Source organism: Echeneis naucrates, chromosome 3 (assembly GCF_900963305.1).
Source record: "Echeneis naucrates chromosome 3, fEcheNa1.1, whole genome shotgun sequence".
NCBI classification, from domain to species: Eukaryota; Metazoa; Chordata; class Actinopteri; order Carangiformes; family Echeneidae; genus Echeneis; species Echeneis naucrates.
Window position 1 is genome coordinate 25631564 of NC_042513.1, and position 54457 is coordinate 25686020.

The window sequence follows — 54457 nt, forward strand, 5'->3', positions numbered from 1 at the left end:
TTTCAAAGAAAAGGAAAGGCAGAGAAAAAAGCAGAGCCTACCTGATGTTTTCTCTCTCTCTTTTTTTTTTCATGAGGCACTGTCTGTGCCTGCAATCCCTTTATCTGCCTTTCATTAGCGCCTCGTTCGCCCTCTTAGTAGGGCGGGTGTCTGGGAGACAGTCACTTTCTCCCAGCCTGTGATGTTTCTGCAGATTACAGAGGGGCCTTTGAAGCCGCTGCACTCCTCATTGCCAGGGCCGTCAGACGAGCCCAAGCCATCTGTCAGATTGACGGCAAAGTAGCAGAATGGGGGCTGAGACCCCCTCTGTTGATCCATACTTTTGTCTTTTATGTGTCACATTTGGATGTCATGCAGTAGCCACACCTTTGTAATCTGCTGCTGGCACCCGGCTGAAGACTGGCCTCCGCAGCACACAAACACACCCGGACACGGAGCGGAGAGGATAATGGTCCTCCGTAATTACTCTTACCTGTGGGCATCAGTCTCTAAATGAGACAATTATCGTCATGCCCTCACAGTGCTGGGTTCCTCCCACTTTTTCAAGGCCCTGGAAATCATTGGCATGTGGGTCCTTTTATTCCTGACCAGTGGGGAAGATTTTGCTCATGAGCTGAGGGAACTGCAGGTTTGTCTTGTTGCAGGCCAAACAAGCAGCCGCCAGCAGATTGTGGTTGGCTTTACAAAAAAAGTTTCCAATCACAGAGAAATATACTAAACTGAATTTTCTCTCCCAGCTCTAAATAAATGTGTTCAGATCTGATTTAGAAGTTGGTAAATCCAGCCCATCTGACTTAATGTCACTTCCTTTATTGAGCTCCCGCTTTTCACACTGGACAAATGCAGCTGGTCGCTATAGAGGCGGCAGATTTGATCGTTTTGGACCGATGTACACAAAGCAAAACACAGCAAACGATTTTTCATTTCATGAAAACAAAAATTATCCCCCGCCCCCTCACCCCCAGGGTAAATGTAACTCATGTGCTTTGCAGGCATCAGGGAGCGGCTGTCAAAATACTCCTGGAACATCTGGCAGAGACGGGAACTGTAGTAAGTTAGCTAATGAAGCTAAGATGAGCTGCACGGCTTATTCATTTCTCCAGCTATTTAAAAACAAGACCGTTGTCATGACTTCTTAAACACGGACCTGATGGCTGCGTGCATGCTGTGCAGAGACTTCCTGGATGTTTCTAAATGTAACTGGAAATAACAACTACACTTTTGAATTGAAGTTCAGCAGCAGCAAGTCGTAGCATTATCAGCGTGATGTGCAAAAGATCAGACCATCATTATTTCCCACGAAAATGAACCCATTTGTTTGCTTAGCTTTTAAACTTTGCTAAGTAAAAAAAAAATTTTTGGACTTTTTACTCTGATGTGTTCGGTTTGTTTTTATCCAGTGGAAAAATTTGACACAGTGGATGTGATAGTTGTGAACATGTTTTTGTTAAATACACCTTCTTCACACTGGATATAACACTGTAGGCCAATTAACAAATGCAGCTCGTGCCAGAGCACACAAACACTTTGCCATCTGAACTCCAAACCCACAAAGTCTCGTCCCCTCTACAACTTATTACGCTTCCTTTGCTGTGAATGGACAACTGATGTGCGAGGGCAGCAACCATCAACTGACACAAACAACACACTTGGGGCTTAATTAGGTCGAGAAATAATAAATTGACTACTTAGATAATTGCAACAAATGCACATTTTTAATGATGTAATTATCTTCCTAATAGCTACTTTTCTTAAAATGGGCTGAAGACCTACAAAAAAGGCCATTAGTTGTGAGTCTGTTTCAGCATTTGCCGGTCACAAACAGGTGTTGTGTTGTTTTCGGTGGGCTGGCAGCTCCTGCTCAGAGATACCGTGTTTATAAGGGCGCAGATTTAACTGCGCTTGGAGGAAGGAGGGTCCCTGATAAACCTCTGAAGAAGAGTGAGATTACAGGAATCGCGTTTCCACCTCAAACGGTGCCTCTTCCTGTGTTGAGATGATAAAGTCGCATTGAGTTTGCAAAGACCATTTCCCAGCGGCTGTCTTTCAGTTTATATGAACTTTTCAAACAGCTAAGGATCTGACGGAGGATCGTCACCAAGCTCGCAGGCTTTGAACACATCTCCCCTGTGTATTTTTCCCACCCCAGGACCACTGTCTTCAGAGACTTGGGGAGAATAAAGGATCAGATCGAAAGACATCACACCCCCCCCACCAGCCTCCCCTTTCCCCACCTCACCCAACCAACCACCTTGCTTGTCCTGTCACACATGCTCACGCTCACACACACACACACTTGCAAATTTATGATGCATATAAGTATTCTGATGTGTGTGTGTTAGTGTGCCGTGAAAATACACACACAGACAACTCCCCAACAAGCATCCCCCGTAGAGTCACACATCAGACCAGCTTCCTTAAAAAAAAAAAAAAATCCTCTATTATAATGGAGTTTTCAAAAACAGAATAATACATTAGGTACCTTAAAGCAGAGGGTGACGTTAAACTACAAAAAATATTACACAAGCCCGATGAAATATACATAAGAGTAATTGGATCAGAGACAACTGTGGCTTACGCTTGGAGATGGCAGATGCTGCTAAGAACACATTCATAACTTCACCCTGTTAGCGCAGTGGTCTAAGGTGACGTCCTGGTTTTCACTGAATTTCTTATTATGTCTTTTCACTTTAAACTTTTGTTTGTTTATAATATCTCTGAAAAAACAAAAACTATCTCCACTGGAAATATCTCAGCTGCTTTATGTATTTTTAGAGCAGAAGAACTCACTTGCTGTCTCCACTTTACAACGCAAGAGTGCCGCAGCCCGAGATCGGCCCACTTGTGCAGCCCACAGGCCTGGGTGGGATGTCAGAGGACTACAGAGCTGAAGATGCCAACGAGCTGTTAAAAAAAAAAAAAAAAGATAATCAAAGTCACGCACATGGAGTGTTTTCAGATAAAAATAGTCACCATACAACATAATGCTTTGACAGGCATGAGTGATTGATGCTCAAAGATGTTGCCATGACAGACTGGCAGGCGGGAGAAAAACACTGAGGCAGAATGATTGGCTTCTCCGCTTTGATGTTTCTGTCTGACTTACTTGTGATGGCTGGTTACATCTTCAAACCCGTTCTGCGTTGACAGTTGTAATGACCCCAAACATTTCATCTGTCATATCTCAGAAGAGCTCTGACAACTTCGAGTGAAAAGAATACACTTCTATTACCAAACTTCAGCCCATATTCTTATATGTATCCATAAGCAGAAGTTATTAATTTGCATTTGTCACAGGCCTTAAGCTTGATGTAATAACCCGGAGTAACTTACACTGACACAACTTTAAAGAGCCAAGATTTTTGAACGAAGCTGCAAAACCCAAACAATGTTATAAATATTCATGAGGAAGCATATCAGAAGATATTTTTGTTTGTGAACCGAGTGATAAAGTCAAGATCAAATCAAAGTGTATTTAAATAAACTTTGCAGGTCAAGGAAGAGGACAGAACACGTTGCATACAAGCAGCAGCATGTAAAAATTATGTAAGGTCAACCTGGCATGATGAAAGTCAGCTGAGCTGCAATTTATAACACAACTCCATTTTATTTTAGAGCAGCTCAAACCGGATTGTTCCAGCACCTCAAAAATGGAAATGACCATAACGCTCCGGCTCAGCGGTGTCCAAACAGTCCATTTTATCACCAGTGCTGCTTCAGTCAAACCATGTGCGAGACAGATAACCCGCTCAAAGCCTGCCTTTGTACGCCTGTTTATATTTTGTTGTGTATATGTGGAAAGACCAAACATCCCAGTTTCATCCAGTCCACAGAGTGGGAAGCGGTTTCCCATGGTTCTTCTGGGATGCCGCTTTCATGTGGAAACAGTCTCTGGGTCCCTTTAGCCCCTCCGTTGTGACAGCGGATAATGAATTTCACAACATCTGCCATTTGTTAGCCCCGTTTGTTGTAAGTGATCTCCCTTTAATCCATGAATTCTGAATGTGTATGCAGCTCCGCAGCTGGAATGAAGCAGATGGATCCCAGGGCCTCTCTGGGGCTGCGGCAGGCCGACGGGGGCGGGCACGTTCTGTCCATTCCTCCTCGGACCGTAGAGACGGAGCATTGAGTCACGTCGCTCTCTGTTAGCTTGTCATCAAGCTCTATTCATTTTGTCCAGTTTTCCACCTGTCGAGCTCATGTGAGTCAGAATCTGCTCTGCTAAAGTTTGTAACGTATAAATGAACCAATCCTTTGTCCAAATTTAAGTCACTCATTTCAAAGCCGCATTGAACAGCACTTGCAAATATCTGACTTGAGTGCAAAATGGTGATAAATACCAAACATCCAAACTCCAATCGTAAGGTATCCCATGATTACATCGATCAGAAACAGAAACCGTGTCAGTAGTTTGAAGGATGCAATAACGCACGTTAAAAAAATTGTGAAGTAGAAACATGCTTAAAATGGCACCTGTGAGTTCTAGTAAACCAACATTGACATTAATCAATACCAACATTAATAATATCCTTTTAGCTCTGTTTTTGCTCTCTACTGGATAGAAATACCTTTGTCGGGGAAAGCACGCACTTCATTCACTGTAAGTCGCCATGTTGAGCTCAGCAGCTCGTGCACAACGAGCGTGTGTTCTCCTCTAGCGGGTGTAGGTATGTAAAGGCGCTACAGTGGTGACGGTGCAGGTCAGGAGGTAATTTGTTGGGAATGGGTTTGCTTTGGTAGCAGACTCAAACATCAACAGAGCGTCAGAATCGCCCCTCCATCTGACAGCAGGAATGGTCGAAATGCTGGATTGGGTCAATCTTCATTCCTTTCGAACTTTCTGCCCCCGTCCTGCCCTCTTCATAAAACCTGGAATGTGCTTCAAAGAATGCACACTATCTTTCCTGTATGAATAAAACATCTGTCATTCATCAGCTGGTACAATACGTGCCAATTTAACAGAGCACAACAGTTCTGCAGGACAGACAAGCAGCAGACTGTACATTATTCTGTGAAGCTCGACCATAACCAAATGTCCTTTAGAACTTAGTCTGGCCCATTGAAACAAGATTCCATTCATGCATTTGTGAATTGAAATTGTAAAATGACTGCGAAAAAGGTTGCAGTTCACTTGTTGTACATTAAAGCAGGTTCAGAAAATGTTAGAGCCATTGCATCAATTTTGTACAAGTTCGGTGCCCAAAAGCTTAAAGAAAAAAAAGAATCCTGTCATCAGTGTTTTTGTGTCTCTGTGACTTTGTCCACAACAAATTACTCCCAAGGGAGAAAAGTAAAATAACCTTGACCGTGAAAATATAGAAAATATTGCACTCTTGGTGCTCAATAAAGAGCTCCGCTCCCTCCCCTGCCTCCTCCTCCCTCACCCGAGGGGCCAACAGGTCTCTCCGGCTTGGGGGCCCTGCTTGGGTGCTGGCTGGCCCCTTGGGTGGGCTCTGGCCTGGAGCCCTGGGGTCAGCTCCCCGGGAGCATCCCCTGGTCTGTTGCCGTTGGCTGTGTGGGTGGAAGTGGCCATTCCTCCCTACTGGTGTCACTGTAAGTGTGTCCTGAGTCTCTGGCATGCTTGGGCCGGGGGAGAGTTGGCTTCCGATGGGGAGCTGGCTGAGGTGGCTCTCTGGGTTTGGTGCCTGAGCCGCTGACCTGAATCTGGGCCCTACTGATGGTCTCACTTATATTTAAGGAATGCCCACATGCACGTGTAGGTCACATCATGAAGGAGTGATGAATGCCAAAAATGGGCTTGAGTTGTTCTTTCACTTATCTGGACTCCCATCTTTCCAAATTTCTACACAGAAATCCTCTGGAATGTCATAATCCTGAGTGATGTGGTGGGAAAACTACAGCATCCTTCACCCCTCTAGTTCCTACCAGCACCACCCTTCCCCTTCCCTTCTCCTGTCCATCCCTCTGCATCTTGTTGGTCCTTTGTTACCCCCAATATTCACCCTGCCCCACAAAGGTCATTTCACTCAATAAAGATCAGCCAACTAGCTACCAGGGAGGGCTGGGTCAAAAAAATGCGACAAAATATTTAGATAGATTTAGATAAATAGTTAGCTGCAAGACTAAAAGTTCATCAATGTCATAAAAAGTTGACACACTTTGTGGTGTTAAACAATTAAGAAAAATACTAACTTTAAGTGCAAAAGTCTACAATGTGTTGATCTTTGATGAAAAGACAAATAAGTGAATAGATCTACTTGCTTCGATTAAACGATGGTCAGCTGAAGGAAGGGGGGGGGGCAGTTCTGAGAAATACTTTAATCTGAACTTACTTTGCCCTCTTCTGGCGAGAATTTACCCCGAGTTTAGTCCCCGCCGTTCCGGCAGGTGGCGCTGTGCGCATGCGTCAGACGCCGTTTCCGGTTGTTGTATTTCCGGTCCGAGCGGGGAGGCGACCGGCCGGTGCCAGATCAAAACACAAACAATGGGCAAGAAGCACAAGAAGCACAAGTCGGAAAAACACGCATACGAAGGTATTTTAAATCACAGACAGTTCAACCACATGCCTCCTTGGTTAGTTATTATTATTAGATTGATTTAGGCCGAATGCAGACGCTTTAACGATCTGTTGGCGCCCGGTAGCCATGTTAGCCTAGCATTAGCCGCCTCATTAGCTAGCCAGATTGCTAATAAGAAAGCAAGATCGAGAACAAGATCCGTGTTGTTCAGTCAGTTTTAGGTCTGAGGTCAACGTAAAGGGGTTTGAGAATACAATGAAATGTTACATGTAAACTGTAGCTTCCGTTGCAGACATGCTAAGCAGGACAGGCTATCTGTTAGCGGCTATTGGGTTTAGCCGTCAGGTGGATAACGGCTCCTGTCTGTCCGTCTGCCGACTGCAGAGTACGGAGAGAGGCCGCTGAAGTTGGTGCTGAAAGTGTCTGGAAACGAAGTGACGGCCGGAAGCTCAAGCTTGGACACGTTTTACGACGAGCAGCCGGCGGAATACGACAAACCCAAAGACAAGAAGAAGAAAAAGAAGAAGGATAAGGAGAGGGGCTTTGGGTCACCGGAGGATGACAAAGGGAAGAAAAAGGTAGCTCAACTGGAGGATCCTGGTCTTAGATTTGGGGGGTGGGGGGTCCTGATCCTCATTGTTAGACTTCATTGTTGTTTCTGTAATCTTAGTTGGCAAAGAAGAAGAAAGGGCACGATGCAGAAGGAGACGATGACAGAGAGCAAAGCAGAACTCCAATCCGCTCAGAGCTGGACAAACTCGAAGGTAGGCTCAGTTCTCGTCCTGTTGAGTTTGTCTCCCAACTGCTGCCTTATCTTGACCTTTGACCTTATCTGTCACCAACAGAAAAGGAACAGACTCCTCTGCAGGAAGCTTTGAATCAGCTCATCAGGCAGCTCCAGAGGTAGAGTGCTCATCATTCACTCATCCGTGTAACAGATCCGACTGCTCTGTCTCCTTTTGCCATTTGTTGATGAATTGTTCCTGTTGGGAATAAACAATGTCTGTGTTTGTGTGTTCTCCCCGTAGGAAAGACCCCAATGCGTTCTTCTCATTTCCGGTGACAGATCTGATTGCTCCTGGTTACTCTTCAGTTATCAAACGCCCCATGGACTTCAGTACGATGAGGGACAAAGTAAAGAAAGAGTGTTACCAGTCACTGGATGAACTCAAGGTATCACACAATGTTTAATCTAATTGTACCCATTCAGCAGGATGAACTAAAATAACTCTTGTAAAGATAACAAATTAAAGAATAACGTCACAAAGACTTAGAGTTAAGAGTTATACATTCTCACTGGCCAGAGCTTTTTTTTATCATTCTGTCTTATGTTTCATCTGGAACATGTTGTTATTGCAGATGGATTTCAGAATTATGTGTGAAAACGCCATGATTTACAACAAACAAGAAACAATCTACCATAAAGCCGCTCGGAAACTGTTACACTCTGGAATGAAGATCTTGAGCCAGGTATGAATCTGCATAGATTTGTCCCTCAGTTCTGTTTATTGTGACATCACTCATAAACTCAATCACTCAATAAATTGTGCTATCAATGTGTAGTAATGTTTGTTCTGAACTAAGTGGCCTTGCTTTGGCAGTGTTGCACCAGAGGGGGGCAGCAGATGATAACAAACTACACTCGGTTGTACCAGCAGGTGCCTCAGACAGGTTTTCGTTCTCTAATTCTAACTGTTTACTGTCTTTTCTGTAGGAGCGGTTGGACAGTCTGAAGCAGAGCATAGAGTTCATGTCCGGCCTCGACCCGTCTGCCAAACAACCATGCAAGTCAGAGGAACAAGGTGGCAGCAGCCTGGACCAGAACAGAGAGGGACCCATGAACACAGACACCAGCGACAGCTCCCACACTCCAGGCACACCCAGGTTCTTTCATCTCACAACTCTTGAAATTTCATGTAGTTTTGCTCTGATGTCATTTTTGTTATTCTAAAGTCTGTGAAAGTGTATGTGAGAGCTGAGATAATATCATTTGTGAGGAAACAAAAATTCTTTCCATATCTTGAATGGATATGGGGATTTTTTTTTTATGTTCATATTCCACTAAGACTAACTGGCAGGAGTAAGAAAACAGCAGTTTGAGCAAAGCCATTTCCCACCCGGTCATTTCACAGTGATAACAGGAGTTTTCGTTTGACACTAAAGTAAATAAGTTTGCCACTGTGAAGCCAGAGGTGGAGAATGTGAGGAATGCCTCAAAGCATGCTGGGCCTTGTTTTCTCTCAGGCCATGCATCGTTGAAACCGACGTGCTGTTGCCCAGTGATGTAACAAAACCTGCTGATTAAAGTCGTCCGTTAGTTATGACTGGTTCAGAGGAATGAGACACCTTCAGCTGCTTGCTTCCTTTACATCTTTAAAAGTTTAAGAGGAACTGCTTAGATTTCTCCAAATAAATTTTAGACACAACTCGGGAATTCATATGCTAATTTTACACAAATGTCTGAAGTGGTGGCATTTCATTTTCATTGAGTCAAAGGTCAACCTCACTGTGGCATCATGTTGCTCTGCAAAAACACCCCTGACCTTTATTCAACGCTGTAACTCGGGAAGGAGAGATTTGGACTGTATTTTCAAAGGTCTACAACCGTGAGGCAGAAATTTGAGCATGAAGATGAGACATAAAATCTTGAAGGTGCTTAGTGGTGTCAATAAAATGCTTTGAGGGAGATTATCTGAGTGAAAGACAAACAGAGGGGGAGGCTCAATGAACAGAAGAGTCCACACAGATCTCCTCCCTGCAGCTTGTTTTTCTCATGTGTGCATGCTATTGAGGCTCATCACAGAAACAAAACTTTTCTGTCTTTTAGTCTTTCATGTCCGTGTTTCATTTGCAGACAGGACAAGGACTCCAAAGATGAAGCAGAGAAGGCAGAAAAAGAACTGGAGGAAATCCGCAAGATCATCGAGGAGTCTGGAGGAAAGCTGTCTAACAGAGTGCTGCAGTGTGATGTGAGAGCAAAGTTAAACTGAGAATTTTTTTGGTTTTATTTTGTTTCAAACGGACATATTCTCCAGTCAAAGTTTGATCCTTTCAAAACGATGGCTTGAAAAGAGAAGTAGCTCGCAGTTCGGCCCTCAGACAGAGGAGTTGCTTCTTTTAGTCTTGTAGGAGATTTGTTATTCTTGACATTTATAATGAGAAGTCTCTTAGTACCAATCTTGTTATTTATGTCCATCCCAAATGGTAAATCACTACAAAGTCAGTTCAAAGAGTCGGTGGTCTTTTTACACAATTTAAACTATATTTCTTGCGTAGTTGGAGTTTGTGAGGCGGAAATGTGATGGCTCCACAACTTTGGCGATCCTTAATCCAGCCGATCCATCAGCAGGAGGTAAGTCCACCTTAATAGATCCCAGATTTAACTAAAATACCTAAAAGTAACAGAGATTGATAAAAGTAAAAGTAAAAACCTAAAAAAAAACAAAAAATAGCTTGATCCCATTTTTGCCATTAGAATGTTTCCCAGTTCTCTTAGACTGAGACTTTGTAGATGTTACTGTGGACCTTGGGAAATGAAACGATAATGAAAATGATTGTTAGGTAGCTACATCCACAGACCTTTGATAGGTAAAGGAAAATGAGGTGGTGAGAGACCTCGTGAAATGAGCTCACATATTGGCATTTCCCGTTCCAGATGTTGGTTACTGTCCCGTGAAACTGGGCATGATGTCCAACCGGCTGCAGAGCGGAGTGAACACCCTGCAGGGCTTCAGGGAGGACAAGAGGAACAGGATTACTCCAGGTACTGTACTGTGATGACGTCATGGGTGATGTCAGATCAGATCTCCTGTACATCATCAGAATGGGTCATTTGTGTGTAAAAACACTTTCCTCAGTGTCCTACATGGGCTACGGGCCGTTCACCTCCTACGCACCCACCTACGACTCCAGCTTCGCTAACATCAGCAAGGAGGACTCTGACCTGATCTACTCTTTCTACGGAGAGGAGTCCAGTCTGCAGGGCTCAGACAGGTATGTACAGTCTGAGCGTAAACGCACTTTACACAGAGCGTCACTCGATGCATTCCTGTCTGATCACCTTCCAGATGTTTCTCTTTTTTACTGGGTTTACTGAGTCTAGAGCAGCTGTCAGCTGTGGACGAGGCCTCAACTTTGACCTCAGCTCTGAGACTGAAGTTCCAGGCTCTCTCTTCTGTGTCACTTACTCTCCTGTTTTATCTATTCTCATCGTTTCCTCTGTGCCTCACTTTATGGAGTCTTTATGGAGTAAATAACTAGGAAATGATCACATGGACATGTCTCTTATTTCCCTCAATAGGAAATCACACTTTGCTTTAAAATCAGGAAAATATTTCAGCTGTCCCAGAAGCCGTTGTGTCTTTCTTTTGATGTCCGGTATCATCAGAGTTGATTTCAACTTCTCATGCCTGGCCAACAAAATAATTCAGATTTCTAACCTCGCTGCAGCTCAGAAAATACTTGTTATGAATGTGTGTGTTTGGCAGCTTGTCAGAGTTTCTTGCCAAATCAGACGAATATGTGTACAAGCTGGCAGACAATCTCCTGGATGCAATGACCAACGGAGAGCATTCAAAAGCCCTGAAGGAGACCGAGCCGGTAAGAATTACCGATCCACCTTTAACTCAAGTGTTGAACAGCGGCCGGTTAAATGTCACACAGCCAATTTTCTGAATGAGTTGTATATATTTTCCTGTCTTTCTTCTCTCTCCAGCAGATGGAGGAGTCAGCAAATACACAAGAGGACAAGGGAGACTCAGAGGTAAGACACTGTACAGACAACTACATCGACCCCCCACACAGAACCAACGAAAACCGATACAGAGTTCATAATGAGAAATATCAGCGTGAGTTCTGGAACATTGTAGCCACTCGGTGTTTGATGTGGCGTTCGGATGAGCTGCTCCCGCTGTGCATTGCTTCATCGTAACGCTCTTCCAACACCTGGTGTGGATGCTTAATTTCATTTTGTCAGTATAGATGGCTGTTGCATCAACCAGCTGTGTCAACAAAGCAGGATCCTGCCTCTAGCTTTGATCCATCCATGCATGGAAAGAACATTTCCCTTCCAAACACAGCAGTGCTGTTCGCTAACGGCCCGCTGGTGGAGAATTTGGAGGGGCCCGTGTTTTCTTTCAGTGCCTGCTGGCGGCCGGGCTGAATTGCTCCTCAGAGCAGCAGAGGAAACCAGAGCGCAGGCCCCCTCCGTCAGGCACACAGCAACCCTCTGTCCCGGCTGTTTGCTGTTCTTGGCCGCTCTCCATCTTATTCTCATCCCATGCGCGGGTGTTGCAGATTTTATTCAGATTTGATTTCATTGGCGCAAAGTCACAACGCGACTAAACAGGCTTCAAAGGTCCTGGAGGTTCCCCTGAAGCGTCAGCTGGCCATCAACAAATACATTTTTCTGCTCTGACTACATGTTGTTTTCCCGTCTGTCTCTCGTAGGTAGCAGAACCTGAAGCATCCAGCTGCAGCCGGTTTGACTCCCTGTGCTCCGCCACTGGGCTGCAGATCAGTGAGGAGCTTTCTGAAGGTAAAACCTTTTCAACTTCATTCATTGTGCACAGTTAATAACTAATTAAGTTTGTTCATGCAGGTCTTACAGTGTAATTAATTCAAAAGTTACCCTAAAACTAATATAAAGCTTCACCAGCTTGAATTTATTGGACAAGAAAAACAGTTGGAGGACCTTGTAACACCTCCACCATGGACATGTGGGTAATTGTTTAAGATTTCAAAGTCTGTAAAAGGTCTGTGAGGTTATTTTCAGAGAAATAAGACATAAAACAGTAAAGCTGGAAGTGGCTCATGCTGTATGTTATGTAATGTTAGATAATCTTATAAAACTGGTGGCAGATTTATCTTCTGTTGATTCACGTAATATAGTTTGAATAATTTTTTCAGCTGTATTCACATGGCTTTGCAAAGTAATCTCACAGCGAGCTCTTATGTAACAACAAGGGTATAAACCTGTCACATAACAATCCTCTGTCAGGACCAGAGATCACACCCCCCCTCTAAGACCCAGAAATGGCAGCTCAGCGCTCTCATACAAATGTCACTGTAGAGACAGAGTAGAGGTGAATATACGAAACCAACAACAGAAGAAATATGAACTGTGCTGTGTTGTCTGTACCTCCTTCCCTCCCCTTCAACAGAAGCCCTGCACTTCCAGCAGAAACTGGATGAGACCACAAAGCTGCTGTGCAACTTGCAGGAAGCGCAGAAAGAGCGTCTGAGCGCCAAGCAGCCCCCCAACATGATCTGCCTGCTGGCCCCAACCGCCAAAGAGCTGGAGCTGGGTGAGCCCCCCCGCTGGCTATCTAACACAAATCTGCTACCTCTTTAAGCTTTAAACTAAAATTCACACTCATTCAGAGTGGCGTCTCTCTCAGGGATGTTTAACATTTCCTTTCTTTTAATTGCAAACTTGTAGGTTAGCCTGATAGCATGCTATGCTATCAGTTTTTCCCATCTAGAGGCACTAAGTGCATTCAGCAAATAAACTAGCTGTGGGAAAACATTGTAGTTGATGTCGTTTCTACTCAATTCCTCACAGCTGAGAAGGTGACGGGGAACCTGGCGGAGCTGACCGGTCAAGTGGCACCGTGTGATGTCAGCAGCATTTACGGCATCAGGAAGGCGATGGGCGTCTCGCTTCCTCCAGAACTCACTGAGCCCTTCACAGACCTCACCACAGGTACCTCACCTGGTGCACAAACAAGCTTCACTTCTGTAGGACTTTGAGCAATAAATGAAACAGTACATTTCAGCCACAATACTGACACTTCTAATATTCTTTTAACTGCTTACAGTGCAGGATATGGCCGAACCGATGGAGACTTTGCCCACCTGTCAAGCTGCGGTTCAGGTTGTCGCTGTAAAATGAACTTCAACCATCAATAACTTAAGTTTTGTACAAAGAAATGCTTTTTGTGTGACATTTGTATGGATTTCATTCAATAAACCATTTTTTATATATATATATATAAAGAAACCTGGACTCTGCTGAAATATTACACAACACACAACCAAAGCCATAGGAAAACATTTATTACATTCTGTAGCTGTACAAAATTCAATATCACATTTGTTCACATAAAGGCCAACACATTATTATTATTATTATTATTATTATGTAACCACAATTACAGATGGGATGGTGGTCTCAAGACGGTAAGGCCACGAGACAAATTCAGATTTTCCCGGAGGCACAGAGAACAATCCAGATCAGGGCAGGTGATCATCTGGAGCCGGAACCAGAAAAACATTCACAGCAGGAAGGTTATTGGGTCACAGACTGAGGACACACTTCCTGCATTGCAGCAGAAAGGCAGCAGCAGACACTGAAATTTGATTTATCTGAGCAGAAACAACACTCAAACAGATGGCCTAGGTACAGCACATGGACTTGCCTGCCAGCTCCTGTAGTACAGCAAATATTTTGTCATATATATTCAGATATATATATCTCACTCAAATAAAGCACAGCTGGAAACTAAAATGTTGAGAGTTGTTGAATCTAAAGCTGTAGCGCTGAGGCAACTCTTGTAGCTTGTCTAGAGTTGAAATGTACTCTGTTTTCTCTTTTCTCTAAGACATATTCAGATGAAGTGTTTCTATATCTAATGTACGGCCTGTTCTGTCCCACCGCCTCACATTTGTTTTGCTCATTACACAGTAACAGAGCTGAATGTCCGCCCCTTCTCCATCAGGAAAACCAGACTGGTTTCACATTATGATCCAAACAGAATCCATTGTCTTTACAGGGACCAAACTGGTCTCCAAAAATTACACAACAGCATTTGGCATTAGTACATTATATATCCTTTCCTTCACAAACAACATCTGAGTTAGAGACAAAAAATAAAAAGGTAGAAAAGTGACTGACAACTGGAGGTGAATGTGTTCGTGAGCAGAAAAAGATGGCGACTGTACAAACTGGCCGTCACGGCGGCCACATCTTGATCTGACAAAAAGGCTCTCAAGAGGAGAATTCGCTGTCGCATGCAGCACAGAGCACGGCGGTGGTGGCGGCGGCGACTCCTTTCCTCGCTGTTTTCCTTCAGCAACATCACAGGTATCGCAGCTTTGTTACAGTCACGTCTGTCTCAACACTCGTGGCGTGCAGAAGTTTGTAAACTCTTTGACTCGTGAGTCTGTCTCCGCTTCTGGCGGCGGCGGCGGCCCGGCCTCAGCTCAGGCCCATTCCTTGTTGCTTGCTCATGTCGGTACACACAAAGAAAGTCTTGAGCTCCCCTTTCCCCTTGACGTTGATAAATCCCCGACACTCACATGAGTACCCGAGCTCCCGCAGCACGTTGAACGTTTCCTCTGTTACCTGGAAGTAAAAATTTAAAGGATAAATCAAACTAGCTTCAAAGTTCAAATGATAAAACTTTTACAAACTTATATCGTCCGGAATAAATTTTAATCCCAGATACAATTAAATTTTATCTTTGTTGTGGCATCTGTACATTTTAGAGGAATTTCAAAAAGTGCTGCTGCAGGAAAAGGGCAAATCAAATGTTCATGTTAATCAAATGTTAAGATGGATTTAGAAAATCAACTCTTTTAGAAATTTGATCTTCGGAAGTCCAGCCATGTTTGTGAAGTGACCCGTGGACCTTTTAAACTCTGCCCTTTGTTGGACTGAACTCAATCTACCTGGATCTTCCCGAGCTCGCCGGTGCTTTCCATTCTGCTCGCCACGTTGACTGTGTTGCCCCAGATGTCGTACTGAGGTTTCCTCGCCCCGATCACTCCAGCTATTACTGGGCCGTGATTAATGCCTGTGGAAGAACAACAGAACAGGACGCTCTGTGAAATCTCACTCTGCATTTGTTGCATGCATGCATGTGCATGAGCAGAATTTGGAGACTCTCCATGAAAATATAATGAAAATAATAATGATAAAAAAAAAAAAAAACAGTAACACATTTAATTCATTGTGACAAAACAATCAGTTTGGGTATGAAGCAGTGACAGTTTAGAAAATATCGCAGCCAATCATTTTACTGCATGTAAAAAGGGTTTCCTTTTATTTCATGAAGTCTGCCAAAAAAGCTGTAACTGCTCAGCGAAAAAGCTTTTCATATAATCAAATAGGAAGTGTCCACTCAGAGCATGAGGGAAGTCTGCTGTCAGGAAAAGCTCTGTGCCAAACGCTAATTGCTTTTTGATAAACATAATTCAAGACGAGGAGGTGGTGTATTTTGTTTTGGAGGTACGACGTGTTCGGACACAGCTGCTGATAAAGAATCTGAAATCTGTGAAGGAAGGTTTACAGCGCTGTCTGAGTTTCAGTGTTTGCGCCTTATGTAAGTTTTATCTCCAAAAAAATGTAAATGTTTTATGTCTGCTCACAATCAGCTGTCTGGGTATAACGCTGGCAGGACCAAAGACACGACACGACACACACACACACGTATTCTTTCTCTGTTTCTTTGGCTTGACTCCAACATTTACTGAAGTCATTTCTTCTCTGCATTAAAAGCCACAAAGCGAAGGTCTGTCCCTCTGAGAACTCCATCAGACGCAGCACGGATTGTCAATCATGCAGAGCGTAACCATGGAAACCTGAGCTGGATGCAGCGCAGCGTTTCGGGTCAGTGAAAGGTTTCCGGAGAAGCTGCAGAGAAGCCGAGCACACTCACCCACACGGAGCCTGAAGCTGTTGAAGGAGTGTCTGTTGATGCCGTCCAACTTGCCGATCAAAGCGATGGCGAACTCCACCATGTTCCCGATCTGGGCCTGCTGCCTCTCCACGTCCTGAAAGAATACAACCGCAGCCGTGTCATCCCGCCACCATCACCTTCTCGGCTGTGGCTCTTATTTCTCAGGTGTGAAGCGGGAAGATACTCCACCTGGTTGTTCTCCTGGCCGGGCGTCCCGCTGAGTCCGGCCGCAGCCATGTACGTGCTGCCGATCGTCTTGATCTTCTCCACGCCGCTGAACTTCGGTTTGGAGAGAAGCTGCGGAGTTCAGGGACAAACGGAAAAACCAGTGAAGGTGTGCTCGTGGGAACTCTTACACAACCCGCTCCTGCATCCATTTAGCACAATTACAATCACATAAACAACGACAGCAGTAACACACTGGAGGATGACAGAGGATTTCCTCCGCTCTCTTCCTGACCTCGTCAAAGTCGGCGATGATCTCGTTGAGCAGCCTCAGACATTCCAGGCCTTCTTTGTTGATATCGCACTCGGTGTAAAACTCTTTGAAATCCGGCACCGAGGCGAACATCACACACACACAGTCGTAGGACTTGTAGTAGAGGTCCTTGTTGGGGGGAAGAAAAAAAAAAACCCCAACACAAAACACAGAATAAACAGTAAGAAGTTTTATTCTAGCTTTCATGTAGTTGTGTGACACTTTTGGGAAGATGTGCTGTAAAATCATCATTCCAAATTCAACACAAGAGACAAAGTCAGAATCTGATCATTATGAATTAACTGATTCTCTGAATAATCACAGCATTAAAAAAATAAAAACAACATCCTCTCAACTTCTACCATTTTCTCACTTTTTTTATTATTGTTGTTCACTGAAAGCGTCTTTTACTTTATCTTCGCTGTATCATATTTTGAAAAACAAGCAACTCAATTTGAAAGAGAAATTGTGTAAAAATTCTAAATGTGAACGGATTTCTATTAAACTTTCTCTGAATGAGTCGTGGTAGAAATAGACAATAATAAAAGACGCGACTTTTTACCTCGTTCTTTTTATTCTCACCGACGAACAGCGCAGCCACGTGAGCCGGCAGCACGTTCTCCAGCAGCAGGCGGTTCAGGTTCTCCCTGGTCTCGATCTCATCCTGCTCTGTGTGTTTCTTGTATTTTAGTAGAAAGTCGTGACGGGAGGAGGACTCGTTCTGGCCATGAATAAAGAAAGAAAAGCATAAATCATAACCGGAACAAAGATGTAGATTATTTCCGTCTCTGTCTGATTGTCGTTACCTGCTGTGCGATGATGAGCATGGTAACCAGGAACAGGGTGATGTAAATGCAGCTCATCACCTGGGGGTGTTTGACCAGCCCGATCCACATCAGGACCGACTCATCGTTTCTGCGGTGGAATAAATGCACAGACATTCACTTGAATGAAACGTGAAATTTAATGTCAATTAAAAATGAATTCATAATTAACGTTGGCCACCTCCTTATTTATTATTTCCCCAAAGTCATCAATATATCATTTATTAACTCAAATCTTTTTAATACGATGGAATCAATTATTTCTTTCACATATGATAAACTTGTTTTTGTCAGCAGAAAACACAAACATACAAATAAAAAAACCAACAACACTAAATCCCACCTGCTGCAGTTGTAGCTGTTGTTCTGAGAGTAGAGGAAATGTCCGTACTCCACAAAGAGTTTCTTGTTGGTGCTGAGGATGATGACGTAGTACGCTATGGAGGCCAGGCTGAGGAAGAGCGTTTTGATCTCAAAGCTCACCCGCAGAAAGACTCCACATGCAATGAGGGAGAGGATACAGCAGTATACGGAGTACTGCGTGAGAGAAGGGAGGGAGGAGATGGAATCAGGCCTCGGCCATTTAAACAAACAGCAGAACCGACTTTCCATGTTTTTTTTCCTCTCAGCAGGAGAAACCGTCAACGAAACACAAAGCGTTCATTTAAATTCACCTCAGTGTTTGATTATCATGAATGCATGCTGTTAAGTGACAGTTTAAAGTGCCCAACAACTGCATGCCAATGTTCTGTTCAGATGTTTTAGCTCGAGCCCCCCCCATCATCTCAGACGTTCATATTCTGGCAGTGGCCACGTCGAACATATCAACGTTTTTAATGAAATATCTGACCCCGAAAACTCAAATCCAGCCCACTGGCATCGCGTCGTCTCTGGTATTTCATACCATAATACATAGCAGGATTATTTGCAAATATGATTTAATCCGCCCTGATATGGAAAAAACATTAGATTTTATGATTGTTGCCGAAGGTAAATTAATCCATCACTCACAGGCAGGTAGAAGAGGCCTCCTAATTCGTGCTCCGTGGAATGAGTTACGTTACAAAGGTCAGCAATATCTTGTGTCGGGACGAAGCACTAGAGGGGGATAAGAAAAGATGTGACTGGCATATTAAACACTGAACAGAGAGCTCTGAAGTTTGGCATGAAGTGCAGCGTGGCCAGAAATAGCAGATCATGTAACGACCCTCTCAACAGCGGCGGCCGCCATCTTACCAGGTTGAAGACTGCCAGGATGATGATGACCGCGGTGGTGGTGGTGGCCAGAGGGAGGCGCACGCAGGGCCGCTTCACCACCGCCTCCGACACGGCCGGCAGCCACTGACAGCTCGACAGCTTCTCTGGAAACAGCCGCTGCAGACAGGAAGACGGAATCAAACATCTCTAGACATCATGTGAACGGCGTCTGTCGAGGACTGAAGGTATAGAAAGCTGCAGCACGGTTTGCACGGGGAATTTTTCCAGGCACACACTTGATATTTCTGGCACAGTTGAACATTAATGCAGTAACACACACAGTCAGGCTCATTAATTCAAATACAGTCACTGAACAAACAGCAAAAACTGCCAAAAACTCGGCCTCATTAAATTAAAAATGAATATGTTCAAGTAATCACGTGCAAATGTTAAACATTATGACTTCCTCAAGAATGTTTTGGCATTTTTCACATGGTACATTCTCTTTTTATTTGGAGATGGAACCGGTCAGTAGATACTCTGGAGCTTTTCACTGTATATTTATTAGAATTAACACCCTGGGAATAATGCAAAGAGGATAATACAGCCCCAATTAACAGGAGTAATCCTGACAGCGATGATGGACAGATGCTGAGCAAAACTGAAGGCTGTTGCTGTTTTTTTTTTTTTGTGTGACCTTCACACCACAGGAACACAATCATCTATCAAGAATTTTACATTCAATTTAAATCAACCGTAGATGAAATAAATTCATTGAATGTTAATGAAACAGTTCATCCAAGTCAGAGCCAGGCCGGGATTATTCAACTTTCACAGGCTCCCTGTGAGGCGTGAAAGGCTCGCCGTGACTGTGAAGTTTACTTTTTCTTTACTTTTCACAAACCCAAATATTAGCTGACATGAAGTCCCTGAGCTGAATCGCCCAAATGTCTGAACGGTGAACGGTCGGACTCAACACACTGACCTGTAAGTGACCTGCGAAACAGATGGCCAGAGTCAGCAGCAGCACACAGACCAACACGCCAAACGACTTCCCCAACATCTGTTGGCTGACGGAGAAAAAAAAAAAAAAACAAGTCAGAAATCAGTCTCCACCTGTCTGCCTCCACTCGTCCAAGGCGTCCTCGTCGAACACCACAAACGGGAACGTTCGGTCGTACTCACTCTTTTGTAACGAGCATCTGAACCACAAATATGCAGAGGAAGATGAGGGTGGCACAGCCGACGTAGTGTTTGAACATCGGCAGGTCCAGAGCTCGGTACTACGAAGAAGAAACACAGAACACAGCTGAACGTCAGAAGAGAAGAAGTCGTTTGGATTCTGCGGTTCTCAGGTGCTGACCGAAGACAGATCATCGCAGCTTTGTGTCGGGCTAACCTGTTTTTCCAGCTCTTTCTTTGGAAACCACAAAGCAAAACGGCTTTTTTCTTCAGACTTAGACCACTGCCTGGGAGAGAGGAAAGAGGAAAAGAAGTGTCACATCCATGTTGTTATGAAGTCCAAAAGGAGTTGTTGGGCTTGTGATGATGTTAGTAAACAGGCGGGAACTTTGTGTGAATGGTGAATTTTACATAACGGACAGAAACACTGTGACACTATAAACCACACACACACACACAAAAAAAACAAAACAAAACAAAACAACAAAATTAAACTACCTGTTTTGGAGCCACCAATGTCACAGCAGTGTATCATATATATTATTGCATGAAAAAACAAGATGAGCTGGTGATTTAGCTTCGACAGGTCTTAAAAATCATCCACGCTTGTGTCGCTCTGCCTTTAGGTTAAAATGTCTGATGGAGAAGTGACATGAATTCATTTATGGTAAAAAAATAAATAAATAAATGGACCCACTTGTTGTTCAGCTCGTCGATGGTCGTGGTCATCTCGTTGTGCAGCTCCTCGTCAAACTTGCTCTTCTGTGATTTGGTCCTGCGGCGAAAAAAGCATGCAGATAATTAGGACTTGGTGGTGGGGGGGGGGCAGCAGACAGAGGCCCGGGACGCTGGGGGGGGGGGTTAGCTGTGCCTGGAGGTAATTCTGAGCATTATTGGGGAGAAGAGATAATGTCTGGCCTGTGAGACAGTTCTGCAGGAGGGAGGGAGGGCTGTGTTCGATGATCTCTGTGAGATTCAGTAGGAGTGTTTCTGCTTGGACGACTCCGCTCCACTCTATCAGGAAGGAAACGCTCACCACAGATGCTCAGGCCCAGATATACACAAGCCCCGTTAATAGCAGCAGTTAGTTTCAGATCACACGCTGTCCGGCAGAGGAAGGGTGTTAAACCTCAGCACAGCTCTTCACTGAGGCAGTAGTTCTCACTGCGACGGACAGGATGCTATCACTCAGCTCGGGTGGAGACAAATGCGGGTGTGACTTTTTTTTTTTTTTTTTTGTTATAATCGAGATGATCCACGAACTGTTTTGCTGAACAACAGCGCCGTAATTCATTTCAGCTATAAATCTGCAGCTCTTTTTGTTTAAAGGGGTCATACTGTAAAAAATAAGGTTGAGAACTACCGATCTGAGGGACCTTGTGGACCTCAAGGGCCCCCCCCCCTCACTTATAGCTGCTGAATGGAGATGCTGGCAAGGTGAACGGTTCCTCTAGAGACTCATCAAAGCTGCGACCGTAAAACACAAAGACAGATTCATCACAGACAAAAACGCAGGGCCTTTCAGCCATCAAACTAAATGTGAAAATCCAATCGAGAACAGTTAGTAGCTGGTACGCACGCTCACCACGGGTACTTTTAACCACAGGAAATATATTTTTATCGAGCTTGTGTTCACCAGCTGCTGCCTCAGTGGACGGCAGCGGACTTGGAATACATGAATGAAATTAACAATTTCCCAGATTAAAGGTCCCAGAGTGGAATGCTTGAGCTTTTAGGTGCACACTTATCATCTCTAAATCACATTACTCCGGCCCACACTGTATGTGTAGGTGAGTACTGCTCGCTAATCAGTAGCTGCACTTTAAACATTTGTCCTGTGCCAGACAGCCAAAGGGAAATAACCATTACCAGCTATGACCGTAATCAATTTTCTATGTGCATTGTTAGCAGCTAATGAGCGGGCGTGTCACGGAGCTCTGCACTCCCACCAGCAGCAGCAGCAGCAGCAGCAGCAAAGCTTCACTGAGCAAACAAGACTCGACTTCATTTTCCTCATTCTTAACACCCCGCCTCTGTTTTTAACTGCTTCTTGACTAGCAGCATTATTAAAAAGGCGATACACAACACCAACACCGTGTACAGACATTTCACAAGGTGTTGAAAGGCCTGCGTTGAGATTCTGCTAAATGTTGGCACATGTCTAATATATTATTCATCATCAGCACATTCATGCAGTCTCGACTTCCACCACATCTTTCATATTCAGAGACGGGCCAGAGTTCACTGAGCTCACCGTCAGGTCAGGAAGGGCCTTCGCTTTGTGACTTGTGGCATTATTGTGGAATTGTGGTGGAAGAAGTCATTAGAAAATATTAAACTCAGCAAAAATACTCCAACAGGTTCAGAGTCTGACCAGACTGCTGACAAGAGCAGGCTCAGTTCGTGGATTCTTTATTCGACCAGACGGCTCATTCTCTCCTCTGACCTCTCGCCTCAATTTGGCATTTCATTTCGCAGGGGGATTTTATATTTAAACTTAAGAGACTGTTCTGTTTGAAAATCCCAGAACAGCTGCAGTTTCAGAAACACTCAAACGGGGCTGTCTGTCAGCGAGATCGCAAAGTTTCACAGTTTGATGAAGCTTCTGAATTGTGCCTGCAAGATCTTTTTCGCTCTGCAGTGCTGCCACAAGTGTTCCTTATAAAGCGTTTGATGATGATGATGCACTGTGATAATTTATACTTCCTGTCATCCTGTGGGTGTAAAGTTTTTCCCCATCCCATTGGGGGGTTTCACAGAAACTGCAGTTCAACAGTCACCTCTCAGACTTCCAAATGTAATAGTTCCATTTTTCATTCTCGTTCTCCTTCCTTTCCTTTTATTTTTTTATACTGAACATCCCGCCCGGATCGATTCCTCTGTATATACTTCACATTTTAAATGTGGATCATGAATCTACAAACAAAGCAGTGCAGGAAGGAATCTCACATGTAAAAAGCTGCTTACTATCTAGTGCTGTCATGTGAATATTTCCTCTCTTACATTAGAAACACACATTATTGATCATCTCCATGAGCACAATGTAGCTCACTGTCTAATGAAATTATCCTTTGAAAGGTTTTATATACAGAATTGCAGAATATTATTCATAAAGTGTCATTAAGGGGACGACCTGGTTCCAATTATTTGAGCCAACGGAAAGGAAACTTGGCAGAGCAAGATGAAGGAAGACAATCTTTCCTGATACAGTCATGGTCATCATGATGCTATTGAGCAACAGGAATATGCAACAGAATGAATCCCAGGTCGGTTATGGCTGAGCACATTCTGTCTCACTTCCACTCTGCTGCGGTATTATACACCTTAAAGTAAGAACAGGCGCTGAGTGCTTTGTGTCTTACCTCTCAGTGATCATGGAGCTGGGGGCCGTTCGCAGGGGAATGTCCTGGAAAAGTAAATTAAAACAACTTTCAGACCAAATCCGGATTAGAAAAGACAAACAACCCCCCCCCCCCCACATCCTTTTTTTTTTTAAACTCATGTGTAGCAACAAACATCGTCCTCCGTCTGTAGTTTACCCGTCTATTTCTCAGACGACGTCACATTTCGACATTTCTCCTGATTAATGAACACAACCGGACCATGCTTTCAATTTGTGTACTTGTTCCCTTCACGTTAGACAAGAAACACACAATTCACCCACCCTGCCGTGCGGCTTTCCGTTGGTGTCTGTGGTGAAGCCCTCCCGGCTCTGGAGGTGAGCGAAAGGTTTGACGGCGCCCCAGGACTCCAGGTAACGGGTCATACGCACGGACGCCCGCATCTTCAGGCCGTCATTCACACGAGGTTTAGGCATGTTGTGGGTGTTCAGCGACGGATCCTTGGACTTAACACACACACACACAATATACATCTTCACCATACCAGCAACTATTTGTAAGATTTAAAAATACACATTTGTCACTCTTTGCATCACGATGTGCAGTTTCGGCTGGACTCACCCGCGGATCGATGACCAGGTAGGTTAGGACGTTGAGCTCCCTCAGGTAGGGGTCCCTCAGGTGGCCGTTGCCTTCTTCCACCTCGTACGCCTTGTTCAGGTGCTTCAGGGTCGCCTCAGTGATGTGGACACGTCTTTCAGAGCAGAGAGCCGATACATAAAGGTTGGCGTGGCTTACGTGATTTTTAATCAGAAGAAAATTTTTGAAAAAGCTATAAATGATTATTAGTTTAAATAAAAAGAAAAAAAGATTGGTGATTTTATGTTGGCTTGTTGATTAGCCTGTAGACAGACGTGAACAAATAAATAAATAAAATAAAACGACATGCTGCTCTACTGTACGCACAAAGTGTTATGATGCTCTGTTCCACATACCCTGGAAGGCCTCCCGACTCCATGTGATTGGCCAGAGTGACGTCATGTGACCACACGTCGAACTGCCACTTGCGCAGGCCGATGACGCCGCAGAGCACGTTGCCTGAATGCACGCCCACTCTCATGTTGATGTCCACCCGAGTGGCCTCACGTACCTGCCTGAGAGAGTTTCACAGCAAATCTAAAGCGCTTCGTAGCTGAAGGTCGTTTCTCTCTGCTAACATCAGTCTGTCAGTCCAATTCAGTCTGAGGACGACATCCCAATATGTCACAAAAAACAAAAAACAGCATCCACCAGAGCGTTAGGGTCTGACTGTAAGGTTTAAACGATACACTTGACAGAGAATAACACCTTTAAAGACTAACCTGAGGTATATAAGAGCCCAACAAATCCCTTTTAAACACACAAACTCACTTGATGGCCTCACACATGTCGAGGCCCATTTTCACACAGTTCTTGGCGTGTTTAGGCAAAGAGACCGGCAGCCCCGACACACAGTAGTAACAATCGCCGAGGATCTTGATTCTCATGCACTCGTTTTCCTGTAAAGGATGAAAAACAAAAAAAAAAAAAGAAAAATGAAAAAAGTTTTACACAACATATTTTCTTCTTGCTATCCGTCACAGCGACAAAAACAGATTCTCACCTTCGCGATTTGGTCAAACTTCCCAAACAGCTCGTTGAGCATGATGACGAGCTCCTTGGGGGAACAGTCACTGGCCAACCGGGTGAAGCCGACAATGTCGGCGTAAAGAATACTGAAAAACGACACACACACAAATTTACATCTCACAAATGAAATACACAGTTATCACGGTAGAGTAGCTGAAGTAGTAAATACAGCCTCTGCCTTTTGATGACCCCATTTTTTATTTATTTTTTTGTTTGTTTTAAATCAGTGAAATAAACTTCCGACCTTTTTGGAAACATGAAGATCATTACATTTCAGTTTTTTTTACTTTTCTCTGAAAAGCTTTGTTTGCCAGTTATAACCAATTATGACCATTAACCCGAACCCTCCCAAACTGAGAGGTAGATTTTTTTCAGCCAGCACATCTGCAGAGAGTCTCCTGTGGAGCTGGTCTTTGGTGGACTAAAAGGCCTGTCTGGTTTTAGACGCGGTCATAACTTCGGCATCATTAAGGCTGCCGGCCATTAAACTGAAGAGACGATGATGTTTCATCTGAACTCCAAAAGACGCTGATGGTAAAAAAAAAACAACTAAACAGCTGGAAGTTTGGCAAAAGCCCAACTGTAAATTACAGCACGATGACGGCCTTTGACGGTGAATCTTAATTTACTGTGAACTGAATTCAAGCGTATGCCTCAAATGAAGCTCAGAGAAGTAACAGATCAAACATCCAGACGCCCAACTGTGAGTTAAACTGATAATAAGCTACACAGCGTGCAGCCGAGCGCACGTGTGGGCCGGCCGGCCAGCAGAGGGACACAGATGTTACACCTGCCCCATCCTGCTGCACCAGGTGCTGCAGGAGACACACGACGCAGCTAATGACCGGTCTGACTGGGGTAATTACAGGAACGGGGCAGAAACGCAGCCTATCATTCAGCTCCCTCTCACTCTGGCTGTAAACGAGCATGGCTGATGCCTTCACAATGACCTGCTAATTAGCAAAAAGTCTACTGTTAAAACATTAATTTAGACAAAAGGAAGGTATATATTAGCTGTCTGTCATTCTGGGAAACGATGCAAAGCTGAAATTTGCCTTTGAAAATAAAGTATAATATATTTTCAGAGTCTTCTTGCTTCTCATGATTAAGCAGACTAGCCTGTCTTGAGTTATCCAAAAAAAAAAACAAAAACAAAACTTGAACCATCTGCTAAAAGTTCAGTTACAGCTGTAACTGTCAGCACATACGAAATTAATAAAATGTAAAAAAAAAAAAAAAAAACTGTAAGTGGGTCAATCCTAACACACACACTAATCTGCAGCATTACAAGATGCGGTCAGAAAAATCTGTCTTTTGTTTGCACTTTTTACGGCTTTGTGTTTTTCCCAGACGGCCACTCATTCGGATTCATCAAATTGAAAACAGGGTGGTTGGAAGTGAAATTAGCCCGATAAACCTCCTATTGTTAGTGAAGAATATCAAAGTGCAGAGCGGGTTCAGGCCTCGTTACTTTAAATATATCTCGGGATATTCAATAAACTTCTATCGCTGCATTCGAGCTTTACAAAAAAAAGTTGTAATTGTGTGGACAAACATTTGAATCCCTTAAAAAAAATAAATAAATCGAACCATCTCCAACCTAAATGCATCATTTCAGCAGCACACGGTTTGAGCTTTCACCTGACGTTCTCGTGTCTCTTCACATAAAGGCTGTGGAAGTTATTGTCTTTGACCAGGCGCTGCTGCTCTGCTTTGTCTTTACAGTCCTGCAGCCGCTCCATGATGGCCAGCTTCATCTTCATGGAGATGTAGACAGGCAGCACAGACTGCAGCAGGTTCTCCTGCAGAAACACACACACACACAATTAGATTCAGAATTTCCATACCATTTGTCGTGGGAGGGGAAAAGGACGTGGAACATTTGGATTTATCTGTTTTTCTTCATGAATTGGTCATAAAATTTGATCTAAATTAACAGAACAGTGAAGCACTGTGTGTTTAAGCTAAGACCACACAATAAAAAAAAAAAAGATGATGCATTTATTATGTCTTCATTAGCTGCAGACTTCCACAGCGAGGGTGGAAAAAGTTAGAGAGCCCTTTAACTTTATGACTGAACCGAGGTCTCCCCGTCAGCTGAGGATCAGACCAGCACATCGTTTTTGACTGCTCTTCTTCCGAACTGCTTCAGCTCAGACGTGTATTTGAGGGCCTGGCAGGTTTAAGGTCTGAGCTGCGACGGGTCAAACCCAAATCCAGGATTTTCTTTCTTTCTTTTTAATCCATTCAGCGCTTAAATGTTTGGGCTCATTGTCCCGATGCGACGCTCAGCTTCAGCTGGCATACAGACTCAGACTCCCGTTGGATTCATTATCTGTCGAGGCGTCAAAGCATCGAAGCAGCTTCCGGATCACGACGCAGCACGTTTCACTGCCATGACGGCCTATTGCTTCATTTTCCTCTCAAACGACTCAACTTTAAGTCAAAACATTTTCCCAGTAGCACTGTGGAGTTTCAAGATTCTGTTTAGTAAAGTTCAGGCGTAAAAGCGGTGTTTCTTTTGGAGAGCAGCAGCTTCCTCTGTGGTTTCCTGCCACGGACATGTCTGCTCAGTGTTTTTACGTGTAGTCGACTCATGAACAGAGATGTTAGTCAGACCCAAAGTTCCCTTAAAGGCTTTTTGCCATCGCTCACCAGTTTTTTGTTGTTTTTTTTGTTTTTTTTTACCTCTGCAGATTTGCATTGTGTCTTCTTAGTAAGTCAGGCAGTAACGGGACTAAACTGTCTCCATTTATGAATTTATCTACATACATCTGTCCAACTGTGGACTAACTGAACTCTTTGTCTCACTCCAGCTTCATGTACGTGAAATGATGTACGTTTCTTAACGAGCTTCTGTTTTTGCTTCTTGGAAATATTAATTTCTAAATGTTTGTTTGTTTTTTTTTTTTGTGGGGGGGGGGGGGGGGGGGTTGAAGCGGCCTGACTGGTCTCCAGATGAGCTAACTCCTGACTCCAGTTACACTCCGCACTGTGAATGTTTGAATGAGTCATTTAATACGAACAAAACAACCATCATTTGTGTCACAAACAGGTGTGTTAGTTTCATATTAGGAAACAAAATTTAAGCTTTCGTTCAGCTTATTTGACATTTGCTCCCATTGTACAGTAATTTGTCCTTAAAGATCTACTGAGGGACCACATTGGAGGTTTACACACACACACACACACACACACACACACAGGAACCAACATGCTCATACAGGTTTAACCAGGCACAGGAGCCAAATACAGTAAATCCAAGCACTGTCTCACCGTGCTCATGCTGCCGTCATCGCCAAACAACAGTAAACATGACACGGGGGAGGAATATTCCAGACTGTGCCAACTGTGGGAATGGCCTAATACCTAAATGCCATTCAAAATGACACACTGAGGTCAGTCTGCCGGAATAGCCGGAGGCCTCGGAAGTGTTCAAAGTTCAACGGCTTGATTAAGACAGGAATGTGAAGAGGCCAGTTTTAAAACGTTTATGAATAATGATTAATCCCTCTTCAAACTGCTGCAGCACTTCAGTGTTCACAACCTTTAATAACCTTTTCTGCCTTTTACAGTGAATGACAAAAACGAGATTATGGGCGATCGTGGACGTTTTGTTTCAGATCTGTGCTTAAAAAATGAAATGTACCAGAACCCAGCGGCGTTTGGATTTTAATCTTCATTTAATATTGGCTCAGGATGGGTCAGGTGGAGCGAGGGGCGTCTGCGTGAGCTCCTGTGTTTCTCTCGTTATAAAGATTCAGAGAGAGATTCGGCTCAGGGCCTCCGAAGGACGCTCGCACTCTGCTGATGTGCGGTACACTGAGGCCATTGTCCTTGTCGGAGCGCACATATTCTTCCCAATCTAATATTCTAGACTGCTGAAGAATCTCCTGCGCCTCGCTCTGGTCAAAGTTCCCGCTATTTCCTTCTGCAACGTAGCAACACAGCTGAAAATACCTCGACGCCGTTGGCATGATGCAACCACGGCCACACCTCGTGGCACGTAAGGGGCAGAATATAGAAAATGACTCTTCGCCCAGTTTCGGTCTGACAGAGTGCTTTGCGTTACAACAAGCTAATTTTGAAGGATTACTTATTTCCTTCATCAGGTCACAGCATCTTTTGCTCCATCATGTCAGAATTTTCCACTTGTTTTTTTTCTTTTTTGTAAAAGCCAAGTGTGTTGTCACCATCCTTTTATTTCCCTGGAGTGTTTCTGGACTCTCCAGGCTGTGAAGACATCTCAAGGACTCAAGAAAAATTTAATTGTCCCTTAACTTAATGTAGTAACTTTAATTTATTTAATTTATTATTTTTTTTACTTTTGAATAACTCCTTTTTCTAAGAAATGGTTCAAGAGTTTAAATAAAATTGAAGGTGATAAATAATAAATTGATTGAAGGTGATAAAATGAAGGTAAATCTTTTTTTTTTTCTGTTTTGCCTGTGATGACATAAAATGTGGGCGAGGCCAAGAGGGTAAACTACTCATCTGTTTATATTTCCGACTGTTTTTGTCTGTCTGTGCTCGAGCTGCTTCCATTCAGCATGAATGACCTCTTACAGTCACCGCTCATAAAGTGGCCTTTGTATAGATGAAGGCGTGCACGTGCAGGATGTGCACACCATTTCACAACACAGCGCTGCTGCAAATGTTATCTATCCTGGATACGAGACAGTCTCACATTAGATACACTAAATGTGGGTCGTCACATGTGGTGACTGAAAAGAAAAGAGGTCAGTTTCATTAGTGCTGGTTTCAAGAGGAAGCGCTAACGTCACACAGCATGAACGGCATTTTTGACGTCCTTCGCAGTCTGCCAAGACTCTTTCTGGTAAAACTCCTGCTGAAATTAATGCGGGAACGCAACTTGAGTTTCTCAATGGTTCCCCTAGATGTTCCCCCACCGCGCTGCTCTGTCCCCGTTCTCTTTGGCTGACACTGAGCTTCCTTTTTTTTTTTTTTTTGGTTTGTATTTTTCTTTTTTCCAGCCAAAACTCAAATACAGGAGGTCCAAACGTTAATGCTTCTGTCATACTAGGCAACACAACAGCTTCCTTGTCAGCTTGTTTTATGTCCCATACTAAGCAACAGTCATAACAACTGACAAAAGGGAAACATTTGTTTTAGAAATGGCCTCAGAAGTCGAAGCAAGTCGGCACAGATGCATCTAATTTAAAAGGCATCGCAGGGAAATCTAATTTGAGAAGGATTTGTTAGTTGCAGTGAAAACATCCAGGGGAGAGTCAGCACGAGGCCAGCCAGAGGTAAAGCTTACACATAAAATAAAATTATAAGGCAAGCCAGTAACAATTACTAACTTCATCATTTTCCTGAAATGTTTGTTTTCATTCAGTACGTTTAGGAAAATAGAGCCTCCGTGGTGTTGGTGCACTTTTCCTTCCACTCTGTTACATTTACAGTATAAAATCATATCATACATATTTTTAATTAACCTCTCACCCCTAATTGCTCTTATTTTCCCGATCTCTCGTATATCTATCAGAAAAAATGATCCCATGTTTAACCGGCGTTGTTGAAAGAGGACAAAATTCAAATGGCTTTGACGTCCAACTTCGGCTTTCATTTCTTCAGAGTGAATCCGTTTATTGCACCAACCTGTTGTCTTTTTTCTGTCTCCAGCTTCATACGCATGCTCAGGCACCTGAGGATGTCTTGGAAGGTCTGCCGCAAAGTTTTCTCCATCAGGACTTTATGGAAAGCTCCCACCACACTGCCACACAGGAAGACCACCATATTGGACAGCAGCTACAGAAACACACACACAAGTAAAATAATAAATGAGCTTACTTGTTGTCATTTAATGTCACTTTGTGTGTTTTATCTTACAGGTTCATCATCTAATCTCATTGATTTTTACATTCTGGTCATTTCTTTTGATGAATTCTGTAAGAAAATGGTTGGCTGGAGCTTCAAAAACAGAAATCATTGGCTTGTGTCGTCTTGAAGCTGTCGAGCAGCTGCGGACTGGTAACAGGAACATTTCTGAAACACAACGGTGCATATTTAACGCAGATGATTTCACCTGGTAAGCAAGGTTAGGAGGGGGCTTGTCTCTGTAAACGGTGAGGCACACTGTGAGGGCGATAAGGTGGGACAGGGAGGAGATGACGCTCAGCCCCACGGCACACCACAACTGGAACGGCAGCATGGTGTACACGGTGAAGATGATGAAGAGGAAGAAGGGCACCTGGAAACACACGGGTTTGGTTATGTCGAGAAGTCAGGAGCAGTCCTGCTTCACTTAGTATCATAGTCATCAGTCTTTCTGGGTAATCAGGTCTCCTAAAAAGTGTGACGGGACATCTGAACGTAACATCTAGAAAATCCACATCCAGACCTGAAAGGTGCAGATCATGCCAAAATAAATAAATTACCTGGTCCCAAGGCAGGATGATGGGGCCGCAGAAGATGAAGGTGTAGCCCATGGTGAGCTGTGTGGCCCAGACAATCAGGCCGAGGACCCACCGCCATCGCTGCGAGAGAATCTCCGTATACACCACCACAAAGACGGCCAGGAACACAAACAGGCTGCAGCCCACCACGCTGACAAAGGCACAGTGTTTATCTGCTCTCTGCCCCGGCAAAAACAATGAACACATAAACACGTATTTTATTACAGCCAGACAGCCATACAGTCGCTGTCGTCGTGGTGAGCTCGGTGGACGGTTCGCATCAACGTGCAGCGCAGACACGAGCAAATACATAATGAAATTTGTGAATGGAGAGACGGAGGCAACTGCCTGCATGCCTGATGTGCAGATTTAAAAAACAAAACAAAAATGCAAAGTGAAAAATGATATAATGTGGGGGAAAGTTTAAAAAAAAAAAAAAAAATCAACTCTGAATGAAGACCTAAACCATCAGCGCTCCTTTTAATCATCACTTCATTGTGTGATTTGTACTGTACAATAAAAAAACACAAAAAACAAAACAGGGGCACAATAATAAGACGCTCCGGAGAGACATGCAGTCTGAGCATTAGGGCTTATGCAGGATTACAGTTTTTTTTCCTTCACATCTGTCTCTGCGTCATGTCCTGCTCGCTCCAGGCCACCTTCTTCCTGACTGAGTTACTTCACAGAGAGAAGCCACCGCGAGGGGAAAACGTGTGTGTGTGCTGGTTCTCCTTTAATGACAAGCAATTTCCCGAATTTATAAAATAAAATGAGAAGACTAACGACATCTTGGTTGAATATATTTTCTTATGGTTATGTCTTTTGGTTAGTCCCGATTTCTTGTCTCCTGTAATCTGGATAATTTACATAACAGAGTGCAAACAAACGTCCAGCTTCTAAAATGATTGAGTTCTGCTGAATTCCTGGATCGACTTCTGGTTTCACTCCCTCCCTGGTGTGTGTGTGTGTGTGTGTGTGTGTTTTTTTTATGCATTATGCATTATTTCATGCATTAGCACACAGAAGAGTTTGGCACGCTTGTGTCACTGCGTGAGTGGGAGAAAGCGTGTGGGTGTCGGGGGGGTTGGAGAGCACGAGAGAAAAGAAGGGGTTAAAAGTGCTGAAGAGTGAGCCAGACACACAAAGTCAGTGTTAATAGATCTCTGCTCACAGAAGGCCATCTCTGCATTGTACGTTGAGCTTTCTGGTTACCATGGCAGCGCTGGAAAAGGCCAGATCTCAATTACAGCACTTTCTACTCCCCTATGTAGCCAAGTCTTGACAAAATCCTTCTTGTAGGTGGAAAGGGAACAATTATTAGATAAAACCAGAAACCAAAACCTCCACCAGCAGCCTTATAGATTAAAATCTAGTTCATCTTTTTAATAGAGCTGGATGTTTATATTACTTCATACTAAATGTACAATTCTGCTTCACATTACTGAACAGCTGTGTATGTAATATGTTTATAAAGGATAGTATTATATAATCCACAGCCATCCTCCACACACACACACACACACACACACACACATACACACACACACAGGATTGCATTCAGATAAAATTAAAGAACCCAAACAACTTCCTCCTCCACGCAGCTCTCTCTCCAGTCAAGTGGCACTCAAAGCATCCATCATCCAGTTTTCCTCTCAGCATCGCTCTCCATTCCATATCCACAACTGGAGAGGAGTTATATAAGTTGACCGTGACTTTCTGACACCAGTAGCCTCTTCCTAACAGGCGGCCTCTGCTCCTCCTTCACATTTAACAATAGACTTATACAAGCTCCATCCCAACATTTCCCTCTCAGCTCCTCTGCACCCCCGGCAACTGTGTGTGCCAGAGAGCGAGAAAAAGAAGAGAGGAGAAGAATTATAGAGGTCCGGGTACAGATCCAATCCAGCATTTTAAAATGTCACAATGTCAATTAAAGAGTCGTTTGTGCAACATAAAACGGTGCGTGCGTTCATGTGACCGAAATCAACGTGCAGTGAAAGTATTCAAAAATCTTTATGTACACACTCAAAGACAAACAGGGTGTTCCAGACGGTCCGCGGCAGCAGAAACAATAGAAGGAAGGCAACAGCAGTTTTTCCAGCAGGGGAAAGTAATATAATTTCCGGTGACAGAAGCTGTCAGTTCTCCATATGAAGAGCCAGCGAGCCACAGAGCAGCAGAACGCTGTGAACACAGAATCTCCTCTTTCATGTTTTCTTCTCTTCTTCATTCATCTTCTACTATTCAGCTTTTAAAGCGAAGCCTACGGAGACAGTTCTGGTTTCAGGCTTCTTCAATCTGTTCAAGACCTTTTGAAAGGGGGGCCGGGGCTATCCACTGTGACCTCTGACCTCTGAGGGAAAGAAAACGAGGCTGTGTCATGAAGGCGACTAAATGTATACGTGATGTTGTTCAGCAGAGGTGATCCAAACCTGCCCTCTTGATCCAATCTTTGGAAAACGTGTTCTCTATTTCAGTCGTTGCATTCTGCCTCACACAGAAACGGTTACACAATCACTCACTCATTCACTCTTCTCAGCAGCTGCGCTGTTCGTGAAGGGGAGGTGAAGTGATTTATTTCAAGTTGTGCCGTGAGAGTTTTTCCATTTTTTTTCCAAGCGCCATATGAGCAGCCATGTGCCACCTTCGTTTACGAAGCCTCCGCCGCTATAGACGCGGCCACTGGGCTTTTTAATGAGACATGTTTGTGATGTCACACAAAGGGGATGAGAAACACAAAACCAAAGCATACAATTTCACTAAAAATGGCTAAGACTGAACGCTATAGGCACAGAAGTGTATTTATGGCAGATTTATCAGGTGTCCCTGAAAAAGAGGCCGCTGAGTGCACAATGTCAGCTAAAGTCTGCAATTTTATAAAAACGTGAACATGAAATACAGAAATTTTCCTCATTAATCAAAAGTTTTTAAATCGTTTTTAAACGTTCATCAGCTCCGTTTCTGTCTGCATGATGTGTTCCAGCGCTGGCTTGTGAGGATGTTCATGTTGATTTAGGAGCATGTGAATACATGGGAAAGTCTTTCATACTGTAAGTTACTAATTAAGCAGCCGTGTTCTCCCTGCAAGGTCATGTCAATATGGTTTGTTGGTATATCACAGTTATTATTGTCAGCCAATGAAAAGTGCAGAAATATAAAAAATATCAGAAATCATTGCAGCAGCCCACCTACAGAATGACCATTAGCTGAAATGATTTCAGAGCCTGCTTTCTTATCTGGAGCATCTCGGTCAGTAATCATCTGTGTTCTTTAATGGGCTCTTTAATTCACTTATCTGACATAATTCAATCACATTTGCTGCACAGCTCTTTACGCAGACCAAACAATTTCAGCAATTATTTCTAATGTTTAATCCTGCGGTTCAGTCTGAAGTCTAAGTGTTTCTGCTTCCGTTTTCATACGTCCGTCATAACTCAACCTTGTTCCCAGATGGAGGCACGTGGAGGTTTCCTGCATCTAATTTATATTTCAGTGCATTGAAGTGACTGCCGGGCAACATGTCGGCTGGTGCCATGAACTGTTAGACCATCTGTACTGCCAGGGCTCAAAGTTAAAAGGTAAATTTACAGAGTTCAACCTTTAAAAGCAGGTTGTGCAAAAAAAAAAAAAAAGAAAAACGGGTTGAAATGACAGAGAAAGAAAAATGAAAAGTGTGAAACTCTTCCTCCCCCAGTCGCCTGCATGGGGCGGGTAACTTTAAGAATGAAAATAAAAACCAATAACCAGGGTGGATGTGAGGACTCACCAGTCCAAAGCCGAAGAAGAGGCTGAGGAGGATTATACAGGAGAGCGTGGAGAGGATCAGCAGCAGCACCAGCGGCTGATACTGGTTGATGCAGGAGAATTTGCGGTACAGCGCCTCATTTTTTACCTCCCGGTCGTTCAGCAGGTACTTCCCCTTGGCTGGCATGGCTAACACATCTTACTGAGGCATACCAAGTGACAACAAGGAGCCCCAGCGAGCAGGAGTGTGTGTCCTCCACGACTTTGTGCGTCAGTTGAGAAGAAGTCCACAGCTCTGGATCTGTTAGGGGTTCCTTGCTAGCTCATGACTCTCAAGTGAAACTTGTGTTTTTCCTTCTGTGTGGCATCTTGAATGGTGATGTGGCTCTCTCTCCAGTCGGCCTCTCTGTTTCTCGTCCTTTTGTGCCTTTTATCCTCGCTCTGGTGTTGGCAGGCAGACCTGCTTCATCCTTTGCCAGCTACTGAGTCGCTCCCTTCAGTGGGTTTGAGCAATAAGCCCGGAGCTGGGAGACACAGACGATGAGGAGGGGAGGGGAGTTTAAGAAAGGGGAGGAGAGGGACGAGGAGGAAAACAGGACAGTGACAAAGATCATCAGTGATCCCATCAGGTTTCAGGCTGGCAGCTCCGGTCCTTCGGAGGCACCTAGGAAACGACAAGAAAAAGAAAACACAAACATTTCAGCAAACAAAAGTATCACTGCCTGAGCCAAAACAATAAAAACACTCAAAACTTCAGAAGTATCATCAGATCTAAAGTCGAAGGTGTAGAAAACAGTTTCATTTAAAAAAAAAATGAAGCAGAGAATAATCAGACATCTCATGTGACTCACTGGGAATATTATGAGACAGAGACATAAATATCCGGCTCCCTTGATGAGCAAATGCTTGTGCATACTTGAACTCCGTAATTTCCAAAATCCAGAAAACCCTGGACCTCTTTGCCTCCGAGTGCCGGCTAATGACGGGCTGCGCTGCCACCGAGAGCCGTTGTTCTGGGTGCCATTTACTGAACAATATAATGTTGTGGGATGAACTTCCATACAGGCAACAAGCCACACAAACCGCTGTTACCCCCCCCCCCTCAAACTGAACCCTTACACACAAGAAAGATAAGATTACAGCAACCAAAGGAGACGAGAGACACTCAAACCAAGGAAAGGCGGACTTACATAACAGTCCAAGCACAGATTTTTATGTTATTGTATGTTTCCCATCTTAGGTGCCCATAAACAGACAGCACAGCTGTAAGAAGACCCAGAGGCCACCTGACTTAGAGGAGACAGAGGACAGAGAAAAGGGGATCCGGGGTTAGAGCTGTCGATAAATGCGGTTGTTCTGGAAATGTTGAGATTGAAAACGAAGTAGTTCAGGGAGCAATAAAGACAGCATATTCATTTAAGAAGGAGAAGGAGACGGCCGGTTGAAGCTCAATAGAAACAACATGAACTTCGCACCACTGTCAATAGAAACCTCATTTCCTCCAGTCGCTAATATGGCAGCAGCGTGCAGTGCGCAGAAGGGCGCTGCTGCATGTTTGTCCCTCACATGGCAACTGTGACAGATGCTATGTGCAATAAAAGTGCACAGCAAAGAGGAAAGTGGAGCCACAGGACACACACACACCTGTTGCATTGTGCGTTAGTGAGGAGACAACCGCGAGGTAACATGCATTCTGGGGTGACGTGGTTTAATGTTCCCTTCCTCTGCCAGCCGTCTGAGGGCAGTAAAATCAAGAGGAGGAGCTGGGGGGTAAAACAAAGGACATAGCGATGGTGTTGGGGATCATGTCCTCCCCTCGCATCAGTAAGATCCAGCTGGGCTGTGAAAGAAGGGAGCTTCCATGTTTACATCTGTTTACACTGGGAGGAATCATTTACCTCATTAAGCTGTGAACTACTCTACAGAGTTCTGAACCCGCTGACTGTAAATGTCACCATTAATGGCGGGCAAAGCCGTAGCGAAAACGTCTGGTGGTCAAACGCATGGGAGCGTTGAGTTAAAGTACAAAAAGGATGTTAAACAAGAGCTGAACGATGCAAAATGAACACACAAGAGACGCTGTGATGATTTCAAAAACGGAGACCGAGCCAGCAATAAAAACCTCCACAATGTCATGTCAGCATGTGAGCTTTTCCCCGCTCGTCTGGTTTCATGGCTGGATGGGATTTTAAAAGAGAACCAAAGGAACCACCAGCTGTTTTCTCTCGAACTCAGGTTCCAATTAGCGACTGCTGAGATTTTTATAGTCTCCATTCTTTATGGGTAAAAAAGCTGAAATGCTATTGTAGACAGAAGTAAAAAAAGGTTAGTAAAAAGGAATTAATGATGACTGATGTCAAAAAACATCGATTGATATTGACGCCTCTGAGACTTCGTGTTTTAAGGGGTTTGTCTGAGCAGAATTTTGAGCCTCTGGCCCTGATGGTGCTTCTAAAGCCATCACAGTATAAAAGCAGCTCCATCGTGCTGCAGTGCCCAAAACAAAACAGGGATGTACGCCTCAAAAGAGCTGAGCTTCTCTGCACTGAGGGCAGCGCACTGTGCTGCATTCACTGGCAAGGCCTTTCAGTTTGAAAGCTCAGCTACTGAGGGAATCACAGCCCTGTAAACTGGCGTCACTGAATCCTGGAAAAGGAGCCGTGCAAAAACCAACTAACGTCACTGCATGCCTGCTGCTACGAACGTAAAGGCCCTCGTGTCAGAGAGGAGGTGAAGCGGAAAAGGACAAACCTGGCAACCTGCTGGTTGGGTTTTCATTAACTCAAAATCTACGCACTGCTACTTTTTCTTAGCCGTGTTTTTAAAGGCCGTCATCGAAAGGTCCATAAACATTTAGTCCACTCCATGCCGTCTTCGTAACGTGCACGGCAACAATCCTGTATTCAAATGCTGACTTTGCTTAAATACACAACAACACTCTGATAACGGGGAGCCATTTAGGGTAAACAGATATTTCATACATGCTCTTTCTCTTCAGGGTGATACAGCAAAGACATGATAGTACGAAACAGGTCATCTAACCAATACACAAATATCTCACTGATACAAATGAGGCAGAGAAAAAAAAAAAAAAAAAGAGAGATAAGCCCATTCCCTTTATTAGTTTAATCTGGATCTACTGTGTTCCAAAATTCAATCTGCATCAGACTGCTCACAAACACAACAACAGCGAGATCAATAAAAGAATGACATGCGTAGCCTCTCCGGGAAACAAGGAGGGAGTCGGTATCTGCTGGGCAGCCGAAGGCAGAAGCAGGAACAGGAAGCTTTTGGAAATGTGTGTGGATGTAGAGCACTCCTTCAGTGTTTGGACAGTGACACATAAGCCTTTGTTTTGACTCTCTATTTAGTACATTACATTTGCAATAAAAGCAACGACCACGAGGTCAAAGTGTTGACTTTACTTATCATGACTCAAATGGAGTTTTCCTGAGTCAGGCTGAAGGCCGGGAGATTTTGGTTTCAGGCTGGCATACAAAGAACCCTGAATGCATTTTCTGGTTGAATGCGGTCAATCCGTTTCTTTCATGGAAAATAATCGACCCCCCCTCCAATTGGTGATAAACCAATCTTATCAAAAAGATCTGGTCAGATCTTCCACAAGGCCACTCCTAATTCAAATCCTTTTCACGGAGCACAAACAGGCACGTCCCTTTCTGAAGCAAATCGCTGTGTTTTTCTTTTTTTTTTTTATGGCGGCCTTTGTGTCGGCATTCAATGAGCGCGGACAAAAAGGACAAGACAAAGAGTGACCTCCGTTCAAGAGAAGAAACAAGCACATTTCTCAGCTCATGCTGCAAAGGCTGCAGCTGATCTCCTCCTTCCAAGGACGAGAACATACAGGCTGTCTGGTCTGTGTGTGCGTTTTGGTTTTCATCCCAGTGCTGTATCACAAGTTCAGGATGGACACTGACCGTCTGGCACGTCACATGATCGAGACATTCAGCCTTTCACCTGTTTTTCCACATGACAGGCATCTCCCCTCGAAAATCAGTGTCCTCTGAAGCTCTGCTCTCATGTCCAGGCTGAATCTGAATGTGCCACAGTATATTCTTTTTAACTATTTTCGCAGCTACATGTCAAAAATAAACCCGGCCGTCAGTTGTAAGGAGAGGAAATTCATCGTGAAGACAGAGGCAAGAAGGTGAATTCCTTATTTTCAGCAATGTCTATGTCTATAGTTTCATTTTTAGTCAGCTGATCTTGTTAGCAAGACCAACGAACACATAAGGAAGCAAAAGTAATCATGAGTCCTGAAGAGTGCAGGAAGCTTTTGGTTCTGTGAAAATGTCTGATTGGCATTTTAGATAAGAAAAGACAAAAACAAATAACACTTTTTACACGTTTTCATCTCAGGCCAATTCTGCACCATGAAAAACAGCCATTTGCTTATTTAACTAAGAAATTAATGACTCATTTGGGGGGAAAAAAAAGGAAAAAGAAATGTGCCTCGACTGAGAAATAATCCTGCTGATTTAATCAGTGATTTCACCAGAATAAATTAGCCCTGCGTTATTTTCACTGCGTGCATGAAACAGATTCTGTACCCGTTCTGAATTGGGTTGGTGGGAGGCCATGTGCCTGGTTATGACCTACATAACACAGTTATGTGCACAGTTTTTCCATAAACAGATGAGTGATGCATGTACAGCAATGCACCGGGCAGATTAGATTAGGCCTCCTGCTCTTCCCCATCTCCCCCTTCTCTCCTCCCAGTACTGTCTACTGGTATTGAATTAGCTGCAGTCACCAGAAGGAGCTGCTGAAAGGTAACAATATTAACGGGATGCTATCTCAGAGCTGATTTAAGCATGAAATACCATTGCCAATAATAAATACAGGAAATGCAAGCGACAGCAACCACGTGCTCGGAAGCCGGCTGCTGCTGCGACTGTTTCACATTTACTTCCACAAACGCACCACCGTAAATGAAGCCATTAATATGGCTGCATGACACAACCTGGGGGGGTCCTGAGAGGGGCTTATTGATTTAAAGATATGCAGAGTTTGGATTTAAACATATCAGCAGTGGGCCAAATCCAGTATTGACACAGATGTGATTGAATCAGTCAGAACCATTTCCTCGCCATTTGGATTTAAAAACACCTGAAGTCATCCTTAACAAGACATCAGCGGCCTGCTGTATTCAACGAAACCAGAAAAACACAACAATTTAACCGATGAACAAGTTTGTTAATCCTTCATGAAACAACATCCTGTTTTGATTCCATATATGATCAGCATCCTTTTAACAAAGTATTAAAACCCAAACACACCTCCTGATTATTTTCTCTTTCAAGAGCCTTCAAACTTCTGCTGTGTCGACCTTAATCGCCAAGATAAACAATAAACACAATCAATTTCGACCTCTACATGTTTTGGGAGTGTTTTTATTATTCATGAAATCTTAAAGTCATTCACACGGATAGATGACCTGCTGGGAAAGCTTAGTGTCCCTGTGTTGGATTTTTCCCCCCATAACTGGGAAATAAACTTGAGTAGAGAGAAACAGAGTGGAAAGAATGCAGTACAGTGAGAGAGGCCATTGTTTCCAGCTGGTGTATCCAGCCACATCCCCATTTCAGGTTTCATTATTGGACCTGCTCCATCCTTTAACTGTGGAGCAGCTACCACCAACGACCAAACTGTGATTATCCTTCAACGCGCCGGCCGACTTATTACCAGCTTTACCGTTCAAAGACAAACCTAAACAACTGCAGCCGGCGCCGCCGACAGCTGTTTACTCAGCCAAACAAAACTTGTGCGGCTGCATGCAGAACTGCTGCACCAGACACGGGTGGTAGCTTCAGATCGGCCTGATGATGGTAATTTTCCAGGCTACAATAAAGCCCCGGCTGCTGACGGGACCATCTGTTGCATGTTTTCTCCAATCCAACGTCATAACAATAGCTGTTTCAACTGTGTTCATGATTCAGATTTGTAAATGCGTCCAACGCTGCGAGCTGGAATGAGGAATCTGAACGAGGTTCTTCTGAGGAAAGGATGAATTATGTGAGGTGCCAAGATGGTCATTTTTTAACACGCTCTCTGGTGTCTGTCGAAGCCACACCAGGAACAAGCAACACTCCGGGGGCTTCAGCCGAAGGAAAATCCCTTCAGTCCCTGCTGTGCTGTAATAGTTTGATCTGTGAACCAATTATTCTTCTCTGTGTGTGTGTGTGTGTGTGTGTGTGTCGCCATATCACCACCACACACTCATCTACCCACTGCGATGTCTGATATGGATCCTGACCCCACGATGGAAATGAGAAAGTTGTCTGCTCTTTCTCTGTTTCTGGGAAATAAGCAGCTGAACCAGCAGAGTAGATTCTTATCTGAGATTTGACTGAAATTCACCTGAAACATATCTGAGACTGATCAGCAATCTCAGCCTGCAGAGCATCACAGCAAAACACCAACTGTCTTTGGGACAGTTTTTATTCTAGGATGTTTTGCTTTATTTCTTTTATATTTTCATGTGATCCAGATTAATGTGTTCCTGGTTCTTCCTTGGATCATGGTCCCTTCCTCTGCCGTTATGGGAATTTTGACATATTGATTTATCAGTTAAAATATTCTGGGATGTCAGTAACATCAAATCATCCAAAAAAAAAAAAAAAAAAAAATTCTACCACAGGTGGAGAAATGGAAGACATCTGAGCAAGGTTGTGTCAAAAGACTGATGAGGAAGATTTTAATTTATTTTTTAAGTCAACTGCAACATAAGAAATATCAAAAAATGTCTGAAGACTTGTTGAATGTGAGTCAAGACACGCAAATTGCATCTCCGCACATGATTGTGTCTTTAAATACATCTCAGTGTTGGCTCAGGAATGTTTGCAGAAAAGGGTGAGGTTTCGTTCCACAACTAAAGCAAATTAAGGTTAATGGAGATGTGACAGCAGAGATTTACACACCACGTCGACAAAAAGGGATTACATAACCTCTATTACACACTCCCACACGACACACAATGATGGGAAACATTTAATCAAAAGAAATATACGATTAATAACATGGACCGTCGTATTTCTGCAGATTTCATTAGCCTGTCATGTAAATGGATTATAGATTCTAAAAAGTAAAAGTTGGTTTAATTTGAACTGTAAAGCGAATCTCAAAAACACTAAAAGAAGAGTTTTCCCATGATGTGCACGTAGCATTCTGGCAGCCTGCTGGCTCTTTGAAGAAATACCGAACACGATGAGTATTTCAAGACTTCCGTCACAGTTAATAAATGAAGGAAAAATTCCTGCTTCAACAGCAATAAACCTGTTTTTGAAAAGTTTCATTCAGCCATCTGGAAGTCTGATGAATAAACCATCACTGATGTGATATATTTCCAATTTCTTTTTTTGGTGTTGCGGTTAAGTATTCCTGCAGTGCTCCTTTTTTATGCAAAGTTTCACTGACTAGTCCTGTGAGATTACGGCTGTATTATATTTATAGTATGCTCTTATGTTGTATCTAACAATGTTTATATCTTCCACTTAGTGCCAGTAAAGTAGAACACAAGCATGCCCCTCAGTAAAGTTAAAATATGCCCTCCACTGTGGATGAGGTCAAGCTGTTCCCATACTATCACACTGGGTGAAAGTATTGTGTTACTATATAATTTATCTGCCTGAACGTCACTAAAAAAAGAAAGCCTTCGCACAAGCAATGAGTTATGCAAGATGGTGAATCATGTAAAGATCTGACGAAGTTGTACCAACAGAGCACGAAACAGATAAAACCACCAACTCCCACAAGTTGTCGTCTACTGGAACAGAGAGTCTCACGCTTGTCCAGTGTGATGTTCAAATACAGCTAAAACTTTTAGATTGAGAGGGATTAAAATTCCCAGAGTGAGTCCAGGCACAGAACGTTACTTCATCCTTGTGTCGGGATCTATCAAATGTTGTGGCTACGACAGCCGGCTGCTGTGTGGCACGCTGGCCTCCGTTTGCACAGGAAAGAGGTCTCCAAAACAGAAAGACGAAAAATATGACGCAAATCAAAGCTGGCTTTGGTTTAAAGCGACTTTTTAAGGCCGTATTTGTTCAGCGGAAGCTAAAAATAATCTGTTACAGATGCAGAGCACACAGATTCACGTTTGACGGTCTGATTTTAAAGTGTCATCTGGGATTGGCTCTGCCCCCCCCCCCCGATGACCCTTCACAGGTGACTTTAAAGCAACTCAAGGTAAAACCTCATGATTCTGACATCTCAACGTGTGACTGTGACCGACACGCTGTATCAGAGAGGAAATGGGGAAAAAATAAAAGGGAGAGAGATGATTGGTTATCTCACACACAGAAAAATAGTTGTAGATCGTTGCATTGCCTTAAACTTAAACTGCGCCGCTCCGTGCTCGTGTTCAACAGCTTTATTTTCTGCTTTTAGACTGGAGAACAATTGTTCATGCAGTGCTTGTGGGTGGGAAGCCAGGAAGGATGCAGAAGCTTGTTGTAGTCAAAGCATCTGTGCGGAGGATCGTGGGACGTGCAAAACAAACCTCTGTATGTATAACTAGTTGCATCTGCATAAAAAAATTGTTTTTTTTTCTTTTCACTCTAGAAAAACAGTAAAACAGCTCATGTGCATTAAACTACAGCACGACTCAGCGTTATCAAACGGCACGCTGTCCGAAAAACCTTCACACACACACACACACACCGACGGCGCGGCTCAGTTACAGGTCCTGATGGCAGCCAGCAGTGCGATTACAAGAGGTGTGAGGTGACGCAGCGTTGAGCTAGACCCTCAAAACACGGCTGATAAGTTGCCCTTGAGCCAAACCCTTCAACCCTCAACCCCCCCCCAGGGAGAGCCAGCACTACAACGTGTATGGCATGCATGTATGACACCGTGCCATCACAGTGTTTCCGCCCACTCTCAAACACAGGCACATCCAGCGTCCAATCCTTAAACCTTAAGAATGTGATGAGACAAAAAGAAGTGAACGCCCAACAGCAGGTCACCGATGTGGATGTGTCAGGTTTCATGAACCTACATGTGTAACGGGGAAGAGAAATGCTGACTGTATGCGCTATAAGCACTGCATGGGATGGCACATCTAAGCCTTCAATTACAGCCGTGCAGCAGCCAGGAGGTCAGGCGGTGGGAGTGACGCAGAACCAGCACAGAGGGATCTCATTACCTCAAATGCCTCCTTGGAGCTGTGGATGGCTGGAGGAATGGAGCCGGAGGATTTAACTAATCGCATCTTTGTCTCCACGCTGAATGTCTTCATTAGCGCCCGTGACTGTCGTCGGTCCTGCACCAGCTGACATCCAACCTGTGTCAAGCCTGCACCTCACGTCTCTGCGTCTTACACTTCTCTTTCTAACTCTCAATGCAGACCTTGTCTTTTCTTTGTTTTTGTTTTTTTTTTGGGGGGGGGGCTTTACTGTACACAGCATGGTTGGCTTAAGTTACAAGTTCCTTTTCAAAGCCGCCCCTTGTGTTTGGGTGCTTTGCAAGCTAAGGAATGCATCGCAGCTGAGCAGCCACACTGTCAGGAATGCCGACAGGCAGCGGCACCCTTCCTGGGGTTTCTGCGGCTGAGTGGGAAGAAGAGTTTTTCTGGCCGAGTCGGGAAAAGGCGAGGTTCCTCCCACCGAGCATCTGTCTGCTGCGCAGGGTTTCTCAAAGGAACTGGCTCGACACGCCTGGAGTTTCACAGCAACCCCTCCCAAAATGTGCGTCACAGTCTCGCTCTGCGCTGCATACAGACAGTCTCATCGTGGTGTGGAGAACTCATCTTATGTTCGAGGCTGTGACCCCCACCAGAACTGAAAAGGGCCCTTTGTCTGCACATTCAACACGTGCAAACATAGTTTTTGTTCTTCTTATTTGTTTACATGCAGCTCGTGGAGGAGTTACCACTCTTTAGGAGCAACACAAACGGACTAACTTCACTGGAAACAGCTAGGACGGCATTTTCTATTTTATTAAAACAACTCTTCACAATCTTCACTGTGCGCTGTATATTGCAGCACGTACACTTTCTTACATTGAAAGATGACCAGAGTGTTTTGTTCAGTGAACTTGAACTGTCGACTGTCAGCAACCATTGCTTTGAATTGAATTACATTTCCTACACAATGATCACAATAATGTTTAAGTTAGTGCTTTAAAAAAAAAAAAAAGTTTGGCTGTTGGTCACTTGATAGCAGCCCTCATTCTTTTATCAATCCCTCCCACTCTTCACCTTTCTGCTTTGCTTTCCGTTTCGCTCTTTAGTCCTGAAAACCTGAAAGCATTTCTTAAGAGCCCAAACATCAAACAGGCACAACAGTTTTCAGCGCTCTAATAGCTCTCGAGTGAAGGCCAACCATGCCCTGTGACATGCAGCCGACCGCACACCATTTCACTTCCTTGGTAACGGTGACTCATTTCCCTAACGACAGCGCGAGGACAGCTTCTTCACAAAAAAAAAAAAAAAAAAAAAAAAAGGAACCTGCAGCCGCTGCAGTGAGTCACATATGGATGCTGTTATGACAACAACCACTGATTTGAGTAAAGACAAAGTGGTACGAGGAAAAATTAACAGACGACACGCAGTCAGTTTCACCAACAGGTTCAGTCATTACAGCTGAAGGTAGATATGAAAAACAGAACAGTTTGACTCATTGAGCTGATTATAATGAATGCACCTCTCATTCCTTTTTTGTATTTTGCATGTTCACCTTTTCTTTCCAACAATAATCTAACTACTCTAAAAAACAAATGATTCTTCTCAGCTGTGATTTCACCTTCTCCTTTAAGACCGTCTTTTATCGGATTCAAATCAAGACAAACTTGACTTCTATATATGCTCATCACAAAGAAACAAGAGGGATATGGACGAACCACGAATACTTTCACTGAACATTTAACAGTTATTGTCAACTTAAAGACCAGATAGTATTACAGGAAGGGCTAACTAACCGTGTATTCTTTTGACTCTGACATCTGAGCTTAAAGTGCCGCGTCGCTCCACCGAACCACCGCTGCCCAAATGGTGACGGCAGCGGCCCGTGTGACAGCCTCACAAAGGAGGCAGAGAGAGTGTGTGTCTGCTGTGCGGCACAGCAATAGAAAGCAGATCTTTGAAAAGACAGCGGTTGCCATAGCAAGGTCAAACGAGTGCGTCAGCAAGATTTGGAAGGAATTGATTCTGCTGCGATTCGACACCGCCGCCGTATCTCCATGAAGAGCTCAGGCTGATCCGCAGATCGACGCTAATGCTACAACAGCAACAGGCATGAATGAACGTCTCAAAAGACACAGTCAGTATTGAACACACTCATTTGGTATCTGTTGGCAACTAGTTGACGTGAAATTGAGTATCATTAAATGTTGCAAGAGTGAACAGTTAAAAGAAGAAAAGTCGTGCAAAGATCTCCGGCATGCAATCAGCATAGATAATAAAAACAACGCAGGGCGCCACTAAGAGCCTGACTCCTGATTTTGGCCCTCTCTGATTGGTCAGAAGGCCGAAGCTCGCTCGGGGGAATATCTTTGAGCAGCAGGCCAGGTGTTTAATGACTCTGGCAGACAAAAGCCTCTGAACCTTAGAATAAAAAAAGTTTGGTCCAACATCTTCTGAAACTTACAGGCCAGAGGAAAAAAAAGATGTTTTTGATAGAAATATTCTGGGAAACTGACCCGTTGGTGAAATCTTGAAATATCTTCTGTTGTTCAATCAACAACCACAAGTTACAGGAAATTAAACCATCAAATCAACTGATTGGTTCATCAACTAGTCATTTCATCTCTAGATAACAAACAAACATGACATCCTGTTTGGCTGTTGATTTGACAGCTCGTCCTCTCAGAGTCCATCTTGGGCTAATCGCTCACGAACCAGCCGAGCACAGTGAGCGACCTGTCGGTGCGACAAAGAGCAAATACACAACGACAACACGAAGCAAGCATCAACAAAGAGCAGAGCTCAGTGTGCCAACTGAATGATTACACACTTCTCACTAATTAAAGCGAGTAGATAAAGATTCACTGCAGACAAAGACAGCTGGTATTAGCTACGTCTTCTTGAATATTCCACGCTAACTCTTTCTTCAAAATGGGAAATTACAGGTTTCTGCGAAGATTTCTCACACGTGAGAGCTCTTTACCTGCTTCACTGCACATTCCTCTTTTCCTTTAGTGTCCTCAGTTACTAATGTCTTTCACATTTTCCAGCTCTAGAGAGACAGTTCTGAAAAACTGTGTCTCAATGGCACTCTCTCATAAGCATTACATAATGTCCTTGAACCGCAGCAAGCACAAAAAAAAAAAAAAAAAAAAGAAAAGAAAACGAAAAAACAGTGAAATTGAAATGGGGAAAAGAAAGAGAGCCAGACACCCACACATCTGCACCATCCACACTCAAACAAGCTTTCACAGGAGGCGTGCGTCAGCGCAAACTGGCTGCAGGGTATTTCGACATTCGACGCGGCTTTCGTTCTAGACACACAAGGTTACTTCATACGAATCCACATCACCTCATGCGAGCATTATAAGCATATCACAAACCATCCCGGACGTATACGTGATTGTACCTTTTCGATTGTAAATAAATGATTGACTTTTAGTGCGGGCTGACATTGAAATACATTTCATGGCAAATCGGTGAATTGTAATTAGTGTTTTCACGAAAAGAGCTGTGGGCGGAGAAGTTGCCCAGGAAATGGAACAATCTAACAGACAATAAGGTGAAGAGGCATCTCTCTAATGGCCCTTCAAAACACCCCATCTCAGCGCACTGATTCTCTCCTAACAGCAGAAGTGAAAGAGGGCACGGCCTTAAAAGGCCCCTGAAGAGCTTTCCTGAGCAGAATACATAAGTGGTCTTGAACAAATGTGACTGAAAAATAAAGGCAATAGATGATGTCAATAGAACCTACAATAAAAACAACAACAACACAATCCATGAGACGATCCACCAAGAATCTACACAAAGGAGGTGCTGCAGCGCTGGAATTTTTAAAGCTCGTTCGCTCATCTTCGACCTCTGATCTGTTTCCGGGTCACAGGGGGTGCTGGAGCCAATCCCAGCTCAGTCTGGGTGAGGGGCGGGGTCACCTCGGACAGACAGACAGAGACCAGCTAACCCAAGCCTGATGTCTTTGGATGACGGGAGGAAACCCACACAGGCACGGGGAGAGCATGCAAACTTGACACAAAAAGGACCGGGAACTGAACCCACAGCTTTCTTGTTGTGAGGCAACAGCTCTAACCACTACGCCGCCGTGCTGCCCCGTTTTTAAAGGATTAGCGAAGATTTGGCCAAATATAAAGTTTCCACAGCCTTGCTGCAACACAGCAACACAAAATGAATGAAAATAGATGCATTCAGCTGAATGAGCTGTAGAGAAGCTAATTCATCTTTAGTTGTGCTGGCTCGGTGTGCACATGCTGAGTGTAAAAATCATGGCCCTCCTGATCCCCTATAAAGAGTTTTCAGGGAACAACATCGTCCAGGTTTGAGTCTTTCTTGCACTATGCTCCGCTTCTTAATGGAGTGAAATGATTGTACAGTTAAGACAGAGCTGCATGCACAGGAATATACCAGCCCTGTTAATCTGAGTCTGGAAGTCACAGTTTTTATTAGGAGCACGTAAAAACAGCAACATGGACGGGTGCTTCAGAGGTTACCGTGACCTTCTCTTCTTTGCCGAGATCTACTTTCAAACACTGACATCACTATCAGGTCGCCGAACCAACTTACATGTCTGCACCTGAAAGGTTTAAAAACTCCACCTGTCCAATCAGCTTCAAACTGTTTTGTCTTCATGACGTAGAAATTTAGATGTTTGTGAACATTTTCTAATCAGACGATGGACGCTCCACATGTGAGAATTTGTGCGTCATAATAAAAATTAAAATTAGTTTCTTTATAACATCAGTTTGTATGATGAATTATAACTGACAGCAGGGATGGTAAGTTTAAACATAGAGAGAGAACTCTATAGTGTCCAGCTCATGTTCACTCCTTTTTCTTTTTAACAATGGGAAGTTTCCAATATTTTTACAGCACAATATGGGGGAAATCCTGGGAGTGATAAATGGAGAGAGGCATCAACAAAGTAAAAGGTCGTCTCCACCCAACAATCTAACGTCACTCACTCGGACCAGGAGATACTGAAGGGATGTTAAGTTCACTGGAAATAGATTAAAAAAAAACAAAAAAAAACAAGCTTGATAGATGTTAAGAACAATCCAGGATGTCTGTTGGCTCCAACGAGCGTGGCAGAGGATCACCGACCAAAGAGCCAATGGCCGATAATAAGGGTGGAAAGGAGGTCGTGGTAAAGAGGGATTAGGACTAACCTTCGGCTCGGAGCGACAGAGTCAGAGTTAATGAGTCCGATTAGTCCCCAGTGTGTGTTCAGGGATTAGCACACTGTCCACCAAGACAAGCCCTTCTCATTTCAAGCCTGGGGAGACTGGTTGTGAGGGGGGTGGGGGGCCTGCTCGAAAAGCGGATGAGAGAAAGTAAAGATGAAAGACGATGGGAGAGCAGGGAGGAGTAGAGCAAACTCGTCAGCGGAGTGAATGACGAGAAGGATTTGGAAAACATCGCTGAATCTAATGATAACAGAAAATGCCTATTATGTGAGCCATTAGCCTCAGTGTGTGTGTCTGTGTGTGTTCACAGAAGACAGACCTGGGTGACACTCATACTGCAGCAGAGATAGGAAGGAAGTTAAAATAAGTACAGTAAGTTTTTCCTGACACACACACACACACACACACACACACACACACACACACACACACACACCTTCCCAACAATTTAGAGATCACACGCACACTTCAAAATACATCTGGGTGGAGTTTACTGCCTTATACTTTCCTGTGTTTGTGTAGTTCTTCATCAACCGCTCCTGTGGGAACAGAAATAATTTTTCTTGCCTTTAGAGCAACAAGAAGCTGGAGATGTGCAGATGAAGGAAGGCGCTGAGTGAAGGCGTCTGTCGGCCTGACAGATGGTGTCAACCCGAGCGCTAGAGAAAACCTGCAATGAGTCACATTCACATTTCCTGTGGAGGTTCTCCATATTTCCTGTCAAGGTCGATGTCATTGTCAAGCGCATACCAAGCATGCACTTCGAGCATTTGTATCAGCAGGTTTGTGTGTCTGCAGAGCCTCATTAGTCTCAGTGAGTATGTATGAGAACATTTGTCCGCTGATGCCTATGATTGTATGAACAGCAGCAGCTCGAGAAGAGTTGAGTGGTTTTTTCAAAAGGGAAACCACCAGTTCGTCAGGAACTGGGGCCAAATGATGATTACGATGACGGCTCAATCGGTCGCACAAAGCCCAGTCCTTTTGTCCAGGGGACTCAAACTGTAGCTTCGCTTAAAGTGCACACTGCGGGCCGTTAATATTTCATCTAAAAATAAAAGATTCTCTAAAATGAATGCTCTGTTTATGGGCAAGTCTGAGAGATAGACCCCCCCGAAAGTACATTAACCTCGTTTCTGGAAAACTGCTGTCCGGTGCCGACAGGATGAGCTGAGGCTGCATGACAGAGGAAAAAGAAACACACAAAACAACTCTACCACTGGTTATTAAGAGACCTGTCACAAAATAACAATGAGTATAGGAGAGTCTGTCATCGCTCTGAACAATGCAGATCTGTTCCTGGAGGGTTTCTTTCTTTCTTTCTTTCTTTCTTTCCTTCCTTTCTTTTGGTTTGTTTGTGTGAGTGTGTGTGTTTGTGCAGCACAACACTCAACAGACGACCCCTGTCCAAATCCATCAAACTGTAAAATCAATCTAGTAACATGCACAATCACAAAAGGCTTCCCCATCATGCCAGAAGGAGATAAATCACAGCAAACACAATGGATAATTGAACCACCAAATGGTAAATGCCAATGTATGTGTCACAATTCAGATTACAGCTTTTCTTGCGGCGGCCCAGCGCACAGCGCCGTTACATCGATCCACTGATCCATGACCAAGAATTTAACCCCATCCTACTGTGCTCCCACTTCAGAGACTCTTCCATGCTATTATACTCAAAATCAGCTCCATGACTCTACAACAAAGTACTGCTTGCACTTTTTTAAGCCTTCCCCAGAGAACTTTGTGGCAACGTGCCCTAAATATTTAAGGACAGTTGGCTTCAACAGTAGCCAAAAGCAATGAAGTCGTTTCCTGATCTCAGAAAATGACAGCTACTGGTTAACGTCGCAAATCAACCGGGGTCATTTAAGAGGGCAAAACTCACAGGGATTAGTGATGTAATCATCCGTATGACACACAACATCAACACACATGTCGCATCAATCATCCTCACGCAGATGGCAACACACTGTGTGTGCTCCGTATGGACAGAACCATTTGGCCAAATGCATCCATGTGCACTGAATTATACTGCCAGGTAAACATTTGGCCCCCCGTCCCCATCCCGAGGTTTGCACATTTTCCATACAGCCGTTCTTTGCAAACAAACCAAAGGATTCAGTGTACAGTGCATACAACACTAATATTTTCATTTGAGGAATCAAAAAGCACCAGATGATGTTTTCACAACGTTTGTACGACGACACAAACTATTCCAATCCCTGATCCTAGAATTGTGTGCATCTGATGGATTTCTGCATGCACAGCCGCTGCATCAGTAATTCTGCAGCAGCACGTACGTGCACACTGTTGTCTATGTGGATAACAGCCCAGTTATCAACTCCACAAGATCAAAACCAGCCCCTGATGCCAAATCCTCAAACATTTACAAAATTCACGTATTCTCCCAGGAACTGCGTTGCAAACAAAACTAACCAACTATCCATTCCAGTTTAGTTACTTTCATTCCACTAAAAGCCACTGATTTTATGTTTCTCATGACATCTCACCCACAGATGAACTCCCATCTGAGTGGCGTTGCTAATTAAAAACAGGATATGGCTCTTTCGGATGACACAATACAGCAGGGCTGCTTTAGGGCAGACAACGCAGGCATTTAAATTTTAAAACTCAAATCTTCATTTTGTTTTTTTTCCTGATTGAAGCTGTGCACACAGGACTGAATGAACCAGCTGCACCTCTTCTAATCAAAGGGACAATTTTATTGTTCCAAGGCTCCTGTTTTATTTGGTGAATTTTACAAGGAGACTAAAATGACTCTGAAATGAGAGGACTGCTGAGAGCTCTGTGTTCCGGGGAGAGAGATGCAGAGATAAAGTCTTTCAAGCCAGCATCCTCATAAGACACTAAAAACACTTTGGGGCCGGCTCTTATTTGGAAGAACGCTTTCTGCAGGTTTAAAGCTCAGAGAAAAGAAAGCTTCTATTCAGTCTGTGCTTCGTCTCCCCTCCTCATGAAGACAGGCAGAGACGTCACACAGAGAAGATGTGAAAGTCGCAGGTTTGAAGTTAAAGTCAGAAGGACGAAGCAGCAGCAGCCCCCGAGAGGAAGAAGGTTCAACTCCTCAACTAAAAAGGGAAATTCCTCCTTTTGAGTGAACTTCAGCTCAAGTGTCTTCACGTTGGCCAAAAGTTTGAGGCTAAAAATAAATAAAGAAATAAGCAACATGTTTCTTTTCAGCTGCAGCGCCGACAACAGACCTCCCCACAGACGGAGCACCGACCGGCGGCCACCGAGCCTCCGCTTACCTGCCGGGTGATCTCCGCACAGCGCCCCCGGAGAGGATTGTCTTATTTCAAATAAAAATAACAATGATAAAGGAAGAAATGGGAGTTAAAAACCATCGAACATAAAAATAAAAATAAATACCGGGGAGGAGCGGCAGGCGGAGAGAGCGTGCTCCGGTCCTCGTGCTGCTCTTCTTACAAACTGTCCGTGCGCGCGCGCTCTGGTCGAAGCGATGACGCCCCACCTCCATCATCATCATCATCATCATCATCATCATCATCATCATCATCACGCTTTCATATTGCTGTTTGAGAAGCTTCAAAGTTTTCAGTCAGAGAAACACATGAATGAATGGTATTGGGATTTTTTTTATTGCATGAATTGTAAATTGTAATAGCTGCAGAGGAAAAAACAAAAAAAACAAAACAAAAAAAAACATCAACAACAAAAAAAAACCTTCAGATGGGTACAGTCGGGGTTGAAAGAGTCCTGCAGTGAAAAATAAAATAAAAATAAAAATCAAAGATGGTAAGTGGACATTCAAGATGGCACGGCTTCAACTTCATTCTCCTCGTCCTGCTTTATCACATTTTATCACAAGACCTGCATCTAAACCTCAACCGTCTGTGGGTGGATGGATGGATGTTTGGGGGGGGGGGGGGGCTTTCTTTAATATACATAAATATATATACTGGGCTGTGAGTTAGTGCATGGGCTCTAATGTGCTTCCCTGTCTGAACACAGGAGGTTAAACTTGCTCAGGGTTTGAACAAGGCGAGGCGCTGCAGCAGCAGATGTGGAGGTGCTGTATGATGGAAGATGGGAGTTTATTGCTGGCTACTTGTTTTCACTGTGAGTGATTTTTTTTGTGTGGGGGTAAACAGGGGAGGAGGGGGAGGGTTTGCACTGTGCTTTGGTGTGGTAACTCCCTCCAGCAAGCACCCAGCTTTACGCATTTTGGATGTGCAGCTGCTCATTCAGGGGAGATATCAGGATTTTTCTCAGAGAAACCGTCCAAATGCAGCATACAAGGCCAAACTGTGGATAAGACTCAGAGCAAGGACTCCATCTACAGGTTAGTTATTGTACTGCAAAGACAGAAAAAAAAGGGGGGGGTCGTTTGTTTGTCTATCATGGTTTATGAAAACAAAACAAAAATCAAAACTATCCGCTCCCTTTTTAAAGTAAGTAGACCAGCCACAGAATAAAATACAATTATCAACATATGACTAAAATGTTCTCCCTCCAACTTTTCGAAGTAACTTGGTCGCTCAACTGTCAATGGCCCACAAAAAAAAAAAAAAATGTAAATAATAAAGGTGTTTTTTTTTATTGTACCTGAATATACCCCACCCTCCCCTACCCCCCCGAAACTTATCCTATTTCAAATATAGGAGTCAGAGAGATATGGGCTCTAATGTTAATAATACATTTATCCATACTATATTCATATAATTAATAAAAAAATAAATACTTTTAACAAATAGAAATGATTTTGTAGTATAGGAGGAAGAGATTATCACCCACAGTTGTATTGTTAACGTTTGTTTGTTTTTTTTTTTTTCTTCAAGTGTAGGATCTTTCAATAAAACCATTATCACCCCTTATTAATTTAATCCTGTATTCTTAATAGTCTTAAAGCCTCTACACTGGCATGGCTGTGCTATTGAGATGAGACGACGATCTCTCACCCGGTCATCTATAGGGCTGTAAGTTTAAACACTGTAGCACACTCACAGAGAGCAACCAGGAGTAAAAGTAGATGCTGATGATTCATGTTGGCAATGGGACCCAAACCAGCTCTTGGCTTTGGCCGAAAAGCTGCGGGCACAAGATGTGCATGTTTACAT

The 54457-nt window shown here is 43.8% G+C and overlaps 2 protein-coding genes across 2 annotated transcripts; one reads left to right on the top strand and one right to left on the bottom strand.

Annotated features, from left to right (window-relative positions):
* Window positions 1-6399: 6399 nt before the first annotated feature.
* On the top strand, window positions 6400-13461 carry brd7 (bromodomain containing 7). The gene is made up of 17 exons (XM_029498413.1): window positions 6400-6494; window positions 6864-7057; window positions 7150-7243; window positions 7325-7382; window positions 7508-7652; window positions 7839-7949; window positions 8194-8363; window positions 9334-9448; window positions 9756-9831; window positions 10135-10242; window positions 10337-10472; window positions 10967-11078; window positions 11194-11241; window positions 11928-12015; window positions 12641-12784; window positions 13042-13182; window positions 13298-13461. The coding sequence occupies exons 1-17, from the start codon at window positions 6446-6448 to the stop codon at window positions 13369-13371; spliced, it is 1863 nt and encodes a 620-aa protein (XP_029354273.1). The 5' UTR covers window positions 6400-6445; the 3' UTR covers window positions 13372-13461.
* Window positions 13462-13518: 57 nt separating this feature from the next.
* Window positions 13519-52833, bottom strand: adcy7 (adenylate cyclase 7). Its single transcript, XM_029499077.1, has 26 exons — window positions 52749-52833; window positions 35038-35679; window positions 31251-31448; window positions 30899-31063; window positions 30472-30621; window positions 26491-26651; window positions 24824-24935; window positions 24592-24719; window positions 24177-24335; window positions 23803-23935; window positions 23505-23687; window positions 23203-23246; window positions 20538-20615; window positions 20058-20127; window positions 19844-19941; window positions 19644-19728; window positions 18698-18835; window positions 18473-18559; window positions 17805-17998; window positions 17444-17552; window positions 17200-17358; window positions 16620-16766; window positions 16349-16456; window positions 16139-16253; window positions 15150-15274; window positions 13519-14823 (listed from the first exon to the last, which is right to left on the bottom strand). Exons 2-26 carry the CDS (start codon window positions 35200-35202, stop codon window positions 14677-14679), a joined length of 3258 nt encoding a protein of 1085 aa, XP_029354937.1. The 5' UTR covers window positions 35203-35679; window positions 52749-52833; the 3' UTR covers window positions 13519-14676.
* Window positions 52834-54457: the final 1624 nt, after the last annotated feature.

Coding starts and splice junctions, on each gene's coding strand:
- brd7 (XM_029498413.1), top strand. CDS start 6,446: ATGGGCAAGAAGCACAAGAAGCACAAGTCGGAAAAACACGCATACGAA. Junction 7,244..7,324: donor AGAGCTGGACAAACTCGAAG/GTAGGCTCAGTT, acceptor TGTCACCAACAG/AAAAGGAACAGACTCCTCTG. Junction 7,383..7,507: donor CTCATCAGGCAGCTCCAGAG/GTAGAGTGCTCA, acceptor TTCTCCCCGTAG/GAAAGACCCCAATGCGTTCT.
- adcy7 (XM_029499077.1), bottom strand. CDS start 35,202: ATGCCAGCCAAGGGGAAGTACCTGCTGAACGACCGGGAGGTAAAAAAT. Junction 20,616..23,202: donor AGCTCCATGATCACTGAGAG/GTAAGACACAAA, acceptor TTTTCGCCGCAG/GACCAAATCACAGAAGAGCA. Junction 16,254..16,348: donor CCGGCCAGGAGAACAACCAG/GTGGAGTATCTT, acceptor GTATTCTTTCAG/GACGTGGAGAGGCAGCAGGC.